General features: G+C 52.4%; 1 protein-coding gene across 4 annotated transcripts; it reads right to left on the bottom strand.

Moving 5' to 3' along the window:
* Window positions 1-3,981: 3,981 nt before the first annotated feature.
* Window positions 3,982-44,794, bottom strand: Prr5 (proline rich 5). Of its 4 annotated transcripts, none has more exons than XM_085678521.2 (9): window positions 44,774-44,794; window positions 27,056-27,175; window positions 20,520-20,600; window positions 14,385-14,433; window positions 14,085-14,142; window positions 8,498-8,589; window positions 8,011-8,151; window positions 6,122-6,257; window positions 3,982-4,872 (listed from the first exon to the last, which is right to left on the bottom strand). In XM_085678521.2, the coding sequence occupies exons 2-9, from the start codon at window positions 27,163-27,165 to the stop codon at window positions 4,403-4,405; spliced, it is 1,137 nt and encodes a 378-aa protein (XP_085534647.1). In that variant the 5' UTR covers window positions 27,166-27,175; window positions 44,774-44,794; the 3' UTR covers window positions 3,982-4,402. The 4 variants fall into 4 exon arrangements, with proteins under 4 accessions (XP_085534647.1, XP_085534648.1, XP_085534646.1 ...); XM_085678522.2 differs by lacking the exon at window positions 44,774-44,794 and adding an exon at window positions 38,719-38,976; XM_085678520.2 differs by lacking the exon at window positions 44,774-44,794 and having other exon boundaries at window positions 8,020-8,151; window positions 27,056-27,360.
* Between the last annotated feature and the right edge of the window lie 19,707 nt (window positions 44,795-64,501).

Below are 64,501 nucleotides of genomic sequence, written 5' to 3'. Positions count from 1 at the left end.
GGGACAGAGGAAGCAGCCGAAGCCAGGTAACAAGGCCCTCTGACCTGCTAGGTTCTAGGTCCTGGGTGTGAGGGAGGGGCCGGGCTGGAAGAGATTCTCACACTAACACTAACGGGGGCCCCCAAGTGAGACCATAAAGACCCTCAATTTCCCATCAGCCTCGTGGAGGCTCATGACCTGGCTTGCCTTTGCCTCCAAACAGCAGATAAAGGCAATAAAACCCGGGTATCTGATAACTTGATGGAAAAATGGTGGATCTTCTTTTAAAGACAGAGGTTCAGCAGGGGATGGTGGCACACACCTTTAATCTCAGCACTCAAGAGGCAGAGGGAAGGGATCTGAGTTAGAAACCAGCCTGGTCAACATAGTGAGTTCCAGGCCAGCCAGGACTACGTGATGAGACCTTGACTTAAAACAGTAAAACATAAAAGACAGGGTTCCATGTAGCCCGGGCTGGCTCCAGACTCACTATGTAGCTAAGGATGGGTATGAGCCACCATGCAATCAAACTCAGGGCCTGTGCCTATTAAGCGAGCACTCTACCCACTGACCCATATCTTCAGCCTTAAGCAGTGGTGTCTTTGCATGAGCAAACCCTAGTGATGGGAACAGAGCCGAGGGCTTGGCTTGCGAAGGGTGAAACCTACCCTGATTGAGTTCCCAGGGCTCACTGACATCTCATCTGCCCCATCTAAGATCTGCTGGAGTGCCTGAAGAACCAAAGCTGCAGGATCTCCATGACACAGGGCAACAACAGGACATCGGAGAGGAGTCCCCATGAGGACCTGGTATCGATAGTGTAGCAGAAGACAGAGGCCTCGAACCCATCCAATGACTCAACGCAATGGACATTTGCAAGCAAAACTATTGGGACAAAAGAGCTGCAAGATTTTTTTTTAATTTTTACTTTTTATTATTTTTATTTATTTTTGTTTTCTTTTGTGGGGGTTGCAAGGTTGGAGGGTGGATATGGAAGGATGGGGAGATGAGTGGGATCAGGGTGCATGATATTAAATTCACAAAAAAATCAGTAAAAAGGTTTTTAAAAAAGAAAGATGGACACACATTCCAACATGCCAAGCTTTTAAAGACCAAGACAGCATTCTCTCCATAGAGAGGTGCAGTGCTGTTTATTGTCCCAGAAGCCTTCGAGAGTTAGCACAGAACAAGGCAAGCACCTCAGATGGGAGTGGAAGCCTCACTCACCGAGCTGTGTCAGTTACCAGGAGTCTCTCCAATTAAAACATGCGTTCATTGTCATCTTATTATTGTTTTGGGACATTATTTATTTTATCATGTAACTCTAGCTGACTTAGAACTGGCTATAAAGACCAGGCTGGCTTTGAACTCACAGAGATCCATCTGCCTTGGCCTCCAAGTACTGATATTAAGGGCAAATGCCATCATAGCCTATTCAACATTAAAAAAATAAAACATTAAAAAAAACAAAAATCCCCAAGAGTTGCTTGCTGTGTGTTCCCTACCCTCACACCTCCCCTCAGGTGAGTGAATTGAAGCTCAGAGCGGATGGCTCAGGCAGGGCCTGGTGTCCCACCCAGTGACAGTCAGCAGCGCACAGCCCTTCTTCATGCTTTCTCTGTATGCTGATCAATTAGTAGAGCTTGTCATTTCTGTCTCCCAACCCATGGGGGACAGAAACACACATGCATGTCTGCAGAGGGAGGTGGGCCCAGGGAACCAATGGAACCAACCTAGGACACTGAGAGACCTCCACCGGGACCCTGGAGCCCTGTACTGATCCAGCAGTAACTAACTAGCAGTAGGACACGGGGCCTTAGGACAGATCGGGGAGCTCGGAGAAAGAGCAATGGAGCTGCCTGGAGTGGGGAGCTCCAAACCATGAAACCATGAGGTTTCAGCCAGGAACTCGGGTCCCCTGGCTCAGGGCTCTCCCAAGGAGTGGGTGGGGCATCCTAGCAATAAATCCGTGTATGGCACATCCTTGTGTGCCAATCTTTGTACACCTGGTCTGTTGTCAACTTGGTTACATATGGAATTAACTAAAACACGCGCAGTTGGACACACCCGTGAGGGATTTTTTTTTTCTTAATTAAATCATTTTAAGTGGAAAGACTCACTTTTAGTACGGATCTTTGAGGTGGGAAGACCCACCACCTTTAATCCGGGCTACACTGACTGGTAGCAGCAGCCTATATAACGATACGGAAGAAGGTTTGCTCTCTTTGGGCTGCTTGCTCTCACTCCTGCTGGCGAGCCCATCCCTTCACTGACATCAGAGCCTACTTTTTATATATAGTCTGTCAGTTCTGTCCTCTAGAGAATCACAATACACCTGATTACCACTGCTTGCTGTTTACAGTAGAACCCCCTCTCCCCGCCTCCCATACTCACACAGTGGAAGCCCTCTGCCCATAATGCCACCTCCACCCCTCAAAGAGAGGGTTGAAGATCAAACTGTGCTGGTGTTGAAGAAGACAGGGTGGCACAGCTTAGCCAGGTCACAGGCCTATCTCATTTCCCTGAGAGCCTGAAGCAATGCAGACAGCTTCTAGCCAGGGAATTGAGCATTCTCTCCAGATTCTTTGAGGTGGGAAGCAGCTCATTGTGGGAGGGGGCCACCCCTAGGCTGGTGGTCCTGGGTTCTATAAGCAAAGAGGAAATGGTGGCCCATGCCTCTAATCCTAGCCTAGCACCCAGGAGGCAGAGGCAGGCGGATCTCTGTGAGTTGGAGGTCAGCCTGGTCTACATAGTTCTGGGACAACCAGGGCTATATAGAGAGACCCTGTCTCAAAAGGAAACAGCAACAAGAAGAAAGAAAGAAAGAAAGAAAGAAAGAAAGAAAGAAAGAAAGAAAGAAAGAAAGAAAGAAAGAAACAAAGAAACAAAGAAAGAAAGAAACAAAGAAGGAAGGAAGGAAGGAGAGAGAGAAAGAGAAAAGAAAAGAGGCTGAACAAGTTACAAAAAGCAAGCAGGAATCCTCCATGGCCTCTGCATCAGCTCTTGACTCCAAGTTTGTGCCTTGGCTTCCTGTAATGAACTGTGAGTCTGGGTGGTAAACCAACAAACCCTCTCCTCCCCAAGCTGCTTCTGCGCGTCTCGTCACAGCAATCGTGACACTGAGACAGCCTGTGAGTCCAGTGTGTGCCCTCACCACAGGGAGCACGGAAACTCAAGCAGGCCACCCCTGGCTGGAACAGGCTGTTTCTCCCACCCTGGGGGGCGGGAGAGCCTTCATCCTAACATCTCCAGCAGATCCCCTGGACCCACAAGGCCTTGCAGTTCAAGAATGAAATAGCTGCTTCCTATCCTATTTTCTGGCCAGATCTGGTCACCCTGCCCCTGGGGCTGCTATTCGCTTGTCATTCCCAGCAGACCATCAAGGCCTGAGTGTCAGGGGCAGGGGTCAGCATGTGATCAAAGAGGACCATACTTCTGCTGGCTCTCTAAAGAGGATCTCAACATGACAGAGGCCTACTCTAGGGATGGTGTCGGGGTAAGCTGCTGGGCCGGTACAAGCCTATAGCAACCCTGCCAGCACTGAAGAACACTTATGCCCATTTCCCAGGCAGTAGAATCAGCTCATTTGAGGACCAGGGAGGTCCTAACCACCCTCAGACTCCACGCAAACCTCTCTGGAGGCAAAGAACCACTCCTAGAGCAGCTGGGAGGGCTGAGCTGCCCGTACCAAGAGGGTCTTCAGCAACCCCCTCCAAACAAAGGGCAAGCAACCTCCTTCCATCCCTGGCCGCAGTGGGTGTCTGGGGCTGAAACCAGGGACCACAGTAGAGCCTGTCTTATACCATCCACTAAGGTTTCAGGCCTTCTTTATATGCTTTCTCGGTCTATCAAGAAGACACAGCGACCCTGGACCTGAAAGCAAGCAGAGGAGTGGACAACGGGCAAGTGGCCATGCCCTCAATTTGGGAATGTGCCCCTGGCAGGAGGGTGCGGTCAATGAGGTGGGGGTCCCAGAAGGACACCAGGGGGTAGACAGGAGCCTGGAGTTGTAACTTTATTTCATGCCTTCCTGTGGCCACCCAGGGCAGAGGGAGGCAGGTCTGGCTGTGGCTTGAGTCCCGTCACTGTGGGGGCCAAGCTGGGCTGGCATAGGCAGAACCCACTGGTTTCACATTTTTCTGGGTAGGTGTGGGCACCAAGGGTGGGGCAGGCAGAAGGGCACATGGTGGCCCCATCCTCGAGGTGGTTCAGTGTGCATCTGGGTGGTGCCAACTGGACAGCCCAATCAGGCCTGGGGTGAGCAGGGGAGGTGAGTAGGTTTTCCAACAGACTGGGAGCATACAGTGACCAAGGGGGCTGGTGAGATTAGGAAAGAGTTACAAACAAGTCTCTCTCTCACACACACACCCACAGACGCGCAAACACACAGGGGTCAGTAAAAACATGAACTAATCTCAGGCCATCACACAACACTCGGCCGGCTTCCGGTTGCACCAAAGTCAGACACACTGGAGCGACTACCCCGCCCAAAGTCAATGAATATTCCTTCAGAGTCTGAGTCCACGGACTCCAGGATCTGGTCCACCAGTGTCTCAGGGCTGGAGGTGGGTGGGGAGCCGTGGGCTGGATCCTGCTCGGGGGAACGGGCAGGGGGGTACAGTCTGCTGGGGCAAGGCCCCGAGTGGGGCGTTGGAGAGGACCTGTAGGTCCCCGAAGGGCCCTGGCCAGGTGTGTCCACAAAGCCCTGGGGCTCAGGACAAGATGTCATCTCAGAGACCGAGTGCCTGCGGATGCTTGTACCACCGGCCGCTGTGCCTTCCGCTTCGTGCTCGGCCACGGGATTGAGCAGGGGCGTATTGTAGCTTTTGGAGCGCACCACCGGGTTCTTGGCTAGGACGTCCCCAGAGCGGGAGCGGCGCAGGAGCCGTTTCTCTGCAGGAACAGACACAGTCACACACCAGGATGGTGGCTGCTGACCCACATGGTCCCTGTATGTCCCAAGTCCCACCTTTGGGTAGAGGCTTCGGGTCAAGTGTCTAACCCACCCAGTAAAAGGCTCAGTGGCTGCTAGTTCTGGATCGGCCTCAGCAGTCCAGGATACAAGCCTCCTGCCAAGGCTGGAGAGAACTTTAACATTCCCAGCCTCGACCTGAACAGGCAGTAGGACCTCAGCTGCCCAGGTTCAAATCTGCAAGCTGTCAGTGAACTGTGAATGACCCCACATCAGTCATACAGTCATATCTCATTGTTCTCACCCACAGAAGCCTACGGATCTTAAGTACCAGTGATTTCCTAGGTTAGACTGGGCTCCCATTCTCACAGGCTGGCACCCAGGGGTGCCTGCATGGAGGAGCTGCAGGGTGGGCAGTGCTATGAAGCAGTTTTTTACAGGCCTCCCTGGCTGTGGAGACACAGACTGTATGGAGTGAGGACAGAGCAGAATGCCTTTGACCATGTAGGCTTCCATGCAGGACCCTGCAATGTCCCATAGTGGCCATGAGGTGGCACTCCTGAGTACAGCAAGCTGCCAGGGAGCCTCTCTGGATCAGGAGGGGTTGCCTTCTTGACCACCACGTATCCCGCTGGTCCTTGAAGGTGCAAAGCTCTCCCATTCTAACTTGCCTGAGCTGAGGCACACCCAGTATTAAGGCTTTACACCCTAGGTAGTGGCCCGGATGAAGGGGAGCCTTCCAAGTGAACCCATCTGGTCTGTTCCTATGATCTAGCTTGCATCTCCTCCTGCAGGCCAGTGGTCATGATGGGGTCTCACTGAAACATTTCCCTGCTAGACCAGAACTGTGAATGAGGGTGCGGCTTGGTCTCTGGGCTGACATGCAGCAGGTGCCCAAATGACATTGCTGAATGAACAAGGGATGGCACAGCTGGCTTCTGAGGGACCCACCAGGCTCTATAGGGCCTACTTTCACCTCATCCCTCCCTGAGACAGTACACATGTGACATCTAGGGAATGCAGGAGGCTCTCTGCATGGTGGGTCTTTGCGGGAGAGTCACACTGTTCTGGGGACTGCCTGCTACCCTCCAGCACCCCGTCTCCACTGAGGGTCAAGGTCTGCACAGGGCAGGGCCAGGCAGGTGCATGGGACAGATTGGCTGTGTAACTGTAGCTGGGCTCCTGTGGGATCCTGGTTTTGCCCACACCATTGCCCCAGGCAGCACCCACCGAGGATGCAGGAATGGGTGCAGGGCCCTTCGCTGGAGTAGAGGCCATAGGTGCCCAGGTACGGCGACACCACCTTCTGGATTAGTGTCTCCAGACGCAGGTAGTCTTCGGTCACACCCCGGGACTCATGTACCCCCTGCAAGAGAATGGAGGCCACACACCCTGGTCCAGCAGCAGCTTGTCTCGGCCCCATTTTCCCCAGGTGGGACCGCAGACAGGCAGCTGCTGCTACAGTCTCCTCCATGGCTGGGTGGAGTCGCATAAGGTGATTAACACCGAAGTCATGGGCGCTGGTGTCCTCTGAGACAGCTGGCCTTACCCAGGAGCATCGAATTCGCCACCGGAAGTCCTGCAATCACTGCTCACGCCTGGAGGCCGGGGAGGGGGTGGACACAGGCAGGAGAGGATGCCCATAGGGTTAGACAGGTCAGCCCAAGATCCTTTTGAGATAAGGTCTCATGATGTGTCTTAGGCTGCCTTGATCATGAGATCCCTACTGCCTCTGACTCCTGAGGGTTGGGACTGCAGGTGTGTGCCACCACGCCCTGCCCATACACTTCTGTAAATTTTATGAAGTCACATCTCCCCCTGCATACGGTACAAATCTGACCCACACATGGTTGCTAGTGTGACTGGCACCCTACCACTCGGACTCCCAGCAGAAGCTGTGATCCTGGGGGCGAGGCAGGGGACACAGTAGGCTCTCAATACACATTGACCAGCAACTGTGACCTCCGAATAACTCAAGACTTGAAACAGTGAGGGCCAGATTCACCTGGGGACCAACGTGAGGTCAGGAGACAAGTTCACAGCAACCTTGGGGTAAGGTCACTCCACCTGGGGAGAGGCGGCAGGCAGGTGGGGCAATGGAAGCCTCTGTGATAGAGAGGCTATGCTGGGATGCAGACCATAGTGGGAAAGCTGCAGGAGACACAGTAGCCAGCAGGTGGCAGCACAGCCCTGAGCATTGGTTGCCGCCTTGGCCACAGCACCAGAGAGACCTGAACTTCCTTCCATCTCTCAGTCATCCTGCTGGGCCGGAGCCAGTCTATGAAAATCCCACCCAAAGGCTTGCACTTGGCTTCATTCCAAGGTGACCACAGTCCCCAACCCAGGGCAGGCCCTGGACCCTGCAAACTACAGCCTGTTCCTTGCTCTAAAATCTTTACCATTTCCTTCTGCCCCTAGACCCCACCCCACAAACCCTAATTTTAAAAGAATTTCCACACATATGGGGGACTCATTACAACAAGGCTTTTGATGCCTGTGAGCATCCAAGTGAGGTCGCACACCCGCGAACAGTAAAATGTTTCCCTGTCAGTAAAATGGGGTGGTCCCTCTAAAGTCCTGTAAAACCTGCATGTTGTGAGAACTCAGTAAGGTGAGCTGGCCAACTAAGGGGATACGTCAGATGTAGGGCACATGAGCTGCTGGTGGCCCGACCCTTCTCTGTCCTGGGGCACGTCCCTTTACTCCAGCTGAACTAGCTGCCCATTGTCCCTTCTCCAGAGCTAGCCTTGCTGATGAAGTTCATCTGTACCAAGTGTCTGAAACCAGTGTGTGTCTGTATGCCCGTCTGTATATCCAGCCCTGGAAACCAGTGTGCGTGTGTGTGGGTCTGTCTGTCTGTATATCCAGCTCCAAAAACCTGTGTGTGTGAATGTGCGCGCACGCGCGCGCGGGCGCATGCATGCACGTGCACGTATACACACGCGCATTCCCTTTTCCAGCCCCGGTAACTGAAGATACAAAAGCCAGCTGCTGCCATGAGTAATTGTGGTTGTCTGGTTCACATCCTGGCCCAAAGGCCTTACTTGCCCACTCCCTGCCCAATTGGTCTCTATCATCTCCCAGTCTTGGGGTCCTGGGTCCCCAAACCCTCGTCCCACCTGCAGTACCAGCAGCATCTGTGCGATGGCAGGGGGGACGCGTGCGTGGGAGCGGGCCAGTGCGTCCTCCAGCTTCACACTGAGGGTGATGGTGTTCCGAAAATGCAGCAGGGCAAGCTGACGCACCGACGGTTCCTTGCCCTGTGGACACAGGCAGAGGCAAGCTAGCCCCATTTTTATCATGCAGTTTTATCTCTCTATCCCAGGTCAGGGGAGGGATGAGGGAACAGACCCTAGTGACACCCAGCCCTTCCCCCATTCCATCTCCCACACGAACCCTGCCACCAAGATATAAGATGTAGGGCCCAGCTCTGCCACTAGGCTTCCCCTCTCCAGGCCAGGCTCCACTGGGCTGTAAGGGACATCCCGGGTTAGTGCAGAGGAGAGCATCAGGCCTGGAGTCCTCCTTGTTGGAGCTATCCCAGGTACTCGCAGTATGTCCTGGGCAACTGGGACTCCCCTAACGTCCATGCACCCAGTCATATACCTGTACAGGGTAGAAGATGGCCTGCAGCGTGGGCAGCACGTCACTGAAGAAGAAGTCCCAGGTCTCCGCCAGCGAGTCTAGCAGCTTCTGTCCTGTGGGCGAGAGGAGCCATTACAGCATGTCCTGAACACACCGGCAGACCCATGAAGACAAGGGGCTAAGCAGCAGTGGGAGGTCCCTGAGGCCTTGCAGAGGGCAGCTCTGTCACCCTGAGCCTCTGTGAAGTGTGTACAGGAGACCGCCTACAACCTGGAGCAGACGGGACACAATGAGGCTAACCCATGAAGGTACTCAGCCCGGGTGACGGTGAAGGCTGGCACTCATTCCTGTCCTGAGTATGCCTGCACAGGCGTTGGCACAAACCCTTCATCAGCTTCCCTCTTCCACACGCATCCACTTAGAGAACCCCTCACTGGTACAGGCCCAATCTTGGGCACTGGGGACAGTCAAGCCCCCTACTATGTGGCAGGGAAACAGGATACAGAACAGCTGTGGGAAGACAGTGGGTACAGGGTAGAGCTTCCAGGGCCCGTGACCTGGGGTGCAATCTTTGGTTCCCTCTCAAGGGCCCAGGCCTACCTGTGGGACATGGAGCCAAGGACTGGCAGGGAGGGTTCCTTGGAGGAGTTGTCTGGCATCTGAGCTGGCTTCTCAGATGGATATATGTTGGGCATGTGACATCCTCCCCCAACCCCACCCTTTTCCCACCTCTACCAAGAGAAAGGAGCAGCTGTGTGGGGAACCGGATAAGCTGCAGGGACTCAGCTGGCCTCCGGCAGAGTGGCACCACCTGCCACTGGGGAATGGGGCACCTAACTGTGGTCACCAGGGTGGATGACTGAGACAAACAGTCACTGGGTCTAGGAATGACAGGTCCAGCATGTGTCCCATAGGCCTCTGTTGCCATGTGGGTCTGAGCAGAGAGGGGGTGGGATCCTTGACTGCTGACCAGCCTGCCTGTGTCCAGGTTTCTATAAAGGAAGCCTGTGAAGGTCTTTGCCCAGCTTTCCAGTTATTGTGAAACTTTCCCTCATGGAAAGCCCCAGGTTCATACAGAATAAGAACATGGGGGCACAGAGAGCTGGCCTCAGGAGCAGGCTGGCCTCTGAGTGTGGCCGCCCAGGGCTGCCTGCCGGCGGTCCCGGGTGGCCCACACCTGGCTCCAGGGGCCAGGAGGCTGCAGGAATGCCCGGGGCAGGCGGATGCTCACAGCCCCTCGGAGCCCTGCCCGAACACAAAGTCCCTTCAGTTCCTGCCATCATACAGGAAGAAAGACTGTTCAGTCCTGGCTGGCTGTGGGGTGGCCCTGGGCGCCGGCCAGGGCAGTGTGCCACCAAGTGAAGGTCGTCCTCCAGCCCACAGGGCGGACACACCACAGAAAGCAGATGTTGTAAGACACAGAATCCAGGCCCCAGCTGGAGCCATGTGCTGTCAGGGACCCGGAAGGATAGCCTGGTCCCTGGCTCGGCTCTGGCCTGGGACTGCGGACTAGACTGTGTGCTGAGGAGTGGGGTCGGCAGAGGCTGAAGTCAGACACAAAGGCTGACGCCTTGCTCTGTGGTTGTAGAGGAGCCCTAGAAAGTTCTTCCAACCAGACCTAGTGGCACCCTCTATGTAAAGAACAGGGTAAGTCCCTAGGGATCAATGACAAGGTACCCTGTGTTTGCTGCTGGTATGACACAGCCAGCCAATGTGTGTACCCTGCCTGGGCCCCAGTCAGAGGTGGAGCAGAGAACTTTGGTGAAGGGCCAGGCTGAGGATCCATGAAGGCTTTCACTGGGCAGTCAGTCTCCCCTTTATGGGGCCACAGGGTGGTAAGGACAGGAGAGAGGTAGGCGGGTACAGCTCCAATTCACAGGCTCCAGGGACGGCTATGACCACAGAGAAATGATGGAGGTGGGGGCTAACGTACAGCAGGGGCATGGGCACAAGCAGGCAGGCAGCCAGGGAGAAAGGAGAGGTCGCTGGGTGCACAGACATATCAGCTACGCTGAGTTTGGCTTCTGGGTGAGAAGACACAGACCCCGGCCCCGGCAGCAGCGGACCTCTGTGGTCTCTTGAGTGTCGAGCTGGGAACCTTCTGTGAAGTGTCAGGCTATTCCCCTGCAGAGAGCACTCCCGTTCCAAGTGGCTTCCTGCAACCATTCCTAGAACCACCTAGTTTGGGAGATGACTACGGAGGCCTCACAGGAGGCTGCAGAGAAGGGGGCAGGTGCCCCAGGCTTTGGACTGCCCTCTGGAGGCTACCACCTCCATGTGTCCCCTCCAGCAGCTACAGGTTGAGGGCACAGCTGGCTTCAGGGAACAGGGGATGAATTTCCTGAGGTGGAGAGGGGCTGGGATGGCTGACCCACGGGGCAGTAGTGTGGCTGTAAGGGACAGATAAACGCCTGAGTTGACCACACTTGGAGACCACATTCAGGAGCAGCTCCACAGCTCCACTCACAGCTCGCCCTGCTGCGAGGATGGAGTCACGCTTCCTTTCCGGGAGTTTCTCTTCACCTGACATTCATCACACTGACCTGTCAGCATCTGGTTTATGTCTCAGTTCTCATAAGTCCCTGCAGGGCAGGGCCTGTATCTTTTCTATCTCCAGGTTGAGGGAGACTCCCCCTGAGCCCTGGCTTGAACACAGTTGGTTCTTTGCTACAGTAGTTAAGAAAGGGGCCCTGAGGGCAGGGCGGCTGCAATATGTGACAGCCAAGATGTATTCACAGACGCCTGGAGCTTGCGGCTTTCCCTGGGCCTAGAGGTGGACAGTACTTGTCAGGGCAGTCTTTCCCCTTTCCCTGGGAGGCCCTGAGTCACAGTTATGAGGCTCCACAGGCCTCACAAAGCTTCCCTTCTCCCAGGACCTGGTTCCCCTGGGCTGCGTTGGTGGGAGGCACAGGCACCTCAGGGAATGTGCTGAGTCAGGCGGGTCAGGAGGGTGTGGGAGGCCTCTTCCTCAGGTGCCAAACATTCACCATCTTAGGGCTTGGCTGCTGCCTCCTCCAGGAAGCCCCCTGGACCTTGGCTGCCCTGGGCCTCCTGCCCACACCCAGTTCTCATTCTTGCCTTGGCCTGCCTTAGCTGAAACATAGAGGAGGATGATGGGGAACAGGCGGTCCTTGGAATGAGGCTGGACTCTGGGCCTCAGGACCCCACCCCTGAAGGGGCTGACAGCCATCTGCCCAGGGCCCAGCCCCCACTTGAAAGAGGAACCCGGAGCAGCGAGTGGCTAGAGTGGGCTGCAGAATCATCCTTCTGCTCTGCACCTGGGCCGCCACGTGTCGAGGGCGACCCCAGCAGGACTGAGTGCTTGTGGCTACTTCCCAGAGCTGCTGGGGTGCCCACCCAGTCAGCAGAAGCAAACCAACCAGGGCATAACCAAGTGGAGCACACATCTGGTGTTTGGTCCATGGGAGGCACTCAACTAACGTTCACCACAGTCAGCCAGCACAGTTAAGCACTTTTTTCTTTCTTTCTCCTTCCTCTCCTTTCCTTCTTTCCCCCCCTCCCCCACCTCTGTCTTTCTTCTTTATTTTTCCGGGTTTTTTGATTGGTTTGGTTTCTGAGACAGGGTGTCTCTGGGTAATCCTGGCTGGCCTATAACTCACTATGTGGAACAGGTTGGCCTGGAACTCAGAGATGCGCCTGCCTCTGCCTCAAGGCGTGAACCACCACAGCCTGGCCACAGCAGGTACCTAAGGAACACTGAGCACAGGTGCCAGTATACAGAAAGTGGTGCCTATAAAAGGGGTGCATCTTGAAGCCAGTAAAGGATCTGGTACAGAGCAGGTGCTCACCAAATGTGCCCAGGGTCTGGCACACACAGGTACTTATTACATGCTCACAGGGCCAGGTCCACAGCAGGAATTTGCAAAGGAGAATCTGTAGATGCAAAGACCTCTGGACACTAGCCTCACCATAGTGCCAAGTCCCTCCCAGGACCCCAAGACTATCAGACGCCAGAGGCCTCAAGTGTCGTGACCAGGAAATCAAAGTCCTCTGCTTCACGATGTGGGCCGAGCCAGGCAGGGAGGTTGGCGGGGACTGTGAAGCCCGAGAAAGGACTAGGAAGGACTGGCGGCGCCTGGTATCATACGAAGGCTCCAATTCTGCCTCGGCTCCTTCCCTGTACTGTGGCTGTGAACAAACTGCCTACTGTCTCTGCTGTCCCCGTGTGGGAACAATGACCTGCCATAATCTAGTTCTCTGGTCTTTGGATATTCACAGACTCAACATGAGATCTCTCAGACAATGGATGGGGTTCCTGTTAGGGTCTGGCTATAAGGTGGTCCCTGAAATAGCTTGTGTGTTGACGGTGTGGTCCACAGCCAGCAGCGCTGTGGAGGTGACTGGATCATGAGGACACGGGCTCCGTCACAGGACGGATCCACTGACCAGGTCAGAGTTGAACGTGCTTCAGGAGGTGGGACTTGGTGGGAGGAACTGGGTTGCGGGTATGACGGTTAATGCCGTCAACATGACAGGATTCAGAACAGGAGATCTATCCGCGAGGGAGTCTCCAGGCTGGGTTAACTGAGGTGAGAAGACCTGTCCTGGATGTAGATGCTGGGGTCCTGGACCCAGTAACAAGGAGAACGCGAGCTGAGCATCATCATTCATTTCTCTGCTTCCTGGCTGTGGGTGCCATGTGACCTGTCACCACGCTTTCCCCACCATGATGGGCTGCAGGCTCCAACTACGAACGAAAAGTCCCCTTCCTTAAGCTGCTTTTGCCATGGCAACAAGAAACACAACTGATGCACTGTCGGAGGGCCTATGAAAGCTACACGTTGCCTCTGGTCTCTTCCTGGCCAGAAGCTGTTCCTGGACAACAGCTTTGCTAAGCCACATGCTCTCCATCAGGACATTGGCTTCATCCCAGGCTCAACGTGATGAGGTCTCGTGTCCCTGGACCTCTGTGAGCCCTGTGCCTGTGTGATCGTTAGCTTGGTCAACTTGACACAACCTACAATCCCACAGCAAGAGACTCAACGAGAAAGTATCTAGATCAGGCTGGCTTCTGGGTTTGTCTGTGGGGCACTGCCCGGATTGCTAATCGATATGAGAAGACCCAGCCTGCTGTGGGTGGCAGCAATCCCTAGGCAGTGGGTCCTACACTGCGGAAGAGAGCCGAGCACGGCAGACAGCGGCACGAATGTGTTCATCTCGCTCTCATCTTGACTGTGACTGTGTGATGTCCCTGCTATGAGGGCCTATTCCCTGGAATTAATGGATGAATAAACCCTTTCTCCCCTAAGTTGCTTTTTTGCAGGGTGTTTTACCGCAGCGACAGAAACGAAACGAGGGCAGGACACCCTTCTACAGCGCTGGCTTTGTCACGGTGACGGAAAGATGAGGGGCACAGTGAGACGAAGCAGAGGGCCTCTCCCCGGGGTTGTACAGTCTTCCTGGGCTCCCAAGTGGGGGGGGGACAGACTCTCTCCAAGGTCCCCTCTTAGTCCTGTTGCCCAAGAAACCACCTTTCTTTTCTTTCCTTTTCAGCCATCTTAACCAGAGAGCCACCCTCCCTCCCAGCACCTGCCACACCACTGTTCTAGAACATCAACCACAACCAGGCCTCAGCCCTCAGACTCACCCTCGTAGAAGCGTATCTTGTCACGAAGGATCACCATGCCCTTTGTGAGCAGCTGGTTCTGAAAGTGAGCAGAGGTGCCATCATTGGCCTGCAGCTATTTCAGGGTGGTCTGGCCCACAGGACCCCCATGACTCCACCAATAAGCAGTTGGAACATGAGACCCCCCCTCCTGCTACAGTCAAAACCCCACCCATCCTGAGAGGCAAGCCTCGAGCCTGCTAGGGCTGTCACAGGTCACATGGTATAAAGACATCCTTTGAGAGACAGACCAAACCTTCCTCCGTGGCAAGGCCCACACACCTGCAGGTACTCAGTGAAGAAGGACCCCAGCTCCGTCTTCAGCAGCTGCCTGTGGGGGAGGGGAGATGAGAATGAGTTGAGGCCATGCATTGCTAGTAAGGGCTGGCAACATACGGGCAGCTAGGGACCAACCTGCTCAGCACAGCAACACAAGCGGCATAAGAGAACATTTGCCCTCTGTGGCCCACAGAATGGCTGGCTCACTATGTATCTCCCCTGTCCATCTTACAGAAGAGACAAGCTGAGGGTCCCAGAGGAACCATGACGTCTTCTACTTCCTCAAACAGACACCTGCAGGCCTGACCCTGCAACACTGGGCTTCATCCACTTTCTACCTGCTCGAATCCCACAGAGGGCAGAGTCCTCCTTTCCCAAGTGGCTTCCCCTTTATTCTGAGTAGCAAATTGAGTCTTCATAGAGCCAGCGGCAGGCAGGCACTGACTGAGGCTCCGTATAACAGCTGAGGCAGGATTAGCTCAGAGAGAGTCAACTACTGGCCTGGGGTCTACAACCCATGCCAGATTAACAAAGGGATCTGCATTTTGTGAATAGAGCTGCTCATGTCTAGTGGAGTCATTTTAGCCCTGATCCTATGCTGAGAAAGCATGGCTACTGAGTGTTTGAATGAGACTGCCCCCTCCCCCAGGGGCTAAGATCCTTGAACCCTAGGGTCCACAGATGGTGTTGCTGTTTGAGGTTGTGGAACCTTCTGGAGATGGAGCCTTGACAGAGGAATTAAGTCACTGGGGCCAGGCCCACTTCCTATTTACTCTCTGCTTAACCTTAGGTTTGAAGATGTGAGCTCTCAGCTTCCTGCTTCCGCCTCCAAGCCCACCCCTTGATGCTTCCCCACCATGATGGCTTCTTATCCTTCTAGAGTGCTAGCCAAATAAACTCTTCCTTCTGGTAGTTGCTCTTGGCCACACAGCCCGACATCTACAGAGTCCTCATGTGCTGAGCCACACCAAGCACGAGTCCTAACTTTTCTGGTTACTTGGGAGATGTAACTTGTCCTGAATTACGGACAGCCCTCATCACACGGCTCCGATACACACAAATCTTGGTTACTTAGGCTTGAACCCCCGCCCCCAGCAGCATGGTCCTCTGTCACCTGCCGCAGTGACTGACTACAGCGTAAGCTCCTCTCCATCCTGGCTGGTGGCTGAGCACGGCGTTTCCTTCAAAGCTGAGCTGTGATTGGCCTCCATCATCTGTCCTTCCGCTCACACTCAACCCAGCACACGGCTCCATCACCTCCTTGTCTCCCAGTAACAACCTGCACAAGACGCTTTATAAAAACAGACAAACCAGGTGCTGGCTCAGGGGTAGAGTACTTGCCTTGCATGTACAAGGCCCTGGGCTCCATACCCAGAACAGCAAACAACAGAAATAAGGACAAGCCACACAGGAACTGGAAACACATGAGGGCTGAAACTTCAAACACAAGCACAAAACCTAACAAAAAGAGGAAGTGACCAACAGAAGCAAAGCAAGTTCAGCCAGGTGAACCGGGCGCTGTTTCCACACACGAACAGGAAGCTGAAAATGCCCACATCCAAAATACACCTACAAAACCAGGTGCAGAGGCACACATGTCAGGACATCACGGTCATCCTTGGCTATATATTAAGTTTGTAGGCCAGCCTGGGCTACAAGAGATCCTGTGTCTCAAAAAGCAAATAAACGCATGTACTCCATTTAAGGAACACAACAGCATGACTGGACCCACCTTGGACATGCTCAGAACACACTCAGTCTCCCGTTGGTCCAAACCTACACGAAGTGCTGACTCAGGCAATTGTACGAATCTTGTACAGAGCATTGAAAAACAATGGCTGTGCTCCAGTGAGAAGCTCTGAACAAGCCACACTGCAGAGCCGTTCCTGTAAGGTTTGTTCATCTGCTGGTTTTAGACAAGGGTCTTGCTATGTAGCTCAGGCTGGCCTCCAGCTCACTATGCGACCTAGGCTGGTCTTAAACTCACGGTGACCAGTTGTCAGAACGAGAAACTGAAATTCAGAAGGCACACAATGTGGTCAGAGTCAGGCCCCGGGACTCAAAGTTGGCTCCCTAGTCTTGTGGATTAAAAATGTAATGGTCAGGCACACTGATGCCAGTTGTAATGCGAGCACTCGGGGGCAGGATGAGGCAGGAGGATCGCTACCAAAAGAAAAAGAAAGATGGGGAGGCAATCAGTTTTCCTCAATAGTAAACCCTCTGTGCTCTGAAGTAAGTCAACGAGAAGGTGAAGGGATATGAGATGTGGAGGAAAGATTGAAGGTAGTGCCCAATAAGGGCTTAGACTTCACAGAGGCGTCCAGTCACTTGACAACGTACCACAGGGGTATCATCATGAATGTGTTGAGCTGCACTTACAGCTATCTGGGATGCATGAGGCCTGAGGGCTGCTAATGTGGAATGTCCCTCTGTACGCTGTGAATATGTTTATTATCACTGGTTAATAAAGAAGTTGCTTTGGCCTATGGCAGAGCAGAATATAGCTAGACAGGAAAGACAAACTGAATACAAGAAGGTAGAGTCAAGGGAGATGCCAGCAACCACCGGGGAAGCAAGATGTAAGGTAATAAGCCACAAACCTCGTGGCAAAATATAAACTAATAGAAATGGGCGAATTTAAGTTGTAAGAGTTAGTTAGTAATAAGCCTAAGACACTGGCCAAACTTTTATAATTAATATAAGCCTCTGAGTAAAGCTTATTCAGGAACTGGTGGGCAGGAGAGAAAACCTCCATTTACAGGCTGCAGGCTGGATACACCTGGTAGACCAAGAAACACTGAAAAAAAAGGTCAATTCACAGTCAAGACAGCTCAGCGACATGTGGCCAAGGATACAAACCAATGCTTCTCCAAAAAAGATGCATGAGCAGACAGCAAGCACCCAAAAGACGCCTGACGCCATTAGAAATGCTGACCAAAGCCACAAGGAGCCACTGTGGCAGCCACCGTGCTGTGAGAATCTCAACCAGAAAGAAATGCAGTGAGAGGCAGGGACCAACCCTCACTGATCACACTGCGGGAAGCAGGAGTTTCTCCAAACTGAAACCCTGGTGCCCAGACGATCCAGACAAATGCTAAGAGAAACAATACCACACATCCTTGTAGACTCTCGAACATAGAATCTGGGTACACAAGTACAATCCTGGCACTCATGGGGCTGAAGGAGGAGAATCTCAAGTTCAATGCCAGCTTAGGTTATAGAAGTCACCAGATCCATTCTTTAAAACTGAAACCAGGCCAGGCGGTGATAGCGCACACCTTTAATTGTAGCACTCGGGAGGCAGAGGCAGAAAGATTTCGGCGAGTTCGAGATCAGGCTGGTCTACAGAGAAAGTTCCAGGACAGCCAGGGCTACGCAGAGAAACCCAGCCTCAAAAACACAAAACAAAACAAAACAAAACAACAATAACAAAACAAAACATAGCCAAGTGGCCCAATCCAGAACCTAGGAGGCAGAGACAGGAGGATCCTGGTGAGTTCAAGGTCAGCTAGGGCTAAATGAACAGTTCCAGACCAGTCACTGATACATGAGACCTTGTCTCAAAAGAACAGACAACAAAACAAAACCCAGAACTAAATGGAAACTCCAAAACCCTTTGTACAAGGATGCTCCCAGCAGCAGCACCCAGCACCCCGTCAGTCACAGGCCTAACAGGTAATCAGATGGAGCAGAATCAGTACAAATCCGGCTCCACCACAGCCAGACCTCAAAAGCACCAAGGGAACGGCCACAGGCTGTCATGAAATGCCATTCATATGAGATGTCCAGAAGAGGGAGACAACAGGGACAGGAAGTGGACTTGCTTGCCAAGTGGGGTGAATAACGGGCTGTGGTTGCATCACTCTTTTGGGGTGATGCAAAATGAACGGAAAGTTTGGTGGTGATACACAACCACATAGGCACATTCAACACTTACCAGGGCATTTTATGGGGAATTTTATGGTATATTAATTACATGTGAATAAAAGTTCACACAGCCAGTGCCCAAGCGGCAGGTCCCTCGAGGATGGTAGCGGTGCAGGAGCATCATGGGGCTGGAAATTCACACCACTGAGCGTGCCTGTACTTTCTCCATCACACACAGCACCATGTCACAGTGCCTGAGTGCTCACGACAGTGACCTGCTGGTGCCTGGGAGCATGTGGAAGGCTACACTCTGCACCACAGGTGTGCAGCTGAATCTACAATCTAGGTTTATGAAGGCACACTCTGTGATTATCTCACACGGGTGGAAGTGCCTGGGGATGCCGAGATGTCCTGTGACCAAAACACATGAGGCTTTATGTGCATAAGCATGCGTATGTACGCGCACACACATACACATATAAAGGGAGAAAAGAGTGATGCAAATGGCAGACTTCTGTTGTGACCGTCCCTCCTAGGTACAGCAGACAGACCCCTGCTCACGTCACTGACTAGCTCTTACAATGGTGGCGGGTAACTTTTGTATGTAGCCATTAATGGCTCCTTCCATAGACTCTCTTGCCAGATCAAAGCAATGACCAGCTATGCATTCAAGCACAATCAGTTGCAGTTACTTTTCATTTGAGGCAGGGTCAAAATATGTCGGGGTGGCCTTAAACCCAATACACAGCTGAGGATGCCCTTGACCTCCTGATCTTCTCTGTCTACCTCCCCAGTGCTGAGATTACAGGCAGGAACCGCTGATGTATTCAGTACTAGGGTTGAAACCCAGGTTCCGTGTGTGCTCAGCAAACACTCTACCTACAGAACCACATTCATACAGCCTCCTGAGCCATAGACTTAGCTGATTTACTGCGGAGGAGAGCTAGAGTGGGAAGGGATGGTTCCGAACGGCTGTGGACCCTCGAGTGGAGACTTGGATTCTAGCTCAGTCATCCTGCCACTCAGATGCCAGCCGGTCACCGTCTATAAAACACAGACCTGAAGGCAAGGGCGTGAGGGCTGTGGTGACTTGAGAGGTTCAAGGCACCGCAAGTGCTCAGCACGAACCAGCACAGCGATGGGATTCACTGAGAAAATCTACTGACATTACGTAAGGATTTCTGGCATTTTGCTCTGCGTTGGTCAAAAAGCAGCTACCCCAAGATTATCTTACGGCCTAGAACCCAGCATCTCCCATCACCCTGACTTTTACTCACTTCCTAATCAGGAGCTGGGACACAGGGTGTCTTTTCTAAACCTTACCTCCCAATCCATACTAGGGAGCAGGGCAACCCCTTAGAGCTGGAGGCCTCTTAGAGAGGAGATGGCAGCCACAATCAGAGGGCCAAGAGTGCTGGGCCCCGCCTACTTTGTGGATTTAAAGATGTCCTCTTTGCCCTCTGCATTCAGCAGAGTCTTTCCCTGTGTGTGGTGCTGGCAACAGAACCAGGGCCTCACACATGCCAGGCAAGAGCTCTTCACCAGCCAACACCAGACCAACCAGCAGATTTGGTTAGATTTGTTAAAAGAAACCTTTAGGAAAATGGGGACCCTGGGCTGGCCAGATGCGCTAGGGACACTGTGGTGCCACAAGTAAGCAATAAGCACAGGGCCTGGGGACGCACCTTGCTCCATTCTCTATTTGACTCTGGCCAGCCCCCTTTGTGTCCCGAGTCTCAGTTTACCCACACAAGGGCCTTTCAGGTGGGTGTGGGGTTGTTGACCACTATGGGTTTACCCCTGCCTTCACGACCGAAAGGGAAGGTTCGCTGCTGACTTTCCCGGATGTACTTTGAGTCTAGGATGCTCTGGGTCAGGGTTAGAGGTTAAAGCACAGAGTGGAAACACCTCACTGTGCCAGCTGCGTGGCTGTGGGGAGGCTGCACGGCTACCCTGGATTCTACGGCAGCTGCAAGCTCTCTCAAAGCCACGAGAGAGTTCCTCTGTCCTCAGCTCCCTTGCAGCTTGGTTCCCAACTAGTTGCAGGAAATGAGGGGTGTTCGTGGCTGGACTGTTTCCTGAATGGCAGTGGGTCATTAAGCAGGTGGGCCCTTCCTCTCCGACAGAATAAATATCCTTTGGAGGGCACCGGGTAGCAGGGAATGTGGACATTATCTCAGGCCACTAAGTTCCACCCTGCTGGCCCTAGAAGGGTGTCTCCAGGAGGGTGGGGTGTGGACTTCCCTCCCCCACCCCCAGTCACACACTCACCGGACACCCTCGTTGAGGATGAAGAGCTCCTGGTCGGGCAGCCCCTTGCGCTGGAAGACAGCGATCACGCCGTTATGGATGCTGTGGGCAGACAGGAGAATGGTCACCCAGAGGCACGGGCCTCTCGCTTCCCTCTGGGCCTGCCCTCTCCTGCCTTTCCGGTCCCATCCAGTCCTACTCCTGAAATCATGGGTGTGCCCATGCCCTGCTAAGACTCCAGGTCTGGGCTCCTGACACAAAGTCTGGCTCACCGGAACTTGCCAGGCATCCTGCACGCCCTTAAGTCCAACCTGGGTAGACCTTCCCTTCCTTCCTGCATGCTTTTAATCATTCCAGCCAGGACAGATATTGGGGTTCCTTTACATCTCTTCTCTCTCTGTTCCTTATGTCTTCCTAACTTTACCTCCACGCCCCAGGACTTCCAGCCCCATGATGGAGCCCCCATGAGTCACTGGGGTCCCAGCCCCCAAGCTTTTTCTAATGTGAACAGTGAAACGGACCCTGTCCAGGCCCTGCTGATTATAACTCTCTGAAGCAGGAAGCTGCAAACACTTTTCTCTAAAGGGCCAGAGGGTTAGCTGTTAAAGGTCTGAGGTTTACCCAGTCTCCCGCAGCTACTCAGCTACCTGCTTCAAAACTGTGAAGTTAGGAATGTGGGACTGTATACCAATAAAACTTTATTATTCATACATCAGATGATGGACTGGGTTTGGCTCATGGACTTGCTTCAGCAGCCCTACATGAACGTCAGGGAAACCCTGAACTGAACCTACCTAGGAATTAACCTAGACTGCCAAGGCTGAGCCAACAGCCGCCCCCGCCACAGTCAGCTGACCATTTCCTAGGCCAGTCCGGGCTGAGTTTCTGCTCAGCCCCCTCCCCTCCCCTTGGGCCCTTCACTAACCCCAGCCTGATGGGCAGTCCAAGGGGCAAGCCTGGGATGAATCCTGCTCTAGGTTCCAGACCTTGGTGTTCTCTTCCATACAATGAACTGAGTAAACACAGTTGTCCACCTCCTGGGGGCCTACAAGGCCTTTTAGGGATGGGTACTCAGGACACCTTGGCCACATCCAACCCAGGGGCCACTCCCTGTATGTGGTCTCTTTGATGTTCTAAAGACCAACAAGAGGTGGGGACAGTCAGACCACAATTAGAGAAGAAAACACTGAGGCTTAATGAAGTCAAGGGACACATCTTCTATTCAGCAGGACCAGAATTGAGATGAAGCAATGGCTCACAGTCCTCCCAATCCCATCTTTAGGGGTACACAGGTTAGATCCTGCTCCTTTTGACTCTCAGCTCTATGAGGCTCTGTGGGCTTTCCAAAGTACAAACAAAACATAACAAACAAACAAACAACCCTTGTCAGTTTGGAGAGGGAGGATAGAGAGGGCCAGAGGACCCCATGTGATTTGCCACCCTGAAACACAGAAGTGAAACCCTTCCTATCTCAGCAACAGCCTCCTGGCTGGAGTGACAAGCCCAGTTAGGACATCTGCAGATGGTCGGTCTCCAGGAAACCACAGGAACAGAGGGATTTCCGGGTGTGGACAGCGAAGGGCATCTTCAGGTGTAGATCCCCACCCCTCTCTAGCCTCCACTAAAAAACCAGGCTCTCAGTGCAGGCAGGCCAGACCCTAGCCTTGGAGCCTATATCACCTCACTGTGTGAACACAGGGAGAGGCAGAAGCTCAGCCTCAGGCAGATTGTCACCAGAGGAGGAACAGCCCAGTCCTGAGGCTCCAGACACTCACCTGTGGCTACCCTGGTTCCACTGAGAAGGACTGTCACCAGGAGGCTGATTTCTGCAGGGAGGTGTGGGGGCACTATCTTTCCCAGATCCCAGGCTGCTATGCACTCCCCAGAGGCATCTGGGGCTGCGGAAATGAGTGCTTATTTCTTATTTGCCCAGGGCCCCTCCTTACTGCACCAGGAAGCTGGATGATAGGAGGCCATGCCCCCCCACCTCAGACCTGGTTCTTAACGCCCTGGTCCTAGTAAGGAAGAAGAGCCAGGAGTATCTCATGACTGCTAAAACCACTTAGTGGTCTACAGCAAGTCAGATCTGCTCTGACATCAGGGAGGCAGCGGACACGTCACTCACCAGACTAGACTAAAGCAGAGCATGGCTACCTCCTAGGGAGGCTCCAGATGAAATGTTCTACCTTGTCTAGCTTCTAGAAGCACCTGTGTTCCCTGGCTCCGGGTCCTTCCTCATCTTCAAGAACAGTGAGGCGGGACTCTAGGTCTCAGCTCTCTGGTCACATCTCCTCAGAGTTGTCCCGCCCATCACAGAGTCTGCATAAAACCACCTAGACAGGCTGGGGGCCATCTCCTTGGGCTCAGCAACTGCAGTGTAACCACATCTGCTAAGCCTCCTAGCCACGTGAAAGCCCACACCCATAGGCTGAGAACTAGGGCGGGGACACTTTGGGGCCACTGTTCAGTTGACCACACCTAGACTGGGGCCGGGGACAGAGTAAGTCAGGGTGAGTGAAGGCCCGGAACCCTAGGACCCTAACCTGGAAGCTCTGGCTCAGTCCTCTGGTCTTTAAAGACACCATGAGGGGCTTCGAATATTTCACAGTCGAACCTGGGTGGGATCTCACACTTTGGGCCTATGTGGTCCCTGTAGTTCTCCTAATCCCAATTTTCTCATCTGTACATCAAGTATTTGAAAGCCCTTCCTAAGGTTCCCGAGGGTCCTGGAAAGACAGCTCTATCTAATGCTTGCTTCGCCCTGCCCCAGCTGGGACAGGAAGCATCCTTGGAGGCATCCCCGACACTGGGCTCCTGGGTGAGCCCGGTTCAAGTCCCAGACACTGCCATCAGGGTATCTCATTCTCTACTGACAAGAAGGACAGCCCTCTTGGGAGGAGGGCTGGGGGCAGGGACGCACACCTTGCTTTGGGGGGGCGTGTCCCACACTTTGGGGTGTATTTCCTTCTGCTCCTGCCTGCCCAGGGCTTCCACTTGCTGGGGGACAGAGGTGAGTGAGGCACTGGTTGAGTGATGGCTCAGAAGGCTAGGAGGAGACCCCCATGTGTTCCCCCAAGCACTTTGGGACTACTGTGGATTTTTTTTAAATTCTTTTATTTTTTTTAAATATTTTTAAGGACTTATTCAACTTTATTTTACCAGATCCCTTGGAACTGGAGTAACTGGAGTTGTGAGCTGGAAATTGAACCCAGGTCCTCTGGAAGAACAGCAGTGCTCTTAACCGCTGAGCTATCTCTCCAGCCCCCACTATTGTGGAGTCTTCACATCTTCGGGGAGTTTTTCTGGAACCTCTGGGCTGCGAGGCTAGGGATAGGGCATATCCTTGGCAGGTGGGGAGGCCTGTTGTGGCCTTGAGCTCTGGGAAGGCAGCAGCAGGTGCTTCGGAAACAGTTCCAAAATTCCAGGTGCTTGTGGGGGACAAGGCAGCATGCCATGCCTCTTTCCGAGAACGTCCCATGCTCCTGCACACCCAACAGACACGGAGAGCAGGGGCAGGCCTGATAGCCAGCAGTCCAGTGTCCCCTGGTCTATGTCCTCCGAGTGCTAAGTGCCACCAGTAATTACCTCCTGCTCTGGCAACCCCTTTGTTTACTTTCTGACTCGGTTTAGGGTCTCGGGCTCTGAACAGGCTGTTTGCTGCTAAACCAAGATCTCAGCCTGGTCTAGCCAACACCGAGAAAATGAATGAATGAATGAATGGATGGATGAATGGATGAATGGATGAATACATGACTGAGTACGTGGACTATTTTAGGACACAGCAACACTTTGCAGGGAATTTGGGGGATGTACTCACTGTCACTATAATGCGTTGAACACTGTCCCCAGGTGTTTGTGTATACCTAAAGTTTCAAATCTGACAGGGAAAGAGGCTCTTTACAGCTATAATGGGCTAAAATCTAGAGATGAAGTGGTCCTGGGTTGAGGTGGCCCTCAATTGGTGGCTGGTGGCCTCATACACAAAAGAAACTTGGGTCAGGTGTGGCGGCACATGCCTGCAATCATAGACACCTTAACCTTAGGTGAGGTGGAGGTCGGAGGACTAGAAGTTCAAGATCATCTTTGGCTACATAGTGAATTCCAGGCCAGCCTGGGATACGTTGGGATCTTGTCTCAACAAAACAAAACAAAACAAACTAGGGAGCTGGAGAGGTGGCTCAGCAGTTGAGAAGTTGAGAGAACTGGACTGCTCTTGCAGAGGACCTGGGTTTGGTTCCCAGCACCTACCTGTAACTACAATTCTAGGGAATCCAACACCTTTTTCTGTCCTCTGCAGACACTAGTCACACACACACACACACACACACACACGTGTGCGAGCGCACGCGCATGCGCGTGCCCAGGTGTGGGAGTGGGGGGGCACACTCATACACACTAAATCTCAAGAAACAACAGAAAAAAAATCACTCCCTCCAAAACTCAAAACTCAGAGACCTGGCTAAAAAAAGCTCTGAAGACAGAGACGGAACTAAACAAATCTGCCATGAACCAAGGACAACAGAGCCAGCAGAGGCAAAGCCAGAACCCTCTCTAGAGTCCCCAGAGGGAGGCAGCCAGGTCACACCCCCACATCTAGTTGTGCCAGAACACACTCCTGTTATTTGGGGGTGGTCCAGTGTGGCATGACTCTACAGTCCCAGGACACTAATGAGGTCACGGAGGTAAAAGGGGGCCATGCTTGGGCTCAGAATGAGGGCCACAAGCTTGGAGGGCTAACCAGGATCCACAGACTGATACTGCTGGTGTGACCCTGCTTGAGGTTGATGTCCTGGAGACCTTGCAGGCTGTACACTGGGAGAGGAGCAGGAAGACAGGCAGGGGCTGGGAGGGGACTCTGGGAGGGGACTCGGCACACTGTCTCAAGTCCATCACTACTTTGTGTCTGAGTACACACCTGTCTGGGAGCAGACCTGCAATCAAGTCACGCAATGGTGTGCAGTACGGGTCCTGGGTGCTCTGGGTAACCCTGCGTCTCTCCCATCTGGGGTGGAGGGTAGAACCTTCCTTGTTGGCTAAGATTGTTACAAGGTGAACTGAGGGCCCTGAACAGGCTAGCATAGGAGAGGAACACAGAACACGGCAGCGCTCCGCTTCCTCAGGCAAGGGGAGCCTCCAGCCCTAAAGGATGGAGACAGGAGCTGTTCAGGTACTGTGGGAGCTGTCACCAAGCCTCTGCAGTCTGACAGGCCACCAAAGCAAAAGCCCGTGGGAGACTCGAGTGATCTCTCCTTGCAAGGCCCCCCAGAGCTCTGGCAAAAAGCTCTGTCTCACAATCACACAAGGTGAGGAGCCATTTAAGTCCTCTGAGCTAGGGGTCCCCCAGGTGGGAGTGAAAGAGTCCCCACAAAGTCACTTTTATTGAAGTCCCCAGACATCACACCTATAGGTGTTCTCTCAATGTGCCTTGACCTGAGTTCTGAGTCACAGGGTTCCCACTGTGCCAGAAGCCATGTTCAGAGCTTTTATTACACATTTTTATAGTTAATCCAACAACAGCCACTCACCCATATTATTGATAAAGAAACTGAGGACCAGGGGTAGTAAGCAAACTACTTAAGGTCACCCAGCTGAGAAGTTAAGAGTTGAAATCTGAGCCAAAGTTAGTGTGGCTTCACTAAACCCTGGCCAGAGACAAGGAAGCGGGTGAAGACACCAGTGAGCAGCTCTGGGGCAAAAGGAACCTTCCTTCTCACTGTTCCGCTCCCAGCCCAGTGAGGAGAATTGTGCAGGCCTAAGACAGAGGGAAACCGAGGCAGGAAGGTAGTCTTGGCTGTCAAGCGATATGCAGCTTAGTGGAGGGTGGAAGACGGGGTCCCAGCTGGCAGCCCTATCTTTCCCGGGCTGCTCACTAGATGAACAGAAGACTAGATGAACAGAAGACGTGTGTCCAAGTGACAGCCGGGTCCCTGGTGGCAGACCACAGCGGGCGAAGCACCTGGCAGGATTTCACCGCCAGGTGGAGGGGTGGAGAGGAGAGCCAGCATCCACAGACCTCCCTCAACAGCCTGCCTCACACTCCCTCGATCCGTATTTTTCTCGGGGTAGAAATACTTATTTTTAAAGGGGCCAAGAGGAGACCCATTGGGGAACTCGGCTAAAAGAACTATCTGTGACTCTGGCTCTGAAAGTACAGCTGGGGGAGGGGCTTCCCACGCCCGGCTGGTCCGGGATGGGCCTCCGGAAGGGTCCGGTAAGGAATGTCTGGCAGCTGCCGCACCCCCACGGACAGCTGGGAGGCCCGGGGTCCAACTAGGGGGAAGCCACCGCCCACCCCGCGCCGAGAGCCCGACACGCATACAGGAAGTGCCGCGGCGCCCCGCTGGGGCCCCACGAAGCTCAAGTGCGCCCCTGCGAAGTGGGGGCGCAAAGGCAGCTTCTGCTCGGGGCCACCCGCCCCCGGGGCGCGATCGCGGGCTCGAGCCGCCGACACGTTGCACTAGCTTCCCTCCCCGCGCGCGGCCCGGCGGCGGGGCGAGCTGCGCGCAAAGTGGCGCGGTACCGTCTCCGGCCACGCCGCTCCGGGTTGCGCGCCTTACCTGTTCCAGGTGGCGTTGGCGCAGGCCCGGCGCTGCTGCGTGCCCCGCTCGTCCGCACCCGCCGCGCCCGGCTCCCTCTTGCCCAGGTCACTGAGGCTGGGCGAACTCATGAACTTCAACCTGCGGAGAGTCCTCATGCTCACCCCGGTCCACGCGCGCCCCGCGTCCCCTACGACTATACTCGGCTGCTAGCAGCAAGCCCAGCGACCCCGTGGGGTCCCGCCCCGGCCCCGCGCCTCCGCCCGGGGCCGCGCGCCCAGCGACCGGCCCTGTGAACCATTGCTCGCGGCGGCGCAGCGTGGAGCGCTCGGAGCGCAAAAGCAGGCCGAGGGCGGGGCCTTCCTCTGGGCGGGGCTGTAGTGGGCGTGGTCTCGCGTTGGGAGGGCGGGGCTGGCGTCTTGGAGCCCTCAACGGCCAAAGGGCCAGTTCTGGGGGCGCTCTCAGCCGCCTCCTTCCTTCCCTTCAGAAGCCACCACACAAGAACCACACAGCAGTCCAACCCCAACTTCCCACCCGGCACCCAACACTATAGTCACACACACACATACACCCCACGCACAGGGACCCATGGTCTCCCATCAATGTCTCCTGAAATCACTCCCTCGCCAGCCATCCATCCCAGGAGAAAAGACTGTGCCCACAGAGATCCATCCAGACCCCTTCACGTGGACACAAGCTCCTCCCACTGCGGATCAAAGCGTTCAGCCGGGCGTCTCAACCATCAGCCCCACCCCACCTGAGTCCAGCATGAACCAGGCTGTCCTGGACCCCTTTCTTAGGGGGATGGGCCAGGGACTAGGGTCCTCTCAGGAAGGGATCTTGGATGATTGACTGGTCAGAGAGGTTGCTGCAGTGGGAACTGAAGGAATGGAGGACAGTGACACCCCCTGAACCCTAGGTTCCACTGTCTGGTAGAAGTCAGAGAGTATCCTAAATCCTTGTGCCTGGGCAGTATGCTCCTGGGACATAATGCCACAGCATTGGGGCACCGAGAGCAATTTGGATTCTACCTGTTGGGTATGTTGTGGCACCCAGGGCAAAATAACCTCCTCAGAGTTCCGCCACTCAAATATGCCAAGATGAACCTAACCCAGGCCTCATGAACACACAGTGCCCAGTTCCTCACACAGGGGCTTCTGGGAATCCCACTAGTTTTGCCTGCCATCTCCAAGCACAGGGGAACAGTCATGGCCCTGGGCAGCATTCAGGAGAGCAGAGTCAAGGTTCAACTACAACCAGCCAGTATTTCCTAAGCACCCACTGTATACTGGACACCCCCACATTCCTGTCTTAGGAGGCAGCGATCAACAGACAATTCCTTGTGCACAAGGGCTGTCACAGAGCCTAAGGCCACTCAAGCTTCTGTGAAATGATTGACGGGGAAGGGCTGGACTTCCCAGCCTTCCTCACAGTCAATGGCTCCAGGCTGTCTGCCCACGCCAGTGAGGACCCCACTTGGGGGGGGGTCAACAGCAATGAGCTCACCAGCCCCCAAACAAGGGTGGAGGTGACAATGGCAGGCACCATTGATCCGTGATCCATGTCAAGGAACCCAGGTCTGGAAGGATGAGACATTCAGGTGTGTATGTGGGGGAGGGGATGTTCAGAGAGCTTCTACTCCTCATCAAAACAGGGGTGAAACTGCTCACCCAGATAGGTGTAAAGCGCTCAACCAACTATGGAGCGCTGGGCATACTGGCCAGGTGCTCTGCTCAAGGGAGCAGGAAGAAGCCAGCTTTCACACTTTCCAGCCGTGCTGACACACACGGAACATTGTCACAACTGAACAAGGATTTCCCATCTTGAAGTAAAAAAAAAAAAAACACTTTGATGAAAATCCCAAATGAATTAGTGACCATCATCAGCCCATGCTGGTGTGCACTGGTGGCCAACATGGCTGGGGCAGAGAGCAGTTGCTGTCCTATAGCACTAGCCTTGAGAGTACTGGGTGGGTGCTCTCAACCCCTGGACTAGCTGGAACGTTGGGGTAAGTCACTTCTTTAGGGTCTCAGCTTCCTGTGTGGAAAGTGAAGGCCACAAAATCTTGGCTTCACCCTGTCGCTCCAGGACACGCAGGCCAGGCCCTGGGGATTTTTCATCCTGTATCAGGAGTGTCCAATCTGCTGCCCACAAACCCTTTATCTGGATAGCTATGGATGCCGGCCAGCATCAACTCGCAACCTTAACCCTAAGACTGGTTCTCAGCACCTGCATCTGGTAACTCACAACTACCTGTAACTCCAGCTCTAGGAATCTGACACACTCGGGCACTGCATGCAAGTACACAAGTTCACACTCAGATACACACAGACACATAATTAATATTTTAAATAATAAAAAAGAGGTTGGAAACACTTACTAGACCCTCCTCTTGACTCGACCTGTCCTTCTCTGCCCTATCCTTAGTCCTTAGCATCGCTAGCCTGGACTACAGACCCCTCCCGACCATTTTCTCCAAGTCACACCTGTTGCCCTCACGAATAGCAGCTGGAGCTGGTCATGACACATGCTGCCCTCCTGAGTTCCCACTGTGCCGAAGAGCAATCCATGAGATGCCTACAAGACCTCCATGTCTCCCTGCTCTCCAGAACAACATCCTTCAGTGAACACCAAAGATAAAGGCCATCTCCTCCTTCTGACTGCCTCTGCCCTTGTTCAGACTTAGGATGGCTTTCTGGACATTTTCTATCAGAGCCAGGGGTTGTGACATGCTCACACCCACATTCTCTATCCTTAGCACACAGTAGGAGCTCGATAGGAGTGGCTAGATATTCTCATCTCATATTTTAGGCCATATGGGTGAAAACCAAGATACATAGATGCGAGGCAGCCTTGTCTCTACTGCTGATGTAACTGCAGAAGAACCCTGGGCTCTTCAGAGAAGCCTGACCTTGTACCCAGCACAGATGGGCAGGGCAAGGGGCAGGACTGACCTCTGGCTACCTGTCTGGAAGGAGTGGCTGGCTGGGAACAGGGAGGCAGTCTGGACCAGAGGAAAAGAAGAGGTGAGGGGAGGCCACAGGGGTGGGGGGGGAGTGAAGTTCAGGGGGCTCCTGAGGAAGGGGCTAGAGGGCAGCCAGGGTCTAAGAGGACAAATAACATGCTGAATGGGGGGTATAGGGTACACGGTTGTGAGAATTAGAAGCCAAGGATGGGGTGCTCCTCTGTAATCTTGGTAGTTGGAAGGCTGAGACAGGAGAATTGCCTTGAGTTTGCAGCCAGTCTGGGCTCCACAGTGAATCACAGACTCTTAGGCGACAATGTCTCAAAGAAAGGAAAAGAAGAGAGAAAATAACTCCGGAGAGAGTGAAGAAATGAGCTGTCCCTGCCCCAGCAGACTACACCCACAGCCCAAGGCAGAAGTGTGACAGAGACGCGGGGGTGCAGCGCTGCCGGGTGTTGGGGCTGGTGGTAGGAAGCGCGGGTGAGAGTTGGTGGTAGGCAGCAAAGGGCAAAGCTCTCTGGGCCCAGAAATCCGAGGCAGAGTCTAGGAGGAGATCAGGCTGTTACAGTTCCCCAGAAAAGACAACTGAGGAGTTGGGGAGCAAGTGTGACTCCCCCAAAACTGTTGTTGTGGCCTGAAGTATCAGAAAATCTGAACAAACCCAACCCCTAAGAAGCCAGCTTCAGTATGTCGGTAGGTCAAAGGGTCAGAGAGCCCCTGTTTGGCAGAATTCCTAGACAGCTCTTGGTATAGCTATCACCCCATAAGTAGGTACAGGAACTTTGTATGCCCTGCTGGGCCCTCCAGGCGCCGATGGGGACATGTGGGTTTGGTGCCTGGATCAAGGATTGAGCTGTTGTCTTAGGAACGACCTTGACAAGAGTCACCTATGTCTAAGGCTCTTGGTTAAGGACGTGGGAGACAAGTGAACTCATTCACACATCCCCTAAGATGCCAGTGTCCCCAACTCAGAACTATAGCCTCCTTCCATGGGATCAAAGTGTCATCCAACCTCCACCTGGCCAGCAAGGATCCTGAGACAGGATCCTGACCACGAAGTGAGACTCTAAGAACATCAGGGCTGTCTTGCTGGGAGTGAGCCCTGAGTGAGCAGCCAGGATTGGGGCCCATCTAACCTTGCTGCCAGGTCAGCTGACCTCTAGGGACTCAGGGAATCCATTTGGGAGATGGGAAGCTTCTCAGAATGTGAGGGTCAAGGAAGAAACTGAAGCCCGTGGGGGTCCCGCACTCCCCACAGCCCTCCCCAACTCATGGGGTATGAAGGTAGTGAGGGGCTGGACCAGATGGTTCACATCCAGGGCAGGAGACTCTCCAATCCAGACCTCTGCCCACTAGGACAAGATCACAGTGCACTTTCACCTGCTCATGACAATGACAGGGGACAGAGAACTTATTTGAAGAAACCAGTTGAAGAGGGGTCCCTGCCAGGGGTGGGAAGGACAAGACACAGGGCAGAGGCAGGACTTGAACACACCACCCCATCTGGTGCTCTAAAGGCTGTGCTACTCTCTGGAGGTGAGGGGATCCCATGTCCCAAGAGAGAAATGGAGGCTTTGGGACACATGTGCAAAACCAGGGTGGCCGAAGAGGCATGGCTGAAGCCGGAGCCAGGCCTGGTGAGCAGAAGGGACACAGCCCCAGCTCAGTCATGGTTACCTTCCTCCCCCAAATGCACCCTCACTAGGCTCTCCTCCCGAGAGTCCCTACTCCAGAGGGAGCCTTGCCCCGTTGGCAAGGCCTAGCCGTTCCCCAAAGCTGACTGGTACCATGTCTCTAGCAGCCATGGCAGAGTTGGTTCCTATCCCTGGGGTCCCACATACCCAGGAGAGGACCAGTAGGCAGCTAAGGAGCATGCCTGGCTCTGCCTCTCTGGCCTGTGCCCCCGGGGCCATGTCTCATCCTTTCCTTGGTGTGTAGAAGATGGTGAAACAGGAAAATCACAAGGTTATATGTTCATACCAGGAGCTTGGAAACTCCTGTTAGAGAGGAACAGTGGGAAGGGGCAGTGAGCCAGGGCTGCAGAAGTCCTGGAACCTGTCACCATAGGGTAAGACTAAGCTAGGCTCTTGGAGGCTCTTCTCGCTGCACCCCCAAACCAGCTGACCAGTCAGCGTTCGAGACAGGATAGGTGTCCACAGGGCTTGTGAGAAGCAACATGCAGTGCCTTCTGCCTCCTCACTCCATGCTACCTGCCTCCAGGTCTTCCTGAAACCTCGCCTGGCTGGTCCTGGTCCCCTGTCCTAAATACGTCTTTCCTCCTATGCTTTTGGCTGCTATGAGATTCTGACCAGCAGAGATCCCTTGTATGTGACATCGTCACCATATCCATGTGACCCCAAGATACTCTCTGCTTCTAATCCTCAGTGAAGGTCTTGGATATCAGTTTCCAAAGGTTCTTTGGGGCAGGTGGTTTGGAACCCTGGTTCTGATCTGTCCCTCAGCACCCTGAAGGAAGTGATGTTCCCCATGGAGCTGAATCTGGAAGTAGCAGAAAGTTAAGGTTTGATTCCCTTAGGGAGATCTGCTTAGGGAGATCTGCTTCAGCCCTGCCAAATGCATGGCAACCTTAGCCTTGGACATGGTAATCCTGCTTCATGGGGGTGCTTGACTATGGAGCCTGTCCCCATTCCGTGGACGAAGGCTTCACGCCAGCAGTGGGGACCTGCAGGTTGCCAGCTTGCCTTCCTGCTCTGTGCTCTCCTCAAGGCACCTTCTTGCCAGTAGCTTTTTCTTAGAAGAATTCTTGGAAAGAATGAATGTGACTTAGGAATCAGCTCCTGCTGGCGCTACCGGAGAGGAGCGCAAACACAGTACGCAGGCGCAGGCGTGGTAGGAGCTCTGAACGGAGAGAGTCCGTTTCCTCTCTGACTGTCTGAACCTTGTACCCAGCCCTGCCAGGTAGGAAGAGCTGCTCCCTGTCAGGAATCCAGATCTAATGTGGGCGATAGGAACAGGGAGAACCAACCCTTGGCCCGTGTCCCTCACTTCCTGGTTAAAGCTCAAAGAGCCAACCCGGGGTTGTCTGGATGCCACCCGGGCCTCCCAGAGGGAGGGTGCTGCTTTATAGGGTGGTGTTCCCCAAGCCACCCACTCCTGGACTTCTACACCCAAGAAATGATTATCTGAGAAAAGCTCTTCTGATTAGAGATCCCTGAGTTGGGGGAGGGGTCATGTCACATGGTGGGGAGAGGCGGAGACAAACCCAGCAGTCAAAACTTGGGTCCTTCAAAATCTCCATAAAGGAGAAAATCCCTGGAGGGTGGGATTCCCCAGTGGGTCTGGGCACCAAGGTCAAGAAAAGCAGTGATATTTACCCAGCTACCTGCCACACCTAGCCCCGGCCACTGAAGCCCAACTGAGGTTCCAAATCCTGAGGTCACTACAGGGTCACAAGCTGGTAAGAGGCGGGGCTAGGACTGATGCTGGAGTTCCTGTTGTCCGTTCCGTTCCCAACTTCCGTAATATCAGACAGTGAGACCAGAACTCACTTGAGGACAGCTGAACCCACCACTGATGCCTAAGCAATGTGGCTGGGGCCCTAGGGGTCCCGGCTCTCTGCTGCCCCCCAGAGTTTTTATAGGGACCAGCAGCCTCTGGTCTCGGGACTTCCTCTGCCTCTTGCTTGGATCCCTGGCCCCGCCCAGATGGGTCCCTGCCCTGCCTGCCTAATCCTGAGATCAGGTCCCGTGCCTTCTGAGAAAACTCCAAATTCCAAAGCCTGGCATTCAGGACCCTAGGCAGGCAGGGCCCAGCATGCATTCTTTGGGTCCTGTTTCCTCCCCTGAACCCTCCTGTCCCTGTTCTCCATTCCTGCTGGGTCCTCAGAATCCTGCCTGCTTCCCACCCACCATTGTCCGGGCTCTGCCCTGAGACACAATTAAACATACAGAGAAGTGAGCAGTGGTCTCTCTTTGGCCCCACCTCTCATTTGACTACGTTTTGGGGGGTTTTTGTTTGTTTGTTTGTTTGTTTGTTTTTGAGACAGTAATCATTAATGTCAGGGACATATCCTTGCAACAGGCACCTGAGAGCTACTTTTGCTGAAAAGCACACAGGCCTTCTCCGTCCACCAAGGCCACGGAAGGAAGCACAGCATCCCTCGTTTCCTTTCGTCTGTCTCCTTCACTCAGGGTCACCTGCTCACTTCTCTGCATAGATATGTCAGTCACTCAAGGGTTGCCTAAAAGCTGTACCTTTTCCCTTAGCGTCTCGCTTCTAGGCTAAAAGCACAAACAAAGGCAGATATAGTTAACTTTTACGATGTCCTGTGCCAGACCTTGAAAGGTACCCAAAGGTCTCCAATCGCTGCCCTAAACCTGCAGTCCCTTTGGATCCCAACAATATTGAGAGACAACCATCGTTATGACAAGGCACAGAAGCACCCCAAGCAATGGCAAACACAGAGCTTCAAGGGATAGGACATCCCCAAAGGAGAGCCTCTTCTAGTGTGGCCAGGTCACATACTGGACCAGGAGTGAATGTCTTAAGGGAATCAGATCATTTCCCACAAAACAGGAATAGTTTGGGACCACCTTGCAGAACAGAAGCTAAATAGCGGTCACCCAGGCTACACTGTGGCCAGGGCTGCTTATTTATGTGTTTAAATCGTTTTGCAGGAGAGCTAGAGTGATGGCTCAGCTGTTAAGAGCACTTGGTGCTCATGTAGAAGACAGTTCAATTCCCACTACCCACATGGTGAGGACGCATAGCCGCCTGTAAGTCTAGGGGATCTGACGCCCTCTACTGGGCTCTGTGAGCAACTGCATACAATGTTCATATACACACACACGAATTAAAAAATAAGGTAAAATCTTTAAAAAATGAAACATGATCTTTCATGTAGCGCAGGCTAGGCTGGAACTCACTAGGTAGCCTTGACTAGCAGAATTCAAACTCTGAGTGCTTCTCTTGCCTCAGAAAGTATCACATGCATGGTTCACGAGGTCTGGTATTTTTAATTCTGTGACTCCATGCTTCCGGTTCTGCTCAGTCCAGCTAGGCCTCACTGAAGAATTCTGGGATTCTGAGAAGAGGACTCAGCCTGGGGTCAATGTGGTTGTGACTGAGTCTCATCCTTAGCTCATTAGAGCATTTTTTTTTTTTTTTTTGAGACAGGGTTTCTCTGTAGCTTTGGAGACTGTCGTGGAACTCGCTCTGTAGACCAGGTTGGCCTCAAGTCACAGGGACTCACCGGCCTCTGCCTCCCAACAGGGCATTTTTTTGTTTGTTTGTTTGCTTTTTGTTTCTCTGTGTAGTCTTGGCTGTGTTGAAACTCACTCTGTAGACCAGGCTGGCTTTGAACTCACAGAGATCATCTGCCTCTGCCTCTGCCTTGTAAGTGCTGGGATTAAAGGTGTGTGCCATGACCAACCAGCCAAAACACTTCTTAACTTAAACATTTTTATTACACTTATTTATTTATTTATTGTGTGTGTGTGTACACTCATACACCTTGACACACAAGTAGAAGTCAGAGGCCAGCTTGTGGGGAGACATTCTCTGTTTCCACCATGTGGATTTAGGAATCGAACAGAATCACTTTGCTGGCCCTATACCTTTAGTTTTTATGGAATGGGGTGTCACGGATTTAAGCACTGCAAACAAATGCAGTGCAATTTGACTTTGACACCATTATCACAGCTGGCTTGCCCACTTCTGCCACCTCTGGCTCCAGCTTGCCCAACCGTCAGGCTGTTTTGGCAGAAGCCCTCTGACTCCTTGACCCAATTCAGCCTTCTTTTCAGGCCTCCTCCCCCTTGGCTTTTTGAGGATCTTAGGCTGCGTGCTCTGGAGCCAGGGCTCCTGTGTGCTGAGATGGGAAGTAAATGGCCAGGGTCCGCTCTGAACTACTGCAGAGCAGGGCTTCCTCATGCTAGGCCCCTTCTCCTCTGGCTCTCATCTCTTCTCCTGGTCACTAGTCACATGATCTTCTTCCCTCTCCACTTCCCTCCCTCCATGGGATATGCTCTGCTCCCTGTCCCCAGACATCTTAGCCAGGACCACCTGTTCCTGCTCCTCTGACAAAATGTTCCAGAAAAGTTCCTATGCCTAGCCCCCACAATGCTCCCTCTGAGGGTGGAGCCCCCATGGTGCTCCATGAGACACAGTCCTCATTGCCCCCACTCGGAGTACATTTCGCCGAGGTACACTCACTTGGGTATATCTGCCATCTAACAGATGCTGCGACAGCCCCTGTAGTGCCTCTCCTCCTCACCGTACTGGAGTACTGAGGATGGATAAGTCAACAAGCCAACAGGAGGAGCCAGGCTCCAGCTCAGAGGGTAGGCTCTAGATGGGCAGTGATACTCAGCGGGGCTCCTATGCTGCACAGTGCTAGCCAGATAATTCTGAGGCCCAGAGCTGCCAAGTGCAAAAAAGCCTAATACCACCTGGACCAGATGGGGTTGCTCAGTAGCCAAAGCAAAGCAGTCTGGGCTGGCCTCTGCCCTGACCCACTCTTCACAGTGTAGGCGTGTGTGTGTGTGTGTGTGTGTGTGTGTGTGTGTGTGTGTGTGTGTGTGTGTTGGCTGGGGGCGGGGGAATGATTACACACCTTGCGACAGGCTGCCACCTACTGGCCAACCACCTGAATAGCCATTACACGCAAAGGCACAGCTCAGTGAGTTCCCAAGCAGTCCAGGGGTCCTCCCCTCCAGGGCTGGATTGCTGAAGCAGGCTAGCTAAATCAGGCCCTCACCTCCCCAGAGCTGAGCAGAGTCTGCTGGTTTCTCCACGAAGGGAAAGAGCATCTCACACCTACTGTGCCTGTGTTCTGCAAAGCACAGGGCTCCTGGGAGTCTAACTGAGGGGAGCTGGCCTTCGGCTGTGCAGCTCTCATCGAGTAGACATCTAGAAGTGACAGGCACAGGTCCCTTATGTGGATGCTGGGACAGATGCCCAGTTCTGCGGGTGGAGCTGCTGTTCTAGGAATTCATCTGCAGGGCCACCTTGGCAAGCCACTAGGCTTTGTCAGACCATCAGTCACCCCCGCCCATCAGACTGGCTGGTGGTTAGCTTCCTCCATCAGTTTATCTACACAGCTTCTCCCATCAGGCTGTGTCTGGTGAGCCTGACCTGACACCCTGGCTTGCCGGCCTCTGCCGTCAGATTGTGATCGGTTGTCTCGTCATGCTGTGTCCCTAAATGTCCTTGTGGCTACTGAATTCAGGGTTTGTCACAGGACTTTCAATACATCCAAAGTCACTGAAGGAACTCTAAGATATTTTTCAAAAGCAGGAGATGGAAGAGAAAAGAGCCACAAGATAAAGCTTTGCCCCCACCAGGGCATTTCCTTGTCGTATTTATCCACGCCAGGCTGTGCATATGTGTCAGTCACCACTAGGGGTGTGACAGGCCCAGCCTGCTGGTCCCCTGCCTGCTACTTAGAGTGGACAACACTGGGCCTGCCCACTGGACTTGGGACAAGGTATCTTCTGCCCCAGGCCCCACCTGCCTTCCCAGGCCCAAATGCCCTTATTCTCAACTCACTACCAGTGTCCACCCTTGAAACCCAGGCTAACAGAGGCCATTTGCTGGGGCCTGTACAGACAGGCAGGGGTTCATTCTGCTCCATGATGCCTTCACTGAACATCTGCCACCTGCATTTCCTGTCTTCACCTAACAGACACTCTAGGAAACCCACAAGGAGCTACTAGGGCCAGGAGCTTTCACGCAGAGCTCCAAGTGGCATGGGAGAGCTGTAGCAATCACCTCTCATAGACAGGAGAAGGACCCCAAGGCTGGCATGGCAAGGCACTGGGTCACATGACTGGGCAGGGGGAAGTAGACAGCCAGGAGGGCCCCCTGGAGCAGGACAGCTTCCTGCAGAAGCTTGAAGACACAGTGCCCTTCTGGAAAAGGAACAGAAAAAAAGCCGCAGCAGCAGAAGGAGGCCCACAAAGGGCAGCTGAGGAGGCGGGAATGGGGTTAGCAAGCACCACAGGGAGCCAGGGGCCTGATGGCCTGGCCAGAGCTGGGATGTGGTGCTGGCTTGGCAGCCCACAGGGTCCCCACTAGTAGCTGGTGTGGCCAGCTCCCTGTCTCACCCCCCAGATGCTGTGGCAGCAGCTCCAGGGACCACAGACTTTCCCTGGGGAGCTTGACAACCTCGGAGACATTTCCATCCAGCCCAGCAAATTCTATCCTCAAGCCTCTGGTCTACTGCTTGGCAAGACTATCTCAGGCCTTGCCAGGGCCTTTCTGGAAAGTGGAGCCTTTCCAAAGGCCCACTGAGGACTATCCGGTCTCGGGGATATGAGGACATGAAGGAGATCCAGATGTATCCCCAAGTCACAGATCTGAGACTGAGCCTCGGAGAGGCAGAGCAACCTATCCAAGGTCACACAGCCCAGTGTGCACACACGACACAAGCTAGCTGGCTGGCCCGGATGGGCAGACGGTTTTATGAATGGGTGAACAGAAGACTCGGCAGCCTGGGCATGCTCGCACTCCTCACACCAGAGGGAAGACACCATCTGCCGCTGTTTCTGTCGTTGCTGATCCCAAAGTAAAGTCCCAGTACTGTCACATCAGGGTGGATGCAGAAGCTGGTCCTTATCGGAGTCCGACTCCTCACAGACAGACTTGGGGTCAGACAGAAAATGCCAAGTCTCCTCTGGCCACTAGGTCCTGAAATATCCGACCCATCTGACCTCCACACGGCCTCAGTGTCCCCATCCTACAGAGGCTAAGGACCTACCTTGCTCAGGAGTCAGAGGCTGCAGGGTGGGCGAGGGATAGGGTACCCGTAGCCTGTCTGCTCGTGACCTTGGCTGAGGCCTGCGCAGTCCAGAGAGGTCTGAAGTTGGGTCAGCGTTTTCACTGTGCTGGGTGCCCTGGTCATGGGGCTACCCAATGGCTTACATATTATGAAGAGTCCATGTGGCCAGAGGACAGCGAGCAGGAGGGCTGGGCAGAGGGCTCCTGGGCTGTGACTCAGCGGAACTTGGGGAGGCTGCAGGCAGCTTCGGTGGGAGCTGTCCATGGCAGTCTGTGCAGGGAAACCCAGCTGCCTGCTTCCTGATAAATATTTTATCACGCTTGTGGAGGAGGTCCCAGGCGAGTGACTATAGCCGTGGAGCCCATACTACACCCCTTCCTGTCCAGGCCTGAAGTGATGAGAGAGGTGGGTACCAGGAGGTGCAGCTGGACAGCTCCTTCTTCGGGGCATCTCAGTGCAGCTCAGCATACAACCTCACCATCGCACTACCCGGATACACCCTGCTGATGCTAGGCCTAGCCACGCCCCTCTCATAAAACCCCCTTCTTCACTCTACCCAGAATACCAGCTAGACTCTGCCTTTCTGACCTGCTGGCTCCGTGCTAGCCACCTCCTTCAGGAAGCCTTCCTGGATGTCCCTTCCTGTCATGTAATCCTGGGAAGGCCTATCTTGGCACCTGCCTCTACAGTGGGGGGACAAGATGAGGTTGCGGAATGCAGTGACTCTTGGACCTTTGTCCACACGGAGGTTCATTCAAGCTGGGAAACCACAAAATATCAAGTCAGGTGGGTTCAGAAAGCAAGACCTGGCCCCGTCTTGCAGGGACAACAACTTTTGTATGGAGAAAGCCTGTAACAACAACTCAGCCATGGCAACCACAGTGATAGCAACTACCATGCGGTCCTTTGCAGACTGCCAGACACCTCCCATCCCACCCCATCAAAGGCTCACTCCTTCCAAGGCCATCGAGATACAGTGTTCTAGGCCTCATTTAACAGATGCAGAGGACTGTCACAGTTCTGAGCCCCGAGAACCCCACAAAGGGCTATCTGCAGAAGAGGATGTGCATGGTGCTGGGTGTTGCATGGCTAAGAACTCACACATGGTAGGAACTGGGCATTGTCTAGAAACAGTGAAGAAGTTGGAGTGACATCCTATGAAAAAGCAGGACACCTATTTGGGCTGGGGACTCTAGACACGACCCCAGTCTAGAATCTATTGGGGGTGGGGGAAAGGCCAAAAATGAAAACAGAAGCTGGGCATGGTGATGTTCATCCTTACTCCTAGCACATGTGAGTCTGAGGCAGGGGAACTGCTGAGATGTTGAAGTCAGCCTGGCCTATATAACGAGTTCCCGGCCAGCCTGAGTTACAGAGTAAGACCCCGTTTTGAACCCAAACTCAGACTCTCAGAATAATGGCATAGGTCTGAGGGTATGGGTGCAGTGAGGCTGGAGTCTCCTTCCAGGTCTTGTACAGTTGGGCTGGTGTCATGGGGGACACGGGACTGGCCCATCTGAGGGTCTTCTCTCCTCTCAGTCTCAGGGCTGGCTGAAGAGGGGCAGGATGGACACAGCTATGAACAATAAGTGGAGGTGTCTCCCCTCTCTACAGGGGCCTTGCAGCCCCGCCCATGAAGCAAGATCAAAGCTATGCTCTCTCTTCTCCTGGCACAGTTGAGACCACGCACCAGGGGCTAGGACCACCACAATCCAAGTCCTAGACTAACAGTCAGAGGGGTGTGAGCTCTCTCCTATCTGGAATAATCAAGCAGAAGCCATATCTCCCGACCACAAAGTAGCCATGATAGCTGTCTTACAGCTGTGTGACCTGGGAGCTGGATAATGACCTCGCTGCCTTACCTTCATCTGGACAGTGGGGTCACCATCGTGCAACCTCACAGGGCCTACAGAGGGCAACACTGAGGCAGGTCTGTGTGCCTGTGATTTGCCTTGCTAGAGCATGCCTAAGGCCAAGAGTGGCTATGCTGGCTCTCAGTGTTGCAGGCTGCCCATCACACCTCTCTGCAGCTATACGGAGGAGAAAGCTTGTTTTATAGACAAGAAAGCTAAAGCACAGGCAGTAACTCCTCAGACTCAAAGAGGGTGTCCAGTATAGAGCCAGGTCTAGAACTTGGATCTAGAGTAGAGGAGAGCTGTCTTCTAGGCGGGGTGTTCTCTGTGTCTTCTTCCTGGACTGTCCCCTGGATGCAGGTTCATTCATTTTGCTTGACAAAACGCTTTTATAATTTAATGATGGCCTCCAACCAATCTAGTAGGCAAACTTTGAGAACCTTTTAGAAAAATGCCTATGACTCATGCTGGGATCCAAGGAGCCCACAAGGTGGCCCGATGACAGCAAGGCTTCATGTCCTTATCTTTAAGCATATCAGAATAGCAAGTGTCACATGGCTGGCTGCAGAGATCTGGGTCTAAGCCCTGGCCCTTCTCCTTGCTGGCCCTGGGCCTCAGTTTGCCCATCTGCGAACTGGGCAGAGTCACAACAACCTCACGGACTGTTGGGAGAGTAGACAGAGGCCAGGGAAGCTCCCACGGGGTCTACCTCAGAGCAGATGATCAAAACACAGGGACACCTGTTCATTTCAGGGTGAGTCAAGCTTTGGGGCAGAACCAAATGGGACAAAGCCTCTGTATGCCTGCCGGACAATCGTCTAAAAAGGGGCCTCCCCAATGCCTCACTGTGAAGTTGGAGAGTTTCATCTCTGTGAGCCACCACTTGTCTTTTAAAAGAGGAGCCACAGACCCTCAGCCTCTCAGACTCCCTTGCAGCTACAGGGTATAGTTAGGTGACGTGATATCTGGACACACCAGCGTACTTTAGATTAGAAACCAGTGCTATAAAGAACTGAGGACTTTACTGATATCCAGCATGGCTGCAGCCACCGTCCAGGGAACAGAGACAGGGACTGGTATCCGGACAAGTCCTAGACTAACAATCACAGGGAAGAGAGCTCCCTCACACCTGGTATAATCAAGCTGAAGCCATGTCTTTCCACCAAGAAGTAGCCATGATGGATGGCTTTTGGCTCACCTGAGTCAGACCCAGACTTATAGTAGGTTCAGGGCAGTGAAGCTCCTCTGGGGTGGGGAAGGTTCCTTGTACCTATACTGCATGGATATGTGCTCCTTTCTCACCTACATCAACCTCAGCACCGATATCAAGACCCACAACGACACTACGACTCGGGCTTGGATGACTTCCCTAGAGTTCACGACAGAGACCCCCTCCTACCTTGCCGGCAGAGAACACTCCTGGCTGGGACTACCCTTTAGTTCTCATGATGAATGTAAGGCATGAGGTGGCCATTAAGGCCTCGGGGCTAGTGAAGGTGTGCAGACTAGATCCTGACAGTCGGGTCAGAGCCTCCACTTAGTCCAAAAGCCATCTATTCTGCTCTCACTCTGCAGGAGAGGACCACAGCTCATGGAAGGGGGGGAGGTCAGGCAGTTTCCTGGGGCAGGTGACCCCATCCCCCCCCACCCCTTTGGAGACAAGGTCAGGGTCTCCAACTCACTATGGAGCTGAAGATGACCTTAGCGTTCTGATCATTCTCCCCCACCCCCACCCCCTAGTGCTGGGGTAACAAGTATGCACCATCATGGCTGATTTCTGTGGTGCGGGGCATCGAATCCAGGGCCTTGTGAATGCTAGGCAAGCACTCTACTAATTGAGCCCCAGCCAAGCCGAGATGCTGTCTCTTAGAAAGTCCCGCATCCAGATCCAGTTTTGAGACACGAAAGAGGGATGCGGTTAATAGAGAGGAGTATCATTTTGTCATTACAGAGCCACCTCCTCATTCCAGACAAACTTTGACTTCCCATCTCCGCCTCTGAACGGGGAGTGACGGGTCCCTGTGGCCACCCTGAGCTTCAGGGCAGGATTCCCTGACTCTGCTGCGTAACCCAGGGGACTAGGGTTAGTCTCCTCTGAATCTCCAGCTCTGCATCCTCTTGTCAAGTTTGCCTCGCTTCCTCTAGAGGTCTCAGCCCCATCCCCCATCCCTCCAGCCACCTGCAGGGTTGGGGAAGGTCTTTAAGAACCGATCACTTTCCTAATGGAGGTCTCATGGGTATTCTGAAATGTGGGGTGTCTAGAGGGGACCTGGGGTTGACTCTCTGACTGGGTGGGGCGTTGTCTAGGTGGCTCTACTGTCACCCCTGCTTTACTCACAGTGGCTGGCATCACACTGAGCACCTGCTCTGCCTCCCCAAGCATTTCCGGTCAGGCCAGCCCTAGCCTTTCAAGCTACCCATTAGAAACAAAAGCCATTCGCCAGCTAGCATTTGCACAAACACTTTCCCTGTGGCTGAGGAGATGCAACTGTCCCTAGTACTCTCCATTAACACAGTTATCCCGAAAACAAGCACCACCCACCCGGTGGCTGGTACCCCCACCTTCTAGGCCCATCAGTGGATCCTCTCCTAAGGGACCCAGTGTGGGTAGAAACACTCCTAGTTTTCAGATGGAGACACTGAGGATCAGAGAAGCAAAGTGACTTGCCTAGAGCCACACACTCACTCGGCAGTGGGCCTCAGAGTTTGCTCAGTTTCACCTGGTTTCATAGCAACCTGTGCCCCACAATCCAACAAAGACAGTGGATACTAGAACTAGCGGCGGGAGCACTCAGGAGGTCATAACCCCTGACCAGGGGACTTAAGTTCACAGAGAGCAATGGCCGGCTCAGGGACACAGCCAAGCCTTGGCCACTAACAGGGACCCTTCTTGAGACTGAACCATTGTCAACGGACCCTTCTTGAGACTGTCAACGAGGCTCACACCTCAGTGTGCACCTGACCGGGGTTGAGGTGATTGTGTGGTAAACGCAGATTCCTAGGGCCCAGCAACATCCCAGGATAACCCAGGAGGTTGCAGTCTGTGAATCAAGCATCCTCAGAGAGGACCGGGGATGGCCAGAGACCTGACTGAAAGATCCCCTAGCCTATCCTAGGAGGGCCACAGGGAGATGCTGGCCTCTCTGGATGCAGTCCAGGGAACAGGCCCAGGCCTTTGGGATCATGGACACAGAGGCAGGTGCAGGCTTGCTCCTAGCCAAGCATATCTCTAATCGCCTAACTTCGAGATCAAGCTACAGTCTCCACAGTCCCTTATAGTGTCGCTCCTACCCATGCCAGACAGCGATCTGGAAGCTCAGGGGGCAGGATGGAGTCGGTTTCCTGGGGCTTGCAGGCCAGGGACTCTCTCACAGCCCTGCCCTTCTTGTTCACCCTGGCTCTGGCAAGAAAAATCTTGGAAAGCATTAGGGCCTGCTCATATGAGATGGCATATAGGAATCATGTTATTTGGTCACTGGCTCGGACCTTGGCCAGGCTGATCTGCCAGGTGTCCCTACCTGCTGTCAACGGTCAGTGAGAGTGACAGACCCCCTAAGTGCTTCCACCCTGGGGCCTCTGCCTGTGTGGGATTATCTACTGCCCTTGTCCAGCTCCCTGCCAGGAGGTGGCTGGAGGCCCACGCCAGAGATCAGAGGATGTGTGTATGTGTGTGTGTGGGGGGGGGTTCACAACCTGAGCCAGGAATAGCTTGGAACAAGAGTACCCCTCCCTCGACCATCTTTGTTTGCTCTATTAAGGGGGGCAATGTAGAGGAAGAGGCAGGCTGCGATAGGGAGGAGACACGCTTGGATGGAGGGAGGTTGATAGGATGGCTAGGCGTCTGGGCAGAGGGCTGTACCGACCCCAACGGGACCCACCCACACAGATGGAGAGAAACTCAAGATACCGAGAGAAGGGGGCGGGGCGGGGGCCTCTGAGAGACGAACCCAGAGAGAAGGTCCCAGGAGGTTAACGGGGAGGCTGTACTTCTCTAGGGGCCGCTTCTGCCTAGAGGTCGCCCCCACCCCTATCCACCTTCGGGCGCTCGTCGGGACTCTCACACGCACACAAGCACTCGCGGCGCCGCCCGGGCCTCTTTTTCAGCAACGGAGCATGCCGCCCCCTCCGCCGGATCCAGGACCCTCCCTCCCTCCCGGCCTCGAGAACCGACCGCCGCTCACCTGGGTCCCCGTGCCGCCGCCGCAGCAGCCACCACCGCGCAGAGCCAGGACAGGCTGGGGGGGGGCGGGGGGAGGAACTGCAGAGACCACGCCCACCTGAGACCACGCCCGCGGATCCCGCGCCCCTAAGAGGCCCCGCCCAGCCGGCGAAGGCTCTGTCTCTAGCTAGAAGAATCGGGGCGCTTAAGGGGCTGCGGACACGCCCATCATCCGGGCAGCGCGGGCTCCTCCCTGTATACCACTGCGCAAGCTGTGTGTTCCATCCCCCTGGTAGGAGGCTTCCCGGGTCACCCTTGGGCCAGAACCCCCTAGAACCCATCCATTGATGGTACTTAAATGCCCTCGGAGAGCTCCCAGCTGTGAGCTGACAGTCCTTGTTCTGAGTCACAGGCATATTTGCAAATATCCCGGCTGAGATTTTTAAAGCTTGTAGCGATCTGGGCGACACCAGTATCCTCTTGATTAGAAGAAAAACACGGATTGCCCTTTCTACTGGAGACCCAGCCCAGTTTCTGGAAGGCCACGGCTCTGTGCCATTCCTATTTTGCAGCTCAAGAATTGTTCTTGTGGGATTACCCAACGCTCCACACCATTCCATGCCTTAACACGCCTCACCCTTTTGTCTCAGGTAATTTTTTTTATTTACCCCCACACTCTTTGTGATGTGGTGGTAGGAGATGAAGAGGTCACTCAGGATCAGGAATTCCCAGGACAGAAAGCCTATCCAGGGTCCTGGCTTCCTAGTGCGAGACTCAGTGCAGACTGTCCCTGGTTATTATAATTTCATGTGTAGATAAGGTTGAAAGTTTTAGAACGCAGTTGTGCCCATCTGTGTCCTTCCTCACGACACACATTTCCTCTCCCATCATTTGTTCATTTGGAATGAAAACTCCCAGACTTAGAAGTTAGTGTCCTCTGGTACGAGTGAGGTACCAGCTCTCTTGGTGACCCTAGAGAGTTTGATCAGACAAACCCTGAGTAGACTCAGGGGTCCACACAGCCCAAGAGTAAGGGAAGCTCCTGAAGGGCAGAGGAAGGTTCACCCGGCAGAGGGCAGGCTGGAACAAACCCTGGGGCTTAAGTGTTTATGAGGCATCTAGCCTGAGCAAGCTGTGTTTAAAGGGGTTCTGAGGTGGGGTTGAGGTCACTGAGGAGCTATAGGAACATGGGGGCAAAGGTTATGGTGATGCTGGACCTTAAGGCCATCCAGTGGCCCTCTAGGTGTGACACCACACACATTGACCACCTCTTTTTCAAATTAAACGTTCTTTTTACTTTACTTATGTAGCCCTGGCTTGCCCGGAATTGTCTAGCAGCCTGGGTCAGAAACTTACAGAGATTTGCCTGCCTTTGCCTCCACAGTGCCGGAATTAAAGGCGTGTGCCACCATGCCTAGCTCATTTTGAGATTTTTTGTAGATATAACATGAAGTTATAAGAAATAATGCAGGGGCCTAGAGAGATGGCCCCAAAGTTAAAAGCACTGGCTGCTCTTGCAGAGGATCCAGGCTCAGTCACTAGCACCCACATGGTGGATCACAACTGCCTGTAGCTTCGCTTCTCCGGGGGATCTGATATCCTCTTCTGGTCTCCACTGGCACCAGGCACACACATATGCACACAGGCAAAACAGTCATGCACATAAAGAACAGCTTTTAAAAGAAGAGTACAGAGCTGTCGCCGTGACTCAGCAGTGACGGCACTTGCCACTGTGCCTGACGACCTTAGTCTGAGCCCAAAACCTCCATGGTGGAAGAAGAGAACCAACTCCTGAGAGTTATTTATTTATCTTTTTCGAGACGGTTTCTTTGTGTAACAACTTTGACTCTTGGAACTTGCTTTGTAGACCAGACTGGTCTCAAATTCACAGAGAACCGCCTGCCTCTGCTTCCTGAGCGCTAGGATTAAAGGCATGCACCACCCACTGTCTGGATGAAAATTATCTTTTGACTTACACGTGGGCATCATGGCACATCCCTCATCCCCAACAAATAAATAAGTGTCAAAAAATAAACTGGGCATGTTGGTGTACACTTTGAGCACTTGGGAAGTAGAGGCAGAGGGAATAGGATTTAGATGACATGTCACTGGGCTCCATGAGACCCTGTTTAATAAAAATAAAGAAAAAGACAAGATACACAACGGAGAGCTCTCTTGGACCCATTTCCTCTGCTGGTCATAACCAGCACACAGACAAAAGCTACCGTCAAGATAGAGGACATTCGGTCACTGCAAGGACACCCTGTGTTTCTTACGCCATTGTTTCCTTCCTTGTTCTCCACTTCTACAACTTGTCAGCTCAGAGAGGTCACGTGTAGGCCCAGGGAGATGACTCACAAGCACTTGTCCCACAAGCCTGAGACCTGAGGTCCATCGCCACGGATGGCATCTGTAATTCCCGCACTCACAGAGCCAGCTAGGCTGGAGTCCTTCAGTCAGGAGGCAGAAACGAGAGAGATTCAGCTTTGCAATAAAGCAGATGGAGAAAATCCACTTCCTAAGACGTTGGCCTCCATGCATGGTCCATGGTACCAGCATGCCCTCCCCCATGACAATGTAAATAAAAATATAAAAGAAAATGACCCGTCCAACTGTTGTGGGGTTATTTCAGAGTTAACGGCCTTCTCTGTGTTCCTTCAAACTGGGTTCAGGTGTCAAGAACCTGCCTCTTGTTTTGATTTTGGAGTTGTCTTCCGGGGGATGGGCACACACCGTTCATTTAGCCACTCCCTGGCTAAAGGACAGCTGGAATGTTTCTAGTTTGGGGAAAGTGCAAAACAAAGCTGCTATAAACATTTGTATATAGGTTTTCGTGTGAACATATGTTTCCATTTGTCTGGGAAAATGCCCAGGAGTGTGATTGCTGGGTTATGGCATACGTATATGCGTAGGGTGTAAGGAACCGTCTGTGTTCCAGGGTTGTTTTGCCACTGCCATCCTCATTCACCATGAAAGTCACTGTTTCCGCTCCCCAGCATTTCATGTTGACACTGTATTTTACCCTTTCCCCCCCTCAAGGCAGGGTTTCTCTGTAGCTTTGGATCCTGTCCTGGAAATAGCTATTGTAGACCAGGCTGGCCTCGAACTCACAGAGATCTGTTTGCCTCTGTCTCCCAAGTGCTGGGATTAAAGGCATGTGCCACCACCACTGTCCAGCTTCTGTATTGTACCTTTGCTATTCTGTTCTAGTCTGCTCTTTTTGTTTATTGCTTATTGTTTTGTTTTGTCTTTTCGAGACAGAATCTCACTATGTGGCCTGGCCAGACTGGCCTGGAACTTGCTGTGTAGTATACCTGGCTGGCTTCAAACTTACAGAAATCCTCCTGCATCTCTCTTTCAAGTGCTGGAATGACAGGCCTGCATGTGGCTATGTATTTGTTTTGTGAGACCATCTTCTGTATTCCAGGCTGGACTCAGTTCATTATGTAGCTGAGGGTGACCTTTGTCTTCCAGCTCTCCTGGCTCCATCTCCCCATTGCTGGGATTGTAGGTAGGCCACCATACCAGTTTAATACTCTGTTGGATAAATTGCAGGGAGGCCTCACGCATGCTAGGCAAACCCACTGACCTCATCATGGTCCCCCATGACTGTTCTCCTCACTTTACTCTTTGTCTAAACAGCACATGGTTTAGGTCCTGCAGCCAGATTAGGGATCCATCCACTCGGATCCTCAGACTTTGTCCCTTACAAGAGGCCAATTGCAGTTGTTGGTCACATGACTTCATTTTATTTGGTTCACTGGCTGCTTGAGGATTGGAGGAATCTTTGAGTTTGCTCATTGCTTCTGTGTGAAGGAAGTACATTGTGAATATGTGTGTGTGTGTGTGTGTGTGAAAGAGAGAGGTAGAAAGAGAGAGAGAGAGAGAGAGAGAGAGAGAGAGAGAGAGAGAGAGGAAGACAGAGAGAGAGAGAGAGACTATGCAGTCCTGACTGATCTGGAACTCTCCATGTGGCTCATGCTGGCCTCAAATGTACAGCAATCCGCCTGCCTCAGCCTCATGAGTATTGTGTGGTGTATCTTATGACAAGTGCAAAACTTCCTTCTCCTGACTTCCTCCACAGTCTCTGAGGGTCTACTAATACCTCCATTTGGCCAGCGGGACCTTTGGTCCTCTGTAAAGTGGGCGGAAGCAGGCAAACTGACGCCTCTATGTGCTGAGGTCCAGGAGACAGGCTCACAGTAGGAGATTGACCAGGGCACACTTGGTGCTGGTATCTACTAGAGATATTCTCATCTTGAGCCCTTTGACCCAGCATAGTCAAAGCAGGAGAGGCTTCGTGACTGTGCACAGGGATTTTGAGGTGGGGCTCCTGGCCCAGATTATCACACTGGGATTGAAGCCATCACCAGGGCCCTAAAGAGAGGAAGGCAATAGTCCGGTGACAACACATCTGAGAGGAAGTGATATGATGGACAAAGCTTGCAGGTGTCTCTAGTAACTGACAAAGGAAATAGATGTTTCCCTCAGAGTCACAAAAGGAATGTAGCCCTGCTGATAGTCTCCAGAGAGTCTCCGAAATTGGATGGTTTGAGCCCCAAAGTGTTGTCATTACTAGGAGCAGCCAGAGAATCCTGGATGCAGGACTCAAACTGGACTAGACACTGCTGATCCTGAAGCCCAGCCATGCTGTGTCTGGGTCCCTGCCCTGTGGTTCCCTGTTGAGAACTCTGCATTGACGAGATCAATTGAATCCCCTGATGTCGGTGCTTACATGCTATTTAAAGGAGGAAAATGATACAGGAGGAAGCATGGCTGATTTTCCAAGTATCCCCAGAACCCAGTGGGAGGACTGGAACCCTCTAGGCCTATCATATGCTCCTCTCAGGGAAGAGAGCCTTCATCATCAGGGGGCAAATGTGACCACTGCAGCGTTCAACCTCACTTCCAGTTTCCTGGTTTCCTTCCAGCGCGGAGTCCCTCCTCTCCACTCAAGGGGTCTGAGATGAAAAGGCGGCTGCCGTGAAGCATGCTGGGACCCTAAGGCTCGGTGGATGAGGAAGGAGTGTCTGTGCAAATCTGTCTCCTCACTCTGCCTGACCTCTGCACTGGAACCTGTGAGTCTTGACCATTGTCTCATTGACTGGCTTTGGTTTGGCCTTTCTTTATGTGGAGGGGTTGAGGGGAAGGCCTGCCTCAGTCCTGGCTGTGCAGCCACGCTGTGAGTTCTGCAACATAATGAAGAGGAGTGACTATTGAGATGCTCTCCTCTCTTCTTCCTCTCCTTCTAGAATGGAAAGTCCTTGAAAGCAGACAGCCTGCTTTTCTGCTGTGTCTCAGCCGACTGCGTGGTAGATGCTTGGAGGAATGTTGCCGAATGATCCCCACTCTGCAGTTTCGTGAAACACACAGTTGGTGCTCACACTGGAGCATAGCACCTGTGCCCCACAGCTGTGCATCACACCGGGGCCCTGCAATTGTCCTCCAGATCAGTGCTCTGAACCTGTCTTTCACATCTGCCCCTCACACCTGTGCCCTACACCTGTGCCCCATGCCTGTGTCCTGCCCCTGTGTTCTGTGTGAATGCTTCATGCCTGTGCCTTGCAAAACTGTCCCTCACTCGTGTGGTCCACCCTTGCACATCTCACCTGTGTGCCAGATCCATGTTAGTGAGAGAAGCAGAAGGCCTGTGAGAATGAGAAACATCCTGGAGTTTAGCCAGACCTGAGGGCTCCGTATTCTGCTTCCAGGCCAGGGCAGCCTCTGGTCATGTCTCTCTGAAAGTTTTGGGCTCATCTTTGGGTTCTGGAGGTACGGGCTTGCTGGACAACACCGTCTTCTGAATAAAACAACTGTTATTTTCTTAGAAAGGGATCTGTCTGTACAGACAATCACAGCTGGACCCGTTGACTCTTGCTATTCTAGAAGGAGGGGGTAGGGAAGCCTCCACCTAAGTATCAAGCTGCTTGTATGCAATTCTATTCTAATCACATTTGCCCTTGGGATCTCAGGAAGGGGCTAGGATATGCAGGCTGTGGTGGAATAGGGTGCTGTGGTCGCTTGCTAACTGCAGCTGATTCTTCAGCTTGAGCTGATCATAAAACAGAAATTCTTTCATTTTGAAGATTTATATGTTTTTGTTTTTATATGTATGTGTTTTGCCTGCAAACATGTCTATGCACCACAAGCATGTAATGCTCCCAGAAGCTAGGAAGGAGCATTGGCTCCCCTGGAGTTATAGACCATTGTTAGCCACCATATGGGTACTGAGCATTGAGCCTGGGACCTCTGGAAGAGCAGCCAGTGACCTGAACCACTGAGCCATCTCTCCAGCATCAAAAGAACAGATTCTTAATTCAAGTATATCATATGAATGGCCCCAATAGAGAGTCTTTGAGGGACTCTCAAAGGTCCCTTCACAGTCAAGCCTCTGCCATCTGCATTGCTCTCACATTCCTATCATTCAAGCTCCCATAGAGCTTCCCACCAAGTTCAGAGCACTCAATGGCTTTTCTAACCCAAAGTTCTAACCACTTCCACAGTTTTTTTTCCCAAAACAACATGGTCAGGTTGGTCACAGCAGTACCCCATGTTTCTGGGACCAATTTTTGTCCTACTTAGGTTTCTACTGATGGGATAAATACCATAACTAAAAAAAGCAAATTGGGGAGGAAAGGGTTTATTTTACCTTGCGGTTGAAGTCCATCATGAAGGGAAGTCAGGGCAGGAGCTAGGAGGCAGGAACCGAAGCAGAATCATGGAGGAAAGTTGCTTCTAGCTTGCTCCCCATGACTTGCTCAGCCTGCTTTATGTATACGTATACATACACACATACATACAACACAGGGACCACTTGCCTGGTGTAGCACCATCCACAGAATTCTGGGCCCTCCCTCATCAATCATTAATCAAGAAAATGTCCAAAAGACATGCCTACAGGCCAATTTGATAGAGGCATTTTCTTAATTGAAGTTCCCTCTTCCAAGATGACCCTAACATATATCAAGTTGACAAACAAAAAACAAAATAAACAAAAACAGCACACAGGTGGAAAGGTTCTCCTCCTCATAGACATAGAGGGTCACCATCCATCATCCCTGCTGGGTGTGGACCTCCCAGTGGGACTGCGTTAAGGTCCCCTATGCTCCGTATGCCCATGATTTGCCATTGGGATCTTATGAGAAGGGGAAAATAGACACAATTCACATTCCTCCAGCGAAGGATTTTTCGTAACATGGCTCCATCTTGGGGTGCAGTTGAATGAACCACACCTAGATGAGTTTGTACCAGGAGGTTTTTCCTTCTAACACAACCCACACCTCACATTTTGGGTAAATCTTATCCAGTCCTCAGGGGCTCAGGACTTCCGAAGGCTTCCCTGAACCTGCAACCGTCTGGCAGGGATCAAACTATTCTGAACAGACTCTTGCGGTCCTCCCTTTGGCTGCCAGACTATTGAGATACTGCACCTCAAGATTCTGGAATGTTCCCACGCATCTCACGCTGGGAAGAAAAGAAAAAGGCTGAAGTCTGGGGTTGGCCAGAAGAGGTGCTTGCCTCCCAGGAAGAGACTTCACACAGTTCTCATAGGTTATCAGACCACTTTGTAGGAGACTGGTTGTAGCCAATGATGAGGGCCGGGGCCACACGCTGACCAGGACCGCTTTGCTATGCATGCCCCTTCCCCTCTATGTCATCCTAAATGTCATGTTAGGACACAGAAGATGGACTTGAATGCCAGACAGTCACCGGGCCTCTTTGCTCATCTTCCCACTGGGGCCACATCGAATACACCTTTTTCTCCTTTCTGCTTGCCTTTAATTGGTCTGTTGAGGACAGTTTGCTGAGTTTGTCTTGTTGCAGGACTTCCAGGGCCCAGACTTTAACTTGAGTAACAAGCCCATGGGGAGGCCTAGCAGCTGGGGAGCTGGGGTTGGGGTCCAGAAGGAGTCACAGCTGTTCTGAGGAGCTTGCAGGTCAGGGAGAGCTAGACCCAGACACTAATCCTGCTGCCTGTTATAATCAAGGTTGTGATATTGGAAGCCCATTCAATTCTCAACCTTCCCAATGCTGCAACCCTTTGGCTCCTCATGCTGTTGTGACCCCCCCCACCACACCATAAATTTATTTTCATTACTATTTCATAACTGTTATTTTGCTACTGTTATGAATTGTAATGTGGCCATCCAATATGCTAAGCCCCATGGGTGCGACCCACAGGTTGAGAACCACTGCCATAGATGCTGTAAGGAACAGGAGACTGAGCTGCTTCTGTCCTCTTTGGAGCGTGTGGAAAGTGCCCCTCAAGAGTGGGAATCACAGACCTGCAATTCCTGAGAGAGTGCCTTCCTGCTGTCCCCAGCTGTCTCTGAGTCTCAGGCCCAATGCAGACCCTGGACTTCAGGGCAGTCCCTGAGTCCCCACAGAAGAGCCTGAGAGGGTGAGCAGGGTCAGGACCTTGGGGCCTCCTAGGTAGACCAAACCCACTCCCCAAGTCCCTGGACCCAGGGTTGCCCTTCCTTCCTCCCTCCCCATGGGAACAACTCTGGCTGGCAACTGTTCCTCCCCCACCCTGAGGCATAGAACTTGGGGGATAAAGGATCCTGGGCTGAGCCTCTTTGCTCCCAGCCAGCTCCCTTCTCTGTGTATACTCCGAAAGCCTGGCAGACAGCCTCCCCCCAACTCATCCACATCCTGTGCCCCGGAGTGGGATTAGTGACGAAGGCTGTGGCCAGGCAGCCTGCCAGCAATCTGTCTTCAGAGGCTGCTTTCAGGTTTCCATGCAGAGTCGGCACAGGCGCAGTTGCCCTGAGATAGCGGGCTTCCGGATGAGTCTGTTCTCAACTAGCCTGCAGCATTCCCAGGCCTCTCAATGTGCCCATTCAATGCTTCCTCCGTAGAGCCAGGCCTGTGGAGGAAGTCTCTAGGCTTTCTAACCGAGCACTCTATGAACATGCAGACTGTAGAACCTCCGGGATCAGGTGGGATGGATATAGGGAGGGCTGATGTCCTTGAGCCCCTAAATCATTATGATGTTAGCTTTATATGTTCTTGGAATTTCTTTATCACTGACGGAGTATCCATTCTTCTCCCAGTTTAAGGACTGATATTTTTTACATCTGTTGAAACCATTTGTTCTTTTATTTATGTACTTCTTAATTTTATGTATGAGTTCTCTGTCTGCATGTGTGCCTGCATGCCAAAAGAGAGTTTCAGATCTCATTATTGATGGTTGTGAGCCACAATGTGGTTGCTGGGAATTGAACTCAGGACCTCTGAAAAAGCAGCCAGTGCTCTTAACCACTGAACCATATCTCCAGCACCTGTCATTTGTTCTTTTAAAAATTATTTATTCTGGGGCTGGGGCTGTAGCTAGGTTGGTAGAATGCTTGTCTAGAAGGTGCCAAGCTCTGAGTTCCACTCACAGCATGGCATGAAACCAGGTAGGGTCCCAGATAGGACCAGGAGGTTATAAAGCAAACTCAAACCCGCCTTGGGTTGCACGAGAACATCAAAAAAGTACCTATTTTGTGTGATGGCACATATCTGTACTCTAAAATTCTCTTTTTTTCCTCCCCTCACCTCTCTTTTCCTCCCTCCCTCCTTCCCTCCCTCCCTCCTTCCCTCCCTCTCTCCTTCCCTCCCTCTCTCCTTTTCTCTCTCCCTTCCTTTCTTTCTCCAAGACCTGGTTTCTCTGTGTAGCCCTGGTTGTCTTGGAACTCAAGAGATCTGCCTACCTGCTGGCATTAAAGTCATGTACCACCACCACCTGATTTAACCCTAGAATTCCGGAGCCCTGACTCTTGCAGAGGACCTGGGTTTGAATCTCAGTACACACATGGGGACTCAAAACCACCCAGTCCTAGAGAATCCAAAGCCCTCTTCTAGCTTCCGAGGGCACCACACATACACGGTGTATATGCAGGTAAAGCACTAAACACATAAATTAATTAAAAAAGGAAACATCAACCCTGTGTCAGGACTATGGGTGTGCCCCAGGGCGCCTAGCTGATTCTGTTTAACTACAGATATTTAAGCCTTTAAAACGATCTCAAGTCTTACTTCACAAGTTTCCTTCAAAATCTAGCATGTTTGGAGTCTAGAGAGAGGGCTCTGCAGTTGAGAACTGGCTGCTCTTCCAGAGGACGCAGACTCAATTCTCAGCACCTACATGGTGGCTCGTAACTGTTTCGAACTCCAGTTCAGGGGATCCAATGCCCTCTTTTGGCCTCTGTGGGTACCAGGCATTCATGTGGTACACAGACATACATGCAGGCCAAAGACCCATACATCTAAAATAAAAATATATCAATCCGAGAGAGAGAGAGAGAGAGAGAGAGAGAGAGAGAGAGAGAGAGAGAATTTATTTTCATTTTCTTTTATCTTCCTAGCTCAATCTCGATTTTTTGGGATAGGGTCTCATGCAGTCCTGGCTGACTTTGACCTCAGGATCCCCCTTCTCTGTTAGGTATTTTATTGCAGAGGCTACAATGCCCACTTGATGGTCAGGGTTATCTGAGGTGAGTTGAACTGGGTGAAGACTTTCATTAGCCTGGGCTCCCATCTGTGTGGAGCCCAGTCTCCCCAGTCTGCCCCTGCCCCCGCCATACCACAGAAGGGCACAGAGCTGGCCATTTGCAGCATCTGGGCTGGAACCTCACTCACTGCACCAGATTCTCAGGAAGACATCTTCACTTTTAGACTGAGCAAATTCCTGGAATTTCAGAACATGAGGACTCATAGCCCCGGGGAAAGGCTGTACCCCAGCTTCCCCCAGCACTGCACTGTATAGCAAAACCTGGGAATGGAGTGGGAGATGCCCCGTGCACGGACCCTCAGCCCTCAGCCCTCTATCTGCCTTGACAGCCTGTGTGTCAACACCAGTCGGTTGGTTCTTCATCCAAAGCCCTCACTTCATCTCCTAAAAGGGTTGACGCTTGCCCAGATCTGGAGTTTCTGGGGCATGGCCTGATCTTCTTTGGAACTCTGTCCTTCTACCCTTTCTTACGCTCACCTTTCTTAGTGGCCCCAGAGGAAGAACTGTGACATTTAAAATTTTGTTTGTTTGTTGTTTTGAAATGGTCTTACTACATAGGGTTCGAAGGCTTCGAACTCACTGTATAGACCAGGCTGGCCTCAAACTCATAGAGGAGATCTGTCTGCTTCTATTTCCAAGTGCTGGGATTAAAGGCATGCACCACCATGCCATGCCATTTAATTAAAAAATATTTATTTTTGAGCTGAGTAGTGGTGATGCACATCTTTAATCCCAGCACTCGGGAGGCAGAGACAGACGGACTTCTGTGCGTTTAAGGCCAGCTTGGTCTACAGAGCAAGTTCCAGAACAGGCTCCAAAAGCTGCAGAGAAACCCTGTCTCTAGAAACCAATATATCGGGCTGGAGAGATGGCTCAGAAGTTAAGAGCACTGACTGCTCTTCCAGAGGTCCTGAGTTCAATTCCCAGCAACCACATGGTGGCTCACAGCCATCTGTAGTGAGATCTGGTGCCCTCTTTTGACCAGCAAGCATACAGACAGACAGAATACTGTATACATAATAAATAAATAAATCTTTAAAAAAGCAATGTATGTATGTATATATATTTGTATAGGTGTTTTGCCTGCGTGTATGTCTGTGCACCACATATGTGCCTGGAGCCCAACGAGGTCAGAAGAGGGCATCAGATTCCAGACAGTTATAAGCTGTTATGTGGGTGCTGGAAACCAAACCCCAGTCCTCTGCAAAAGCGGCCAGTGATCCTAAACCCAGAGTCACCTCTCCAGCCTCTTTAGTTCTTTTTTTGAGAAGAGTCTTATGTATCCAAGGCTGGCCTAGAACTCCCTGGGGAGCCAAGGATGATCCTCTTGCCTCCAGTTCCCGAGTGCTAAGATTACAGGTATGCACCCCACATACTTGGTTTATGCCCTGCTTGGGGGTTGAATTCTTAAAGGAGGGCACAAGAAGGTACGTCCTGCTTCGTTACCAGGAAGCCCATGTTAAATAGCAATCTTTTGTTTGTTCTTTTAAGGATTTGTTTCTATTATTTTTTAATAATATGTGTATACACATGTGTAGGACCCTAGTGTCAATTCCCATGAAGCTGAAGTTATAAGCAATTGCCAACCACGCAACATGGGTACTGAGAGCCACACCTGGGTCTCCTACAAGAGCAACAAGCACTCTTAACCTTTGAGCCACCTCTCTGACCCCAATCCTTAATGATTTTCAAGTTTATAAATGCCTAACTAATTACCTAACATAACTGAAGATTTTAGGGCAACATCCTGGGCTCCACCACTACGACAGGACTTGGGCACTAGTTCCCAATATTATACCAGTTGAAGGGACAAACAGTGATAAAAACCAGAGAGAATTATTCATTGTGGCCACACTGGGAAGAGGAATAAGGAGACATCCCAGTCCCTCTTTGGGGTTCTGACATTTAAACAGAGGAAAGATTGGGGTGGGCAGCAGGAAGTCTACATAATTAAATAGACCTGGTGAAGGAACAGCCCCATTGTCACCTCCTTGTCTCTGGTCCTGCAAGGCTCTGGAGATGTCTTTATCACTGTCCTTACCTGAGGGTTCCAGCTGTCTCCTTCAAGATGATCATTGTAGGGTTCTCCACTGACAATTGTGCTGTGGAGAGTCTGTTCCTCACAGATTTGCTCTTCCTGGAACCTGAGGTGATTACAGGTTTAGGGGAATGACTTGTGTCTGTGTCTTCAGCCTTGGAAGGGGATCAGGTGAGTCAGACAGACACTTCTTGAATGACTGACATTCTGGCATGCAGGGGTGAGCAGGTGATTCCAAGCGAAGGAGAAGACACAAAACTAGGCAGAGGGGCTCAACTCTGAGTTACTCTGTGGACCCAACTGAGTCATCTTTTTTTGTTTCAAAAGCAGCTTCTCAGTGGCTGTTCTGTCATGCCCACCATGAGCCAGGCGTTGTTGCAGGAGAATTGTCTGTATTCTGTCAATCATGCTTTAAATAAATGCTGATTGGCCAGGCAGGAAGTATAGGTGGGTCAACCAGACAGGAAGTAGAGGCGGGGCAATGAGAACAGACTCGAAAGAGGCAAGATGTGACCGGCCCTGCTGGGAAAGGTACCAAGCCATGTGGCTAACATAGATAAAAATAATGAGTTAAGGGGAGTGGGAGGGTGGTGGGAGGAGGGGCGGATATGGAAACTTTTATAATTTAATAAAATTACAAAAAAGGAATAATGAGTTAATATAAGTTACAAGAGCTAATAAGAAGCCTGACCTAATGGGCCAATCAGTTTTATAACTTATAGAGATCTCTGTGTGATTTTCTTTGGGGCTTGCCAGCTGTGGGGAACTGGGCAGGACATAAACCCCAACAAACAGGCCCTTCATGTTACAAGACAACATTGCTAGTTTCCTTCCACCACCTTCCAGTATATACGAATTACATATTCGGTAGGGTGACTTCCCATAAGAAAGTTGAGGCAAGGTGCTGGGCAGGGAGGAGTCAATGGCTCTCTACTTAGATTGGCCTCTTCCAAAGAGTGTGTGAAAGTTCATCCCATGGTGGATGCTCCTGGTTGCTGGATTAGGGGGGCCTGAAGTCATGAAGAATATCAGCATGGCCACCTTCTGTTACAGAACTCAAGCTCATTGCTCACCATGAAGAAAGTTAATGATCAGGGCAAGTTATTGGAACAAAGGAAAAGATTGAAAAGGTAGCTAACTTAAAGATGAGAGAGTATCAGAGAGAGCGTTACCTGTCATATTGATGCAGCCTGGAGCCCCCTGAGAAGGAAGTCTCAACTGAGGAATTGCTCAGATCAGATTGGCCTGCGGGTATGTCTATGGTAGAGCATTTTGGTTGTTAATTTATGGTGGAGAGCCCGGAACACTGTGGGAGGTACCATTCCATAGGCAGATGGGCTTAGGTTGAATAAGAAAACTAAGTATGAGCCTTGTAAGTCAGCAAGCCGTTTTATCCTGCGGTTTCTGCTTCAAGTGCCTACCCTTACTTCCCTCAACAATGGACTATGACCTGGAGTTTAACCCAAATAAACCCTTTCCTCCCCCTAAGTTAGGTGGGTTTTTTTGTTTGCTTGTTTGTTTTGTTTCTCTCTCTCTCTCTCTCTCTCTCTCTCTCTCTCTCTCTCTCTCTCTCTGTGTGTGTGTGTGTGTGTGTGTGTGTGTTTTATCACAGCAACAGAATGAAACTAGAACTGAGGCTATGATCCACACGATTCTCCCAGGGAGGGGCAAGAGGAACTGGGCGGAGTGATGGACAGGAAGTAGTGAATAACTGGAGACTCACAGGCACTTGGCCAGGGAGCGATGCTGCCTTCGTGATCAGCCTTAATTTATCACAAAGTCTATCACAGAGGTCAGCAGAAATTGAACCCCAAGGCTGAGGCAGCAGAGGAGACAAGCAGAGGCGCCATGATTTTCTATCCATATTTAGTCCTCTCTGACATCTGCAGGGCTGAGGGAAGAGTCAGCACTTTCAACAAAACTAGCCTCTGGGTCCGGGAAAACAAGGGCAGCTGAAACGTCATGAACAGCAGGCAGAAGTCTTATTATCTCCAGCAGAGCTCACAAGAAGTAAATATCCGCCGCATGGCCTCCAAAATTAGTGGTTTTTACGTCAATCAAGAACAAGTGAAGCTGGAGCATTTGAGGTCTTCCTTGGGTGAGCTTCTACTGCAGGCACGGCTCTCAGAGTCCCCGGGGTCACCTACGCTGAATGTTCTCCGGGTGTTTAGGTCTGTGCATCAGTTATTTTTCTTATTGCTGAGACAAAGTTCCTGACAAGACAGCTTAAGGAAGGGGTGGTTGTGGCTCGCAGTTGGAAAGGATGGTGATCACGGTGAACCAAGCAGGGTGGCAGAAGCATGAGGCAGCTGGTCACATTCCATCTGCAGCCAGGAAGCAGAGAGACGTTAATGCTGGTGCTTGGCTCGCTTTCCCCTTTTTATTCAGCTCAGTCCCTCAACCCATTAAATGGTGTCACATAGATTGAGGGCGGGTCCTCTAGCTTCAGTTAACCCAATCCAGAAACTCCCTCACGAATATGCTTGCAGGATGGTCTCGTCAGTGTGTGTAGGTCCTGTCATGAAGACTGTATTCGTTGCTTTTCTGTTCCCTTGTGTCTTAGTTAGAAAGTTGGAATGCTGGAGCTCTCTGTATGACTTGAAGGCTGCTTAACAGTTCAGAGAGAATCTTCTAGGCAGCTCAGTCTAGAAGATCTGCATCTCCTCAGTAGTCTTTATCACTTATTTGATGTTGAGGGGGTGGGTAAACCTAGTGCATCTGGTCAGCTTCAGGAACTTCCTGAACCTGGTGAGTTGTGGACATCTTCAGTCTTAAGGAGTCTCCTGCCCTGGTGGAATGTTTGAATTCAGAGGAAATTTGTGAGGCTATTATGACCCTGGCCATGGAGGAGGTGCCCTTCCCTACTGGGGCAGATTTTGTTTATTTTTTGAGACAGGGTCTCACTGCGTATCTGTGACTGGCCTGGAGCTCACCACATTCACCTGACTGACCTCAGACTCACAGAGATCAGCCTGCCTCTGCCTCCCTAGTGCTGGACTTTTTCTTTTTCATTTTTTTAAAGGTCAGTACAACAGCAAATGAGACTGTTGGAAATCTGGATGTCAGTGTGAGTGCTGGGTGTCGCACATGTGAAAAGGTTTGCTGCCATCAGGTGGGAACCAAGAGGATGAAGGACTCCCAGGATGCCGCTTATTAAGGACACACTACTTATGCCTCCTCCAGCAAAGGCTCAGGAGGCTGTGCCCACGACAGGCCTCAGCTGTGTCCCTGACAGCTGAGCAGGGCTCATTTGTCGATCTGACTTTAAATGATGTGCAGAAGCCTCTGGCCAACTCAGGGTGCAGCTCCCAGGGCCGGAGAAAGGCTGACCAGAGTTTCTGACTGGCTTCTGGCCTTGCTGTCTCCTGAAAGAGCAGAGCCTAGATATGTTAGCATTTTAGTATTTGAAATCTGTACTGCCCTTTTGCAAACACTCTTGAGTGGAAATCCGTCTTGGAACAACGATACAGAAGTGACTTCACATTTTCTTTTAAGCTGCAGTAAGAATTTCCCTTGGGAGCACAGGGGATCACATAACGAGTCAGCGGCTGTAGGGCTTAGACATCCCCAAAGACAGGACAAGGTGCAGAAAATAAAAGGTCTTGATGTACATGCTGGGTCTTCAGCCTTGCTGAGCAAAGCCATCACGGTGGGTTGGAGATGATTCCCAGGGCTTTCCCGTGCATGTGCATGTTGGGCAAGGGCTCTTCTTTGTTCTGGACTTGCCTTGTGAGAATTTGACATTGATGAGTTTGTTTTCTCAGCTGTAGGGGCAAAGGCCCATGGGCTGAGTGGGAGGAGGGGCTTAAGATAAGAGAATGTTTTCCACAGCTCTTGAAACTGGAAGACAGAAATCTAAGTATGAGCGGGAGCCTGTACTGTCTTGAGAGAGGGGCCCTGGAGAGAGAGGGTCCTTCCTGCCTCTCCTGCCTGCTATAATCCGGGCACTGCACACTGCTCCGACCTCCACCTCTGTTCCATTGCGGCATTTTCCCTCCGTGTGTCACAGCAGTCCCACTGAATAAAGGTCCCGCACCACCCCAAGTCTGTTCACGGGTTCCAGGTGGTTATGAACCTTTGGAAGATACTCCTCAACACACCCCGAGCAAACAGCCTGGAAACACAGAGACGCTTCTTCCCCTGGAGTGGATGACTGAGTCCTGCTAGCCAGGGCTCAGGTCTCTGAATTCCAGGCGCCTATCTGGTATCCAGCACGCAGGGCCAGCATTGCTCTGTCTGTGTGGTTGCTGGGAAACCTGCTGGGACAATACAAATCCTCTGGCTCCTACTGCTACTCTATCACCACAGTCATTGATTTACCTGCACTAGCCTGGTGTCTTCTGCCAGGATCCATGCTACTGGTAGACTCATCCCTCAGCTATAAGACTCTTCACAGAGCTCAGTGGTGGGACCTGCACCTGAGGGAATAGCATGATGCAAAGATGAGAGTGTGAGATTGAGGGTCCAGGGTGAGGGGCCAACGAGATGGCTCAGGAGGTGATGGCGCTTGTGACTAAGCTTGACGACATAAATTCAATTCCTGGGACCCACAAACCCGGTGTCTCACAAGGTACCATGCTGTGTGGCAGGAACACTCCTGCCCCGTTCTCCAGCTGTGGAAAAGAGGATCAGAGAGACAAGGCAACCGGAAGCACACGCCATCCCTCCTGGTTTGTCTGTAGTTGCACATGCATAAGCCATGGCTCCCTGCAGCATCCTCTTCTCAGGTCGTCCTCCTGCTGCGCTGGAGACCTGGGGCTGTGGTCTTGGTGTGTGAACCTTCAGCCCCATCCCTGGGGCTGAACCAAAAAGGGACTCGCCCACGTCAGAAAGGAAGTGCAGACTGGCGTGAACGCTTTGATCCTAAAGACTTAAGCGGTCCAGGCCAATGTGGAGATCTTTCTTGGAAACCAGGCTCTTGGAAGCCTTGCCTTGCCTACTGGGGTCTCCAGAGACCTGGTGTCCACACCAGGACTTGGCATACGGCAGACAATTTATAAACATTTCTCCCCTTCAAGTTCCAGGGAGGTCTGACCCTCCTCAACTCCCGAGGTCGAATGAGATAGAATGTGTGCCCAGTGTGCCGCTGTGGCTTTGTATCTTGGCTGAAGGACGCCTCTGGGGAGATGGCGTCAAGGACCCCAGATCTTGAGTCAGCCAGCCCAGGCTCGGCTTCAGTGTGCTGTGTGGTTTTGAGGCAGCACTTTGCCTCTCTGGGCCTCAGTTTCTTGGTTCATTAAGTAGCAGGGTGTTGAGAAGGCCTGAGACCACGAGGAAGAAACTCTTGGCCTCAGAGTGCCAGTGGGCATCAGGCAATTGGTCCTTTATTGCTGCTATCAGCTGCCCACAGGGACCCCAGGGAACCGGCCTGACTCAGGTTGGCCTAGAGGCCTGGAGTGACTGTGGGCTCTGAGTGCTGACTGTCTACAAGGGGCTCTGACAAGATCCTAGCTGTGTACACGGGTGTAGTTCTCCCTTTTCTTCGAGATAGGGTTTGGAGTTGCAACCCAGGCTGGCCTTGAACTTGCAATCCTCTGTTTCAGTCTCCATAGCAGTGGGGTTATTTGGTATATGCCATGACCAGCTCCCCTGACTCCTGTTGTAGAGTCCTGCTATGTCTTGCTGGTGAACAGTAGTGACATTTTGGGCTGATGACGGTGGGCTCCCTACTCTAGCGGTCTGAGCACACTCTAGGGTTTGGTCTTTCCCATATATCTCCTGGCCTTTCTGTCTACCTCAGGTCTGGGTTCCCCATAGGCTCAATGCTTCTCTAGTTGGGACAGAACTGAGGTAAGACAATTGCGTCCCCCCCCCAGACATAGATGTCAGTTGAAAATGAACTGTTGGGCTTGACTCTAGCGTTGGTTCGAGCAGAGTCTCATGTTGCCGAGCCTGACCTTGAATTCGTTCTGTAGTCAAGAGTGATCTTGAAGTTCCAGTCCTCCTGCTTCTACCTTCTGAGTGCTTGGATTACAGGAGTGAGCCACCATGCTCCTTTTTATTCAGCCTCCGGGACTGAATCCAGCTTCGTGCACTCTACACAGGCCCTCTACTGCCTCATTCTCCCAGGGGGGACCACTGCAATCCAATCTGATTTCCGGGCAGGGACCAACATTCCTGCCTTGGGAAGGGGCAAGAACTCAGAGTCGCTGACAGCTTGGGTATGACTTAAGCAGGTGCTGACCCTCCCTGGGCTACTGTGTGCCTCAGCTAGCTAGGGTTTAGGACAAGTTCACTTTCTAGCTGACAGATTTTTTTTTTTAAATTCTGACTCAAGATTTCACTCTGTAGGCTAAGGTAGATCTGAACTTGGGGCAACCCTCTTGTCTCAGCAGCCAGAGTGCCAGGATGAAAGGCGTGAGCCACACACCTGATACAGAGATTTATAATGTCAATCGCAAGCCCAGTTTGTGGCTCACAACGAGAAATCAGAAAATATGTTTTTTTCAGTGTAGTGAATGAATGTCAGTGCTGACTCTGTGTGTGTGTGTGTGTGAGAGAGAGAGAGACACAGAGAGAGACAGAGAGAGAGACACAGAGAGAGACAGAGAGAGAGAGAGACAGAGAGACACAGAGAGAGAGAGAAAGAGAGAGAGAGAGACAAACAGAGAGAGAGACAGACAGAGAGAGAGAGAGAGAGAGAGAGAGAGAGAGAGAGAGAGAGAGATAGAGAGCGTTGTCTGTCTCCAAGCCCGGCCTAGTCCGCACTCCATGTCAAGCGGAAGAGTGACTGGTGAAGAACACAAATGATTGACAGAGATTCCCTGGTGTCCCCTCCTTTGTTCCCCAGCCACGGCTGGCAGAGGCTCAGAGCCGGAAGCAGTGTCCACTGACCAGTTGCACACTGACCCTTGCTCTCCTCCCGAGTGGCCTTTCAGCCCATCAGGAAGCAGAACAGCCTGCCCCTGGGGCCCTGAGCCTCCAAAGTGGGGACAGATATCCAGACTCTCCGAGACTGTGAGGAACCCCAGGCTCCCATCCATTCTCAGTCTCCAAGCCAAACAGTTCTGGGAGGGGACATTTAATTTGAAAAATGTTTCTCTGGTTGAATGGAAACTTCTACTGGGCAAAGGGAAGAAAGGAATTGTTAACGAAGTCCAGAAGCCCAGAGCCTTTCATCTTCTGTTCCGGGAAGAGGCCGGAGTGTTCTGACCGGGAACAGCGTGTCCTCCCAAATAGCCCAGCCACAGCCAGCCAGGGCACACAGGCTTTGA

This window comes from Myodes glareolus, chromosome 19 (assembly GCF_982192425.1).
Source record: "Myodes glareolus chromosome 19, mMyoGla1.1, whole genome shotgun sequence".
Lineage (NCBI taxonomy): Eukaryota > Metazoa > Chordata > Mammalia > Rodentia > Cricetidae > Myodes > Myodes glareolus.
This window is presented reverse-complemented; position numbering and strand designations above follow the sequence as displayed.

Coding starts and splice junctions, on each gene's coding strand:
- Prr5 (XM_085678518.2), bottom strand. CDS start 27,192: ATGAGGACTCTCCGCAGGTTGAAGTTCATGAGTTCGCCCAGCCTCAGT. Junction 20,601..27,055: donor GCCAACGCCACCTGGAACAG/GTAAGGCGCGCA, acceptor GTCTGCCCACAG/CATCCATAACGGCGTGATCG. Junction 4,873..6,121: donor CACCCATTCCTGCATCCTCG/GTGGGTGCTGCC, acceptor CTGTTCCTGCAG/AGAAACGGCTCCTGCGCCGC.